This window comes from Larus michahellis, unplaced genomic scaffold (genome assembly GCF_964199755.1).
Source record: "Larus michahellis unplaced genomic scaffold, bLarMic1.1 SCAFFOLD_117, whole genome shotgun sequence".
Taxonomy (NCBI): Eukaryota; Metazoa; Chordata; class Aves; order Charadriiformes; family Laridae; genus Larus; species Larus michahellis.
Genome location: NW_027436403.1, coordinates 449,367 through 518,985, shown reverse-complemented (window position 1 = coordinate 518,985; position 69,619 = coordinate 449,367). Strand labels below are relative to the sequence as shown.

At 51.8% G+C, this 69,619-nt stretch overlaps 5 protein-coding genes across 5 annotated transcripts; 3 read left to right on the top strand and 2 right to left on the bottom strand.

Annotated features, from left to right (window-relative positions):
• Nucleotides 1-4,214: 4,214 nt before the first annotated feature.
• Nucleotides 4,215-6,324, top strand: LOC141737399 (olfactory receptor 6E1-like). Its single transcript, XM_074572089.1, is given in 3 exon segments — nucleotides 4,215-4,422; nucleotides 5,523-6,142; nucleotides 6,145-6,324. Coding segments are annotated over 3 exon segments (1,008 nt in total).
• A 10,126-nt stretch (nucleotides 6,325-16,450) lies between these two features.
• LOC141737417 (olfactory receptor 14A16-like) lies at nucleotides 16,451-18,749 on the top strand. Its single transcript, XM_074572110.1, has 2 exons — nucleotides 16,451-16,575; nucleotides 17,766-18,749. Exons 1-2 carry the CDS (start codon nucleotides 16,549-16,551, stop codon nucleotides 18,747-18,749), a joined length of 1,011 nt encoding a protein of 336 aa, XP_074428211.1. The 5' UTR covers nucleotides 16,451-16,548.
• Nucleotides 18,750-25,292: 6,543 nt separating this feature from the next.
• Nucleotides 25,293-27,558, bottom strand: LOC141737411 (olfactory receptor 14A16-like). Its single transcript, XM_074572103.1, has 2 exons — nucleotides 27,015-27,558; nucleotides 25,293-26,269 (listed from the first exon to the last, which is right to left on the bottom strand). The coding sequence occupies exons 1-2, from the start codon at nucleotides 27,172-27,174 to the stop codon at nucleotides 25,293-25,295; spliced, it is 1,137 nt and encodes a 378-aa protein (XP_074428204.1). The 5' UTR covers nucleotides 27,175-27,558.
• Nucleotides 27,559-36,606: 9,048 nt separating this feature from the next.
• Nucleotides 36,607-37,467, bottom strand: LOC141737398 (olfactory receptor 6E1-like). Its single transcript, XM_074572088.1, has one exon. It carries the CDS (start codon nucleotides 37,465-37,467, stop codon nucleotides 36,607-36,609), a length of 861 nt encoding a protein of 286 aa, XP_074428189.1.
• A 7,312-nt stretch (nucleotides 37,468-44,779) lies between these two features.
• LOC141737415 (olfactory receptor 14J1-like) lies at nucleotides 44,780-46,445 on the top strand. The gene has a single exon (XM_074572108.1). It carries the CDS (start codon nucleotides 44,780-44,782, stop codon nucleotides 45,704-45,706), a length of 927 nt encoding a protein of 308 aa, XP_074428209.1. The 3' UTR covers nucleotides 45,707-46,445.
• The last annotated feature ends 23,174 nt before the right edge of the window (nucleotides 46,446-69,619 follow it).

The window sequence follows — 69,619 nt, the reverse complement described above, 5'->3', positions numbered from 1 at the left end:
TGAAGCACTGGCTGTGCTTACGTCATAAACAGCATTGCCGGCCTCCCGCGTTCTACACAACATTTCGACGCAGTTCTTGCTCGGTGGCCACAGATCTTGCAGCTCACTGCTGCTCTGGGAGTGAACCTCGCCAGTTTGGTCAGGTTTTGAGAGAAGAAGGACAAATTTTCTTGCCCAATGGGTTGCAAAAGGACTCTCGGGGCAGCACGGTGATGCCGGTGGTGCTGGGAAGAGACCATGGAAGTTGTTAGAGGAGAGCTAGTCATGCTTTGCTGGGAAAGACGTAACTTATTTAGTGCAGCTCCTCACATCTCCCCTCTTCCTAAGTGTCTGCTGATCTTGCTGTATCTGTTCCCAACTTGCCTTCCTCACCTCCTCTTCCTTACGATTTCAGGCGCCTCAATATGGGCAGCCGTTTTCAGGCAAAGCTCCCAAACCTCCAGGACAGATCCCGTTTGGCCGAGGAGGAAGCGGGAGCATCTCTGGGGTGGAAGCCCTGGGGAGACATGGAGATGAACCCAGAGACACAGGACAAAGGTTTCTCTGAACACTTTTCTTCCACAGTCACCCCTGGGATACTAGGGGTCAAAAATTCCTCATTTTCGCAGCAGCTTTTTGGACTTTTGGATTCTCTCCCTTCTCTTCTTGACTGCCTTCCCCCCTGGTAGCGTTAGAGGGAAGGAGATGGCTCAGTTCTGGCAGGACAGTGACCAAATCATAACCGGTGGTGCTCTCGGCAGCATCCTCCATGAGAAATGGGCGTTTGTAGGTGTCGCACTTCATCTGCTCAAAGCCCCATCCAACCTGGTCTTGAACACCTCCAGGGATGGAGCCTCCAAGACTTCTCTGGGCAACCTCTTCTTTTCTAGGCTGCTCTCAATCCGTTCTCCACCCAGCCTCTGTTTGTCCTTGGGATCATGTCCTCTTGCAACTTGAAGCTTCAAACACTTTTGGTGGTGTTATCCTCCTTGCTTGGATTAGCCTTGTTCTAATATACTGATCTCTGGGGGATATTTTGTACTGTGTTTGTTTGCAAAGGTAATTGATGATAAAATTGGGGTGGGATGCAGTTAGAGGGACACGGGCGCTTGGTGCCAGTGTTGGTGCCCTGGGACCCTCTGCCCAGGCCACAGCTGCAGCGTCCTGGGGGCACCGCTCTCCAGCAGGTCCTCTGTGACAGCGGCCAGTCCCAGGCATGTGCTTCAGAGACACTTCGTCCTCTGGAGGCCCCCCTCGGCACTGGTGGTCAGACAGCGGAGCTCTGCCTAAAGAACTGGGAAATTTTGGCGCGTCTATAAGCACAATCTCGTCAACTAACACAAAATAACCTAAATAATTTAAATATCATGTCAGTGTTTTCCCATGAGATCAAAATGAGGAGTTTTCAGGGTGTGCATTAATAGGAAGAGGAGAGCTATTGACCTTCCACTCTGTTTGCATCGTCAGTACTCTCTCGATCAGGCTGTGCATTTGATCTCCCTCATCTTTCACGTATTTCCACATCTCTTTAATAAATGGGCCATGTCTGCAGTCACCTTTCCAGCAGCACATCTGAACAGAAGCACATGCGATTGCTCTCTAGATTTCCCCTGCCCTTCCTCTTTCATCACTTAGACACATCTCAACAGTCCAGAAGATGCTTTGAGCTTCAGGGAGTTCAAAGCTTGTCTGTATTCCAGGAATGTGTCTAATTCTGTCTGTAGCACGCTCCTTAATTGTGGTTACTTTTTAATTTACTTTCTGTGCAAAAGATTTCTTGCATGGTTGTGCCTTGTGGAAGGGGAACCTCACTGGTGGCAGATTGTACTCGCACACAGTTGAGGAGTGGTTTATTTTAATCACGGAATCACAGAATCACAGAATGGTTGGGGTTGGAAGGGACCTTAAAGATCATCCTCTTCCAATTCACACTCACCCTTGGCTCTAGTTAAGATCTGAGCCACACTTCGACTCCAGATGGACTTTTCTGTCAAAACCAAGAGCATTTTTCCTTTCACACTTGGGTTCTGAAAGGGGCTCCCAGGAACCTCGGCCACCTTTTTCCTCTACAGCACCACTTGCTTTCAGAGACTGCTTCCCTGACTGAAGGAAGCTGTGAGTTCTCACTGGTGTCCTCCCAATGGTGGCAGCAGCTGAAGAAGTATATCCTGATCAGCCTGTGCAGGTACAGTCTGGAGAGCCAGGCCTGACAAGGACTTAGAGCCTGTTTTGCCCAGTTGCCCCACACTGGTCCTTGCAGCATTGAGGCCTGTGGTCAGCAGGACCCTGTGAGTCTTGTGCTGCCAGTGGGCAGGAGGGAGCCAGTCAGCCTTCTGCAGCCCATCAGTCTCTCTAGGAGGAGACCCAGGTCTGCCTTAGGCACTAATTCTATCCGTCACCTGGGCCGTGATCTTCATGGTCTCCCCATGGCAGGTGCCCAGGCATGGGAGTGCAGGATGTTTGCAGCCCTGCTCCAGTTGCTGAACACAGACCCCGTAGCCTACTGTTGTGGTGTGGGCTGGGCTGGCCACCGACCACCTACTCACCCGTGGTTCCAGCTTGAAGCTCACTGCCATTCACACATGTCCACTATGGACAGAGAATGCACCCGCACAGAAGGGAGCTGGAAATAGGCTCTAATGAGAAGAGGGCACAGGCTCGTGCAGGGCTCCATCAGAGCAGCCTGCTGACTAGAAACCTGTTTACACGTACACAGTGCCTTTGTCCCCTTTGCTCTCTTTTCCTGTTTGGTTGCCAAACCACTTTGTTGCTGATTCTGTTTTCCTTCAGACTCAGGAGGAGTTGTCCACGACTACAAACACCAGGAACTTAACTGAGTGCCTTCATTTCAGTATTACGAGTAATATACCCATTACGGTGCTGTAGGCATCCTAGTCAAGAGAAGGCTTAAAGGGAAATTGGAAGGAGACCATTGCAGTGGCTCTGTGGGCCTGTAGAAGAGATGCTTCCAAAGTGATCGTAGAATCATAGAATCCTTTAGGTGGGAAAAGGCCCTTAAGATCATCAAGTCCAACTCTTAACCTAACACTGCCAAGTCCACCAGTTAATTTTGAAGGTGACTCATTTTGGCTAATCTTGGAGGTGGTTAATTCTAAAGGTGGTTGACTGAGCTCAATCCCTTGGTTTCAAGTCAATCCACTGTCTCAGACCAGTCTCTCCTCTCGTCCATGTGCATGATGAGATGGGAGAGTCCCTGGACCAGCCAGGGGATTAATGACTTAAGTGCTCTGGTTGCACGCCGGCACAGGCTTGATGCCCAGCTACGCCACCGTTAGAAATGGAACAGAATTCACACAGCTTTTGCCAGAAATATCAGTTTCCAGCTGGCAGTCCAGAATACCCATGCAAAGCAGCCAGGCTGGAGAGGCATTCCCTGTGTCTGAAGAGAAGTGGGCTGGATCAATATTTTTCATGTCATTGGGTAAAAACACAGAGAAAAGCAGACTCCCTACAGAGCACAATTCTGGTGTCCCATTTCAAGAAGGAAGAGGAAGCCTAAGAAAAGGGAAGGAAGGCTGACAAACGTAACAAGATGAGTTTCACCAGGCATGGTATTGGTTAGTCTTGTCACACCTTCAAGTGACCGGGTACCAAAATGGATCCTCACAACTGTCCTATATCTTTCCTAAAGACCTTTTCAGTCATTCAAGTGTTGAAAATCCTCCTTTTCACACTGCTGCTGGTGGTTGATCTGCTCACTGTCATGGGGAATGCAGTCACCATTGCCATCGTTTGGCTCCACCACTAATAACACACCCCCATGTATCCCATCCTCAGCACCTTGTCCTTCTTGGATAGTTGGTTCACTTTGGTCATTGCCCCTAACACGTTATGCAGTCCCATGTTGGATATTAAGGTGCCTCTCCAGCTGCTTACAAGTCCTAGACCTTCTTCTCTGACTTCCTGGGCACGGATGAGTTTAACCTTTGCAAAAGATCTGAGTGAAGCTGGAATTTCCCAGGAATGGGGTGAAATAGCTAACAGCCTCTTTAATCTCTTCTGTTCTGGAGAAACAATCCTTTGTGAGTGTTTGAAAAAGGTGGAAAGAAAACAACTAATTCTCTGAGGCCTCTAACAGAAATGTGAAACACAGAAACCAGGGTGTGAGCCGTACTCTCTGTGTTATATAGGGAGACTGAGGGAAAGGAGAAAAAGCAGAAAAGGACAGAACTTTTCATCCAGACTGTGAAATTACCACACTTGGTTTTTTTGCCATGTTCCTGTCTCGGCTGGCTGAACTGAAATTTATCACAGGACCAGAAAATGCAACGGCAGTTACTGAGTTCATCCTAGAGGGTTTCTCAGGGCTTGACCAAAGACTACAGCTATTTCTCTCTCTGGTCCTTCTGCTCATATACCTGACAACAGTGATGGGGAATGCAACCATCATTTTCCCTGTGTGCATGGGTCACCGCGGGCAAACCCCCTGTGGAATAATTACTAAATTGGCCAAGAATACAAAAATACAGCATTGTTCACACATTAAGGAAAGTCATAAAATCAAGAGGCTTCTGAGGTAGAATACAGCCGCAGCTAGCACACGAAGAATGCAACATCTGTGATTCCCTGTACAAGGTTGTTTGCGAAACTACACGAGGGATGGAACGGAACACGCTTGTTCCGTGGCCTTCCCTTGTGACGAATAGCAGATATGGGGACGAGATGGTACTACGGAACTGATAAGCGGCCTACACGCTACCCGAGCCAACATTTCGTCTAATGTTGATGAAATGCTGTCCTTTTGTGCGAACTTTGCTGACCACAATGTACCAAAACACACCTCCATCCCGGAGGCTATCCGCCCCCGAGGTGTGAACACTCCTCCTTGAATACATTAATCGTAATAAAAGTATGTATGACTAAAGTCACTCAAACTCCACTTTGAAGATAAAAAAATAATATAAAAATAGCCCAAGAGAGAGGGGATGTCAGGGAAGACACCATCGCGAAGGATTCCACCGCTGATTTCCAGGATCAGTCGACGGGCTGAGCCTCTCTTCCCCCCCATAGGGACGCCTTTGGGTAAGACTTCGATTACACTGAGCGCTTTCTCGGGGACTTAGAAATTTCTCTAGAGAATCTCTACCCTACATTTATAGCCAGGCTGTATCGTTTATAATTTTGTCGCGCGTTTGTATACTTAGCAATATCTTTATTTGCACGTGTTTTGCAGACAGTGTATTTATCACCGGCAATCCTAAAGAACCTGTATATCTGTTGTTTAAATAAACTGCACGGTTTAAGTAGCTAGTCGTTCCGCTTTCTCACTGAACGCGACCAAAACTACAGAGAGGCCGTGCTAGTTCAGGAGCACGACTAGACTGAAGGTGCAGTCCACTATTAGTGTATCCAAATCGTAGTAGTTTAATACATATTAAACGCGATTGGACTGATAGTGCTGAATTGGGCATCACTCAGAATTTAAACCTAGCCGCACCTAGCCTCCCACCTCGGTGAGGAGTGTTAGAACGCAAGGGGGTTTATCTTCTGCCAAAACCGCTTGGCCCCGTTTCACGCAACACCCCCCCGGTACTTTTTCATCAGCAATCTGTCCTTCCTGGAAATCTGGTTTACATCCTCCACAAGCACCAAATTGCCTGTGATCCTGGGTTCTGGTAGGAGAACAATCTCACTAAGCAGCTGCTTTGCCCAATCCTATTTCTGTTTTGCCCTGGGCACTACAGAGATTGTTCTACTTGTTGTCCTGTCCTTTGACCGCTACGTTGCCATCTGCCAGCGTTTGCGTTATGCTGCCATCATGAAGCCTCAGCTCTGCATCCACCTGGTTGTTGCTGCTTGGGTCATGGGCACCACACTCTTGAGTTACTCTCTGGTCCTCCTCTACAAGCTGACTTTCTGGGGCTCGAAGAAGATCCACCATTTTTTTTTCGAGAGCTTCCCCTTGTTCAAATTGTCCTGCTCTGACACCAGCCAGCTTTGGAAAATGAACTCTATTTTTTCATCATTTGTCATGCTGGGTTCCTTATGTTTAACTCTGGCATTTTACACAGGCATCCTTTTCTGTCTTCTACACCTTCCAGGAGCCTCTGGGAGGAAAAAAGCTTTCACTACATGTTCTTCCCATCTCACCACCTTGGCCATTGCCTATGGGCGCTGCATTGCTCTCTATGTGCATCCTTGCAGGGTTCCTACGTTTCCTTGCAGGCAAACAGAATGGTAGCTTTGCTAAACCCATTCTTACATCCGTTCATCTACAGTCTTAGAAACAAGACTGCGATACTGGCCCGGAATGAAGCCATTGCCCATGTAACAATAAAGCTTTTCGCCTTATCACGATGCATTTCTGGACAGCAATTCCCATGATCTGCTATCAAATGTTAATGCTCTGCCCCAGCTGCTCCCAGACCCACCACAGGAGAACCATCTGGAACCCATCTCCAGAAACCAAGAAGAGCACAAAGGCACAGTGGCAGATGGGAACCCAAATTACAGGCTCCTGAGGAATGAACACCTTGTTCCACTTATTATGGGAAGTTTAGGGGAGGACACGACCAGTGCAGTCTGTCCTGTCATCTCATTAAACTTAATTTCTACCTCTTTTCCATGTGAGTGAATCTTCTGTGTGAACATGTGAGCACGGTGGTGTGAGTGCAGCAGCCGGAGCAGGACCAGGAGGTCAGACAGCCCGTATGCCATTAGTGCCAGAACCTGAGAGACTGGAGTGACTGGACTTAAGAGTTCATGTGCGTGCGTGTGAGTGTGACTGGGGTGGTCTGTACCAGCATCTGGAATGGAGCTGTGGCCTCAGGGACTCGTATGACCAGGTGGCTGCAACTGGGTAGGCTGGTATCCAGGGGCTGAGTGTCCGAGCCCAGATTCTAGAGGGATCCACCCTCTACAGGTGTATATATGATGGAAAGGAATGGAATGGAATGGAATGGAATAGAATAGAATAGAATAGAATAGAATAGAATAGAATAGAATAGAATTGTTCAGTTGGAAGGGACCTACAATGATCATCTAGTCCAAATACCTGAGCACTTCAGGGCTGACCAAAAGAAAAATCATGTTATTTAGGGCATTGTCCAAACACCTCTTAAACACCGATGGGCCTCTTAAACACTTAAACACAAGGCATTGACCGCCTCTCTAGGAAGCCTGTTCCAGTGTTTGACCACCCTTTTGGGAAAGAATTGCTGCCTTCTGTCCAGTCTAAACCTCTCCTGACAAAGCATCCCGTGCGTCCTATCACTGGGTATGAGGAAGAAGAGCTCAGCACCTCCCTCTCTACTTCCCCTCCTCAGGACCCTGTAGAGAGCAATGAGGTCGCCCCTCAGCCTTCTTTTCTCTAAACTGAACAAACCCAGAGTCCTCAGCCGCTCCTCACAGGACATGCCTTCCAGCCCTTTCCCCAGCTTTGTTGCCCTCCTCTGGACACATTTGGGTACCTTCACAGCCTTCTTACATTGTGGGGCCCAGAACTGCACACAGCGCTCAAGGTTGAGGTCGCATCAGCGCTGAATACAGTGGGATAACCACCAGCTGCTTATACCGTGTGTGACGCACCCCAGGATGCAGTTTGCCCTCGTGGCTGCCAGGGCACACTGCTGACTCCCATCGAGCCTGCTGTCGACCAGCAGCTTCAGATCCCTCTCTGCAGGGCTGCTTTCTAGCCACTCCTCTGCCAGTCTGTATTGTGTCCAGCATTATTTCATCCCAGGTGCAGAATGCAGCCTTTGTTCTTGTTTAACATGGTGGGCGTTACCTCCTTTGGGTCATGGGTACAGGTGTTAAACTGAACAGGGCCCAGGAGAGTCTCCTTAGATTTTGTAAGAAAAATCTCAGCCTTGTTTTTGCAGAGGAACAACTTGGCCAGTCTGCAAAATGCAGCTAGAGAATGATTAATTAGAAAAAGGCTGATCAAGACACATGCAAGAATACTCATCCCTTAGACAAAGGAGAAACCAGTCTATGCTGGATCGGTAGTTTAACGGGAGGATGAACCTTTAACTGAGACCAGCTACCGTGGGCAATAATACCAAAAAGGGAAGAAACAAACAGGTGAAGTAAGGGGTTTAGGAGGGGTGATGGGGAGAAGTAAACAGAGGTGGGATGAACAGAAGTAGTTTTAGGCAAATCGGATAGACTGTAAACCCTGGAGTACCTAGCCAGTGGGGAAAAAGGGGAGGGAAATTTTGGCCGGGGATAGGAAATAAAAAGAAGTTATTTTGGGACCTCAGCTTTGCCTACCTGCTAGGACACCCGTTCTTGCAAGAATGTCTAAATAAAATGTGCTTCGTATCAATCACTGCCTGAGCCATTGTTATTGGATAAGGAGCGTTTCTCACACTGTGCTGCCCCACAGTGCCCCAGTATATCCCAGTGGCCTCCAGGTAGGGTATGAGCCCTTCACCATTGCTCTCCCAGCCTCGTCATCCAACTGGTGTTTGACCGTCCATTTGTCTGCCCTTCCAGACTGTACTGTCCTAACTTGAGTACAAGAGAGATCATGTCAAAAATCTTGCTGAAGTTGAAGTGAACGACATCCACTCTTCTCCCCTCATGCACAAAGCATGGTACTCCATGATGAAGGCGGTCAGACTGGTGAACCATGATCTACCCTTTGAATGTCCAGGCTGACTGGTTTTGGACATGGTCTTCTCTCTTAGGTGCTCAGAAATATCACCCAAGAGATATCGATGGTTTGCTCCTCACCAAACTGAGCTGGTACAGCCTGTAGTTCCCGGGGTTGCCCTTTTGGTTTCTTTCAGAGTTGGGTGCAACATTGGCTTGTCCTCTCTCACAAGAGATCTCTACCAAGCCCATGACATGTCAAAAAGGATATTCCACAGAAATCTCAATCTTCCCCTGTAACTTCATTACCACTATTCTGCCTGTTATACGGTGTACTTAATTTCTCTATTCTTTCATATGTTTTCTCCTGTCCTGATACAATGACCACTTCTAAAGTCATCTTTTCTGCTGCAGACTGTCTAGACAAAGGCCTTTTCAGTTATACTCCCGTTTTCTCCTTCTCTTACTCTTTGTTCATTTAGGTTCCTGTCACCCATCCAGCTGCTGCTTCGAGCTTCATGTAGGTAAAAGTTTCCCTGTCCTTCAGTCTAATTGTCTCCTGTGGCCAACTCTTTATACCTATCTGTTTGTACCTGTTTCTCATACGATTATCCCTCGTAGAAAATCAACCTCATTAGAGGCAGCCTGTACTTGGCATATGGCTGCAGAGGGTGTTTTAGTGTTTATCAAACATGATTATTCTTTACTTGTCCTTGCTTGCAAAGTGGAAAAATCCTTCTGTGCCTGGGTGCAGCCGGGTCTCTAGGGAGATCGGGTGGGAGCTGGTGCAATGGAGCTGTAACATCCAGCTGCAGAGATCAGTGGAGAAGTCTGATGGAAGGACAAGTGATGTAAATCCCAGCTGGCCAATGAGAGAGATGGTGGGGTTGTGGGGGTGAGGAGCAAGGATGTCCATACAGTGTCACCTCAAGGGACTGCTTTTCCTAGCCATCCAGACCTCCTGAGGAGACCCTCTGGATCAATATCAATTGCAGAAGACTTCTATCATCCCTTCTCTAAACTGAAAAATAAATTTAAAATAGTAATAGTAATAAAGAAATTATTAGGTTCTCTTTGAAACCTTCCTTCTTAACTACACTATGAAAAAAACTCCAATTAGCTGTAGAAGTATTGAAGACTTGAAGGAAATTGAAGGAAGAGAGATAGCTCGTTAGGGCTTTCTGTACTTTAATGAGCCCCGTGGTGGATTTAGCTCTGAGGCCATGAACCTCAGATACTGAGAGAAGATTGAAAAACTGCTCAAGGAGTCAGAAGCAAAACTCAAAGTACCTGGAAGCATTAATGGGCCCCACTGAGGGCCACTGCTGACAAAGTCTCCCCAGGGACTCGTTAGAGGAGATAGCTGGAGGCTGTGATTGCAGGAAGGCAAAGACACAGCGCAGGTGGCTGCAATGAAGAGAAAACTGTTCCTGTGTTTGATGAAGCAGCAAGGCCAAACCTGACCCTCAGGCCCTGGGAAGGCAGATCCTGCCCCTCAGGTGTGGCTCAGGGCTCTTCCTGGGGGCAGTGGGGTGTGAGGGTGAGCAAGGCCAAGTGTAGGGAAACTGTGCAACACCTAAAGGCTCCCCCATGTGATGGTGAAGAAGAAACCAAGTCCAGAGCCTCAAAATAAAGTTTCTTCTGTTGTGCCTCGGTGGCAGAGGCAACTGCCATAGCCAAGGGCAGAAAGAGCTTGGTGCTGTTGGGCTTTTTAGCCTTGCCAGAGCCCTGGGCCATCTCTGCTGCAGGCTGACCATCACTGTCCCATGCCTGCACCTCTTTCCTTGCAGGCTGCAGACACCCATGATGCTTTCCCACATCGCTCTCACCCCGGCATTTCCATATCTGTACTGATGTCTCTCCACTCGCACCGGCTGTTCCTTGAAATACAAAGCCATGGGTGATCCAGACTCCCTCTGGGTGACCTCTTGCACCACAGTACAACCATTTGAGTGAGATTTCTTTTTCCTCACATGCAGTCCGAACCTTCCACGCTGCACTTTGTTGAGGTTTCCTTCTCTTCCCCCTACCAGGAAAAACTCCACCATCTCTGAAGCCACCCTTCAAGCAGGTGCAGGCTACTGCTAGAGAGCCCTGGGCCTCTACTTCAAAAGGTACAGAAGCCCAGCTCCCTCAGCTTCTCCACACAGGCCCCAAGCCCCATCCTGGCTGATGTCCTTTAGAGCTTCTCCAGTTCCTCCTCCTTCCTTCAGAACAGAGAGCCCCACACACAGACACACGAGTCCAGACGTGGCCACACCAGTGCTGGGTCAAGGGGGCTGATAAATGCCTTGTCTGGGTGGCTGTGTGCCCCCTAATGCAGCCCTGTGTGCAGCTAGTCCAATTCACGGTCCGCATGTGCCACTGGCTAAAGTTGCATCCCTCGTAATGCCCAGGCCCTTCTCCTCGGGGTCAGTCCTCGGCCAGTCAGGTCACAGCATGCCCTCATCTGTGGGGTAATCCTGCCCCCAGGAAAGGCCTGGCCACTTCTCCTTGTAAAACTATGTGAGCTTTCTATTTGCTGAATCCCAGAGTTTTTCAGGGTCCCCCAGGAATGAAGCTCCATTGGGCCAGTCGGTCATGTGTGCGTGCAGATGGCTCTCCCTGACATGTGGTGCCTCTGACAAGATAGCAGCATGAGGAATCGCAGGACACTACTGTGTCCTGTGATATAAAAGGTAGGCACTTGATCAATGGCATTGTTCACCAAGGTACACATTCCCATGGTGAAAAGCTCAGAAACGCCAAATGGAAGTACAAAGGAAGCCAAACTAGGACCATGGAGGAAAGGGTAAATAGAGGTGGGCTATTTGCATGGGAGGGTACAAGGATGGTCAAGGGGAAGAACTTGTGAGTGGGAAAAGAGTGTAAAAGAAATGGTGAAGCAATGGAAAAGATTAGGGCTGTTTGCAGCCCTGCACCTGAGTAACTATGCCTGGAGTGGGACAAGAAAGTCCGAGATCATCTGACGGGATTTTCTGGTTGACTTCTGAGGTCACCAGGAACCTGACTGATTTCCCTCCCGTCATGAAGGAAAGATGGTGGATTGAAACACAGAATCATTCATGCTGGAAGGAAGATGAGGAGATCTCTAGTCCACCCTCCTGCTCACAGCAGAGGCAGCTGTCGGGTCAGACCAGGTTGCTCAGGGCTTCCTCCATTTTGGGATTGAAAAGCTCCAACGGTGGAGATGACCCGAGCTCTCTGGGAAATCTTCTCCAGTGTTTGCCTGTCTTGACAGGGAGAAAGTTTTGCTCATTTGTTTCAGCTGATGCCATTGGCCCTCATCCTCCCATCACCCACAATAGTGAAGAGCCTGGATGGATTTTCATGGTGAAAGCCAAGAAGATGTGGGAAGGCTGATATTAGGTCTCCCCAAAGCCTTCTCTTCTCCAGGCTTTGCACCTTTGCAGCAAAGGTGACCAATGGCTTTCTGGGCTGCACTAGGAAGACCACTTCCAGCAGGTCGGTGGAGGTCCTTCCTCTCTACTCAGCCCTGCTACAATTTGTCTTGCTCATTTCCCTCAGTGTTTTCTACCCGACTACCATCACTTAGCGGTAGATGTAGGGCTTCAGGTTACTGGTTGTGAATAGCGTGAAGGCCTCTCGTGAATGTGTTCACAGTCAGTGTCACAGAAGTCTAAACATCATCTGAACAGGTCTTAGCTCTTCAAACCTTCCAACCCCTACTGTTCTGTGATGCTGTGATTCTTTGATTCCACTGTCATTGCCCAGAGGGGCTACCACAGATGTAGACTGCTCCAGTGCAGGTATTTATATTTAGGCAGATCAATGATGTTGTTGCTTTAGTGTTTCTTTGTTGTGGTACATGCTGCTGCTGTTAGGGAAATCACACAAACATTTGAAGGACAATGGCAGGATTACCACCTTAGTGGCCCTCCAGTGAGCTGGTTCCTGTTTGCCCTTGTCTCACTGTCACTGGGCAGGGTGTGGTGTAAAAGGTGCTGAGCAGAGCAGGATAATCACTTCTTCTGGCTGTGCTCCTGCTCATTGCGCCTCAGGTGCTGTTGGCCGCCTTTGCTGCTGGCTCTTGTTTAGCCTGATAAAACTCAAGGAGCCCCAGGGCCATTTCCACAGAGCTGCTGCCCAGCCACGCAAAATGATCCAAAATGGATCAGAGCAGCCCTGCTCTGACATCAGCCTGGTCTCTCAACATCCTTGGATTCATCGCATCTGGTCCAATGGACGACCAAAGGTTGACCTTACCCATGTAGCCCCTGACTTGATCTGCATCCACTGCTGGATTTCATGTGGGGTTCTTCCCCTTACGCACATGGAACTGGGAGACCTTGCTGGTGAAGATGCAGGGCAAGAGTACCTCGTACCCATCTACACCTACTCTTTTCAAATTCAGCCATGACCACACATTATCTTTCTTTATTGTTTCACTGTTCCTGAAGGAATAACTGCTCATTGTTGTGCCCTTCGAGTCCCTCGCAAGTGTCAACTCTATGGGAGTTCTGGCTTTTCTAAAACCAACCATATTCCTCAAGTCCTCCTTTGCTTTCATCCTTGCAGCCTCCTTTTGAATGCTTCCTATTTTCTATGGAGCTTCCCCATGAGTGTCTGGTTTCCCCCAGCTCTTCTTCTGATAGCTCTGCTTGTTGTCCTGACGATGGGTATGACCACACTCTGGTACGTGAAAGACACTGTCCTTGCAGACCACTGTACTGCAGACCCTCTGCTGCCCTTCTGTGCTGCTCACATGGGCTCCCCACAAAAAAGTCACAAGACTAGGCCAAAGTCTGCTCCTCTGAGCTCTGTCATCTGCATTCTTCTATTATGCTTCTCCTTGGGAGGTGAGACCCCACTATTTCACAGTCGCGACACCCAAGGCTAGCACTGGTTTTCACAAGAAATAACAACTTTCCAGTAGTTGAAAATGTCCATGGTATCGACATCCTTTGATTCAGGCACACTGTGATAATCATTGGCATGCCCAAAACTGGACAGAAAAGAAGCCTCACGAAGTTCAGCAAAGGTAAAAGCAAGCCCTGGACACAGGGAGAAATAGTCCCCAGCACCAGTACAGGTTGGGGGCTGAGTGAGTGAGAGCTTCTCAACACTTTGGCAGAGCAGTACCTTTGGTGTTCTGGTAGAGCCGCAGCTGACCGAGAGCCAGCAGTGTGCCCTTGCAGCAAAGCAGGCCCACAGCCTCCTGGGCTGCGTTAGGAAGAGCGGTGCCAGCAGGTCATGGGAAGTGATCCTTCCTCTCTACTCAACACTGGTGACACACTTCTGTGGTGGTCAATAATTTACATTTACCTCCTTAACTGTTCCTCAACTTCCTTATCTGTTCAGCAATTCCTTATCCTTGTGCCCTTGAAGTCCAGGGGAGCTCTGGCTTTTCTAAAACCTCCCTTATTTCTAAATTCCTCTTTTGTTTTAATCCTTCCTCAGCCTCTTGTATACTTCCTTTTCCTATGGAGCTTTCCCAAGGTGAGACCCCACTATTTCCCAGGTGAGACCCCACAAGTCCATGGTCACGACAGCCAAGGTTGACACTGGTTTTGACATCCATGTCCAGCTCTTCCTTCTTTGAGAGTACAAGATGCAGATGGGTATCACCACTGTAGACCAACCTGGCAGCTGTGCCTTGACCAAGACCTTCCAGGACCCTCCAGGACTCTTTGCATGCTGCTGTGGTCCCCTTCCACTGAATGCCAGGACAATTACAGTCTACAAGGGGACTTTAATAGGTTCTTTGTCTCCCACCACAATGTCACCCTTATTAGTCTCTCCTCTGACACTCACCCACCAGGGCTCACCCAACTTCTTCATCCCAGAGAGGAGCTCCACACATCTCAGCAGCTCCTTCACACAGAGGACACATCCCTCCTGACCTTCCTGGACTCCTGATCATCCTGAACCCACCCATGACAGCAGCCCAGGCATGTGAGCTGTCCCAACACCCCTCAGCTGTTATTCCCTCCAAGTGGAAGGAAGAGGTTGCCCACACAGCTCCAGCTCCTCCTCTCTGGGCCCCAGGCTGAAGGCATCAGGGGCATGGCTGGGCTGCAGCACCTCAGCTGTGGCACATTTGGGTTGAGAGTAGAACCCTGCTTCCAAGGCCCCCTCAACTGTGCAAAGGCTTTGCTTCAGAGCAGAGACATGCTGGAGTCTAAGGCAGATGGCTGTGTGAAGAAGAAATGAAGTGCCCACCAAGAGAGCAAATGATGCTCACCCCAATGTCAAAGAGAAACAGAGCTGGGCTGTGCAGTGTGAGCAGGAGAGGGCTTTGCTGTCTGTTGTGTCTCTGCAGCCCTGAGGGCCTGTGCTGGAGGTGAAGCTGATCTCAGGAAGGAAGAGATGATGTTGACAATGTCCTTGACTGTAGACATCCTGTGATTCAGGCCCACTGTGAAAATCACTGGCCTGAGCCATGGCTGTATCATCAAGGGGATGGTTAAACCCATAGGGGAGAGAAGAACCAGCAGAGTCTGAGAGTGAAGGAACACGTGTGGAGACCCTGGTGTGATGTGCTGGGTTTTCATGCCCTGTCCGGCATCTACTGTAAAGAGAAGGGACAGCCCTTGCGTCAGTGCAGTGGTGGGATTCAGTCAGTGGCCCAAAGGCAGCGCCCCTGTCTGAGATGCCCTGGGGGATGCCTGTCCCACAGCTAGTCTGGATGGGGACGGGGTTCCTGTACAGGACCTGTGCTGTCCATGTCAGCTGTGTGCAGTTGTGCTGGAGAGCCCTGGCACCTCCCAGAGCACCACAGGCCTGAATGTGTCAATTAAAGTAAGATTCAGCTGCCCTGAGTTAGGTTAGGCAATGAAGGGTATGGGAGACATGTGGAAAATACAGCTGATGGAGATCAGAAAGACTCAGCTGTCCCTGTGCCACATGACTCCATTTGATCAGCTGAATCCCTCTATGGGCTGCCCTGGACATAAGGAAGAGTTACAGGTTCCTTTGTCCTACGTGTGGGCACCTTCTGTCATTGAAGTTGGCCAAAGGAATTTCCCACCATCCTCCAGGAAGATGCCCCCAGAGGTCATCCTGTCTCTATGAATTGCTCCACCAGAGCTAGAGCTTGCAGTGACCAGCATGCATCTTGGTCACATCTGGCACCTGATATATCACCGCTTATCTGTACCTGAACATATCCCTCTGGCCCAGCCTATACATTCCTTAGCAAGGGAGCTGAGACAAGGAGCTCACCTGCAGGAGCCTATTTTGGGCACATGTGAACTGATGCAAAAGGAATCCCACCTTCTGGGTGTTTGAGGTGTGCCTGGGATGGAGCTAACTCCTCTTTTATCCCAGAGGACTACAAAGGCAGGATGAGGACCCTCCATTGACTCAGATGAATCCCTGCCCTCAGAAAAGGTAAAGGAGAATCCTTCCTGGTATCGTCTGGGTGTCCTGTCTAATATTAAAAAGAAAAAGCTATTTTTGGACCTCAGTACGTCTCTGATTGAGAAATGCAAATGTTGGAACAAAATGTCTTTTTGCAATGGGAGAAATAACACTGCAGGAAAGTGTTTCTGCCCAGCTGAGGCAGGGAACAGCAGGGATTACATCAGCAGGTTGCCCTGGAGCCCCAGGGACACCTGGAGGGAGCCCCGAGGGGGCAGAGAAAGGGCTGCCTTGGGCTGGTCCTCTGCTGCTGAGCTGGGCTGGGCTCCTGGCATGGAGGGAGCTCATGGCAAGCGGGCAGCGCTGCAGAGAGACAGCTCTGCCCAGGAGCAGCTCCTCTGCCAAGCGCAGCAGGGCTGAGGGCACTGCCTGCAGGCACCCGAGAGGAGAGGAGAGGAGGGAGGCAGAGAGAGATTAAAGGTAGACTGGAGGGGGAGGATGCTGAGAGTTAATGGGGGGAGAAATCTTCACAAAGGAAAGCAGCTGTAGTTCCTGCAGAGATCTCCAAAAGCTGGCACATCCCACAGCCTCTGGGATCACTCAGGAGGACTCTCCCAACTTCTCTACTGTGGAGGAGGAGGACATTCTCCAGATCAGGGCTTCCTTGCTGCATCATCAGAGGCACAGGGCATGACAGCTGCCTTCTCCCTGGAAAAGGTAAAGAGTCGTGAAAGTGGGTGTGCAGGCAGGGGTGCCCAGGGCTGTCCTTGAGAGCCGGGTCCCTGCACCCCAGGGGGCTTTGTGCCGGGGCAGGGACTCTGCCACCTGCCAGGGTCAGCTCTCAGCCTGCCCAGGAAGCTCTACATGGAGCTTCTGTGTGGAGAGGCTGTAGTTGGAAGGAACAATCACTGTCAGACAAGGGTCCTACTGCGTTCAAGAGAGTGCCATATGGATCAGGGTGGCTGACAGCTCCAGATCACTCCCAGGACATCAGCAGAGGCAGCATTTCAACAGAAAGGTCAAAGCAAGGGCTACCTGAAAGATGAAGACCTTTCCAGGGTCTGTGCTCTCAGGTTGTTCTAGAGGAGAAAGGGAAAGCAGCTGTCGAGTTTCAGTAAGTCACTGAGACTGCAGAACCATTACACTGAGGGATCAGCAGATCTGCCAGAAAGCTCACAAAGTGCCTTCACCCCCTCCTCTCCCTACACACAGCACCAGCAGCACCTTTGCTTCCAGCATCAGGCTTTCTCTCATCTCCTCCTGAGGAGCCACAAAGAGGGAGATGGCCCTGGGCAGTGCCCTGCTGCCAGGAGGGGTCTGCAGGGCAGAGCTGAGCCCCCAGCGGGTGGGATGGGCTGTGGGAGCAGGGAGAGGGAGGAGACCTGGGCACAGAGAAGCGGCTCCTGGCAGGGGCAGCTCCAGGCAGCAGAGAGCCACTCCACCCGGCTGCATCCCTCTCTGCTCGGCTGCACAGGGAAAGAGAAACCAGATGGGAGAAACCGACTTTGAAAATGGACACTTTAACACCCACCAAAGGCCATTTTCATCTTCAAGTACATTGTCAGGGAGACCATTGTCCGAGAGGTGTAAGGACAGGACAGCTGGGTGGTGCCCAGCAGGTCACTGGTGTGCAGAGCAGCTCTCCTGACTCTGCACTGGGGCACAGAGAGCCCTTTTGTCCCTCAGGGCTCAGCAGTGTTCAGGCTAAAGGCAATGGGAAAGAGAAGGACTTCTGCCCCTGCAAAGAAAGTGCCCTCAGCAGCACAAACTTGATCTCACAAAAAGGAGCTGAATGAAATTATTCCAAAGGAAGAGAAGTCCTTTTGCGGAGATCTTTTTGGAAACAGAATGAGGTGGGGTCAAAGAAGTCTGCCTTAACTTGCCAAGGTCTTTCCCTCTTTCAACAGTCCCCCATGCCCAGAGCGGAACAAATGTCCAACGGCAGCTCCATCACCCAGTTCCTCCTCCTGGCGTTTGCAGACACACGGGAGCTGCAGCTCTTGCACTTCGGGCTCTTCCCGGGCATCTACCTGGCTGCCCTCCTGGCCAACGGCCTCATCATCACCACCATCGCCTGTGACCACCGCCTCCACACCCCCATGTACTTCTTCCTCCTCAACCTCGCCTTCCTCGACCTCGGCTTCATCTCCATCACTGTCCCCAAAGCCATGGTCAATTCCCTCTGGGACAACAGGGCCATCTCCTACACAGGATGTGCTGCCCAGCTTTTTCTGTTTGTCTTCTTCCTTGCCGCAGAGTGTGCCCTTCTCACTGTCATGTCCTATGACCGCTACGTTGCCATCTGCAAACCCCTGCACTACGGGACCCTGATGGGCAGCAGAGCTTGTGTCCACATGGCAGCAGCTGCCTGGGGCAGTGGGTTTCTCAATGCTCTGCTGCACACGGCCAGTACATTTTCCCTGCCCCTCTGCCAGGGCAATGCTGTGGGCCAGTTCTTCTGTGAGATCCCCCAGATCCTCAAGCTCTCCTGCTCACACTCCTACCTGAGGGAACTTGGCCTTCTTATATTAAGTGCTTTGTTAGTTTTTGGATGTTTTATTTTCATCTTGTTGTCCTATGTGCAGATCTTCAGGGCCGTGCTGAGGATCCCCTCTCAGCAGGGACGGCACAAAGCCTTCTCCACGTGCCTCCCTCACCTGGCCGTGGTCTCCATCTTTATCAGCACTGGCTTATTTTCTCACCTGAAGCCCCCCTCCATCTCCTCCCCAGTTCTCGATCTGGTGGTGGCAGTGCTGTACTCAGTGGTTCCTCCAGCAGTGAACCCCCTCATCTACAGCATGAGGAACCAGGAGCTCAAGGAGTCCATTAGGAAAGTCATTTATTCGATGTTTGTCAATATTGATAAATTTTCCATCACTGTCCACAAATGACATCTACGGTATCCCAGTGCAGGCCTGTACTCTGTTTATTGTTTTTTCTTTCTAGCATTTCCTGTAGTGTTGTTTATGGTTATTACATTTTTAAATAATTGTTTGTATTTAGCTCACTCTCCTGAGACATGAACCCATCTCTCTCTATCGCCTGAAACCTATATAAATGTTTTTCTAACACAATTTGAGAGCTGCCACTTCTGTAACCTCTCTCTAATACTGTGACATCTTCCCTGTGCAGTTCCTCAAGTTTTGGCTGTTCTTCCAAAGCTGATATCAGGAACAGGCCCCGATGTTTCACCCCAAAAGGGCCCGAGTAAAAAGCTCGTTGTCATATTGGAAGGTGTTAGGGAAGAAGGGTTGGACTTAGGACTCATCTGTTGTTGCCTATTGACGGTGGAGATGGTGAATGGTCACTGAGGTACTGTCACAGTGCACTGTCCCAGCGTGCGACAGGGCAGAGGACGTACTCCAGGAGAAGGATCTGGAGGTGCCTGGAGAGCCTGCGAGATAGGCACGGACTGTGTGCACCTGGGGTGGTCAGTGACTGGAGCCTCACAAAGCGAGCGATCGCCCAAAGTGGAGTCACCCAAAGGGAAAGCATTAAGTCCAGGTATCTGCAAGGAAACAAGATGGACACAGGCAACCCGACACAGACCAACTCCAAAGGGCACCAGCACCTTTACAGCGACCCACCAACAGCAGCACTTACACGACCATGAGCCACACAACTGGCCCCATCCTTTTCCCACTCTGTGGCTGATCTGATGTGAAGGTTGCATGAGTGGTCCGTACATTCCCGGCCCTGGGTCTCTCCATTGCCCCGTGTCCTCCTCCTCCTCCTTGCCATCCCACCCCAGCAAAGCATGTACATACATTCATGCCAAAACCACACAAACAAGAGTGAGCCCACTCACACAGCAAATAGCCAGGAGCAGAGTTGAGTAAATGTCGTGGTTTAACCCCGGTCAGCAGCTAAGCACCACACAGTCGCCCGCTCACGGTACAATGAGGGAGAGGATCAGAAAGGTAAAAGTGAGACAACTCATGGGTTGAGATAAAGACAGTTTGACAGGGAAAGCAAATGCTGTGTGTGCAAGCAAAGGAAAATAAGGAATTCATCCCCTGTTTCCCATTGGCAGGCAGATATTTAGCACTTTCCAGGAAAGCAGGGCTCCATCACGCATAACGATGACTTGGGAAGACAAATCCCATGACTCTGAACGCTACTCCTTTCCTCCTTCTTCCCACAGATTTTCTTGCTGAGCGCGATGCCCTATGGTATGGAATATCCCTTTGGTCAGTTGGGCTCAGCTGCCCTGGCTGTGTCCCCTCTCAACTCCTTGTGCACCCCCAGCCTAGTCGCTGGTGGGGTGGGGTGAGGAGCAGAAAAGGCCTTGGTGCTGTGCAAGCACGGCTCAGCAATGACTGAAACATTGGTGTGTTACCAACACTGTTTTCATCACAAGTCTAAAACACAGCCCCATACAAGTTACTAGGCAGATAATTAACTCCACCCCAACTGAAACCAGTACTGCAGGACTGACCACAGTGATGAGGCGTGGGGTTTGGCCAGACCAGCACTGACCAGCCACCTCCCCATGGGCAGCTGGCACCTTGAATCCCCCTCCTCCACATCTTCCATAGGCTTCTTCTCCACGATCGACCTTGATCCCTCCCTTTCCCTGCCCCAGTCTCCTCCCCAGTTCGTAACCCACACCAATTACTTTTTGCCTAATAGTCTCAGGTTTTACCCCTTTGTACACAATTTGATAGTTTGGGTACTACTACACTACACTACACTTGATACCATTGCCTAGGTCCTCTGGGACTTCAGTGGCATCACTGATGGCTTCCCTAGGCACTTCCCTTGCAAGACTTGACTGCCCAGGAGATCCCCAGTGCTTCCCCTCTGTGCAGTTTGGCCACTTCTCACATCTGCAGCCGCCTGTGAGACCCAGGCCATACGGACCCTGTGATACGGACACAGGCAGCTGCCCATACTGCTGGTCCCTTCTCACGCTGTTCTCTGTCACATTTCTCATGCCACAACCCATAGGTTCCCATGGCATGTGCTGGTGGCTTCAGCCCAGAGCAGGGCCTCACCAGGGCCCCAGTCATCTGTCTGCAGCCTTCCCATCTGATGTCCTTGATGACCTCATGATGTCTGCCTTCTCCTGGCCAATCACCTTGCTGTCATGAGGTGACCTCACAAGGTGATCTCACGCTGGATCCTCTGGAAGTACCACCGGATACTGATGGGCAGACAGCGGAGGTCTGCTTGAAAACCTGAGAAACAAATGTTAAAAATTATGAGCATGACATCATCAGCTGAAAACATTGAAAACTTTAAAAACTATCAGTGTTTTCCCACAAGATCAAAATGAGTTTTCAGGGTGTGCATGAATATCAAGAGGAGAGCTATTGACCTTCCACTCTGTTTGCAGTGTCAGTACTCTCTGGATCAGGCTGTGCATTTAATCTCCCTCATCTTTCACGTATTCCCACCTCTCCCAACTAAACTGACCCTGTCTGCAGTCACCTTTCCAGCAGCGCATCTGCATAAAAGCACTTGCAACAGCTCTGTAGATTCCCCTTCCCCTTCCTCTTTCATCATTCAGACACCTCTCAACAGTCCAGTTGATACTTTGAGATTCGTGGAGTTAAATCTTGCCTGTCTCTCAACAGTCTGTCTCATTCTGCACATTCTTTAGTTTTGCTGATTTGATAATTTTTCATCTCTCTAAAATATTTCTTGCATGGTCATGCCTTGTGGAAGGTGAACCTCATTGGTGGCAGCTTGTACTTGGCACACAGTTGAGGAGTGGTTTATTTTAATGGTGAATCTGATCATTTACTTTTGTTTGTTCAAAAACAAGACAATCCCTGTTTACCTGTGTGCAGCAGGTCTCTGAGGAAAGCAGGTGGGAGCTGGTGCAAAGGAGCTGGAACATCCAGCTGCAGACTGCGGTGGAGAAGTGTGATGGAGGGAAAAAGGATACAAGTCCCAGGTGGCCGATGAGAGCCATGGTGGGGTTGGGGAGGTGAGGAGCAAGGTTGGCCATCCTGTGTCAGACCTCAAGGGACAGCTTCTGCCACCAGTCCAGATCTCCTTAGGAGAGACCCTGGATCCATATCAGTCAGAGAATGCTGCTGTCACCTCTTCCATGCCCTGGCAAGGCAGATCCTGTCCCTCCCGCATGGCTCAGGGGTCTTCCTGGGGCAGGGGGAGGTGGGGGGTGTGATGCTGAGTGAAGGACACCGGTGGGACAGTGCCCAGCCTTGCTGGGGGTGTGCAAGGAGGCCATGAGGAGGCCCCCCCAGTGCCTTAGGACAACATGTCTCCTCACAGGCCTTGGTGGCAGAGACCACTGCTGTGCCCCAGGGGACAAGACTTGCGTTCTCTTGGTGACTTCCAGCCTTGCCAGTGCCCTTTGCCATCTTCACCGCAGGTTGTCCTACACAGACCCACAGCTACTGGGTCTGGCGGGGATGGAGTGAACTTTCCCCATAGCAGCCCATACCCTGCTGTGCATTCTACTCGTGCCTGGAACAGTGTTGATTCCGCACCAATGTTTTGGCTATTGCTGAGCAGTGTTTGCACCGCGTGAAGGCTGTCTCTCCAACCCCCTCTAAAGGTAGTACACTCGGGGTGGGCAAGTGGTTGGGATGGACCACAGATGGGACGGCTTACCTGAACTGACCAAAGGGATATGCCTTGCCATATGACATCATGCTCAGCAAGAAAAACTGAGAGAAAAGAGAGGGAAGGGGATGACATTCATTATTAAGACATTTGTTTTCCAAAGAGACTGCTATATGTATAGGATCGTTGCCTCCCAGGAGGTAGCTGATATTGTCTGCTGACAGGAACTAGAGGAAACAATCTCATCTGGTTTTGCTTTGCTTCTGCCTGTGGCCTTTGTTTTCACTTTATTTTTTTTTTTATCCTTTTCCCCACAAACACTCTCCCCCTCTGTTAAGTTACCTTTATCTTTACTCATGGGTATTTTCACTGTCTTTTCTCAGTTATTCATGCTGAGGAGGAGGAGGGAGGACCTCCCATGGCTTGGTGGGCACCTGATGGCCAGCCATGCATAACCCACCAGTCATCCTTCCCAACTCTCCTGCTACCAACAGTGCTAACTGGGTGAGATTCCTCAAGGGCTCCCCACAACTTGGCATCATCCACAAATGAGCTGAAAGTGAATTTTCTCGCACTGTAGAGAGAGATGATACAAACATTCCACAGTGGTGGTCAAGGGTTAGTCAATGAGGGACGCCATTAGTAATTGGCTGCCAGGAGGACTTTGTACCAGAGATGACATTTTAACATTATTGTTCAGACCGCTTCCCACCCAAGCACGGTGAGAGGAGCAGCTGGAGAAAGTCTTCACCTGGGCAGGAGAGCTTTCCCAGGGTGGAACTTCTGATGCACACATGGGACACCAGCACTAATAGGAAGGAAAAGACTGGGTCTAAAAAGAAGGTTATGAAATCAAAGGCCATGAGTGTCATGCTTTCACTGCAGGGGCGTTCCAGCATTGGGGCAAAACAACAGAAGAAGTGGTCCGGGACATCAGGGACACAAAATGTATCTGGAAAAAGAACAAAATGACACCTGTAGATGACAGAAATCCCCCTAGCCAAGGTGCAGCCTTCTTCTGGAGACAGCCCTTCCAGTTCCCGAGCCTTGCCGAGAGCAGGGGGTGGCATACAGCCCAGTACTCATCGTAGGATGTGGCCACCAGCAGGAAACACTCCGTACGTGCCGAAGGTGCGGGAAGTAGCACAAATATTGCTGCGAGCAGAGATTGTGCTGTCCCCAGTCAGGGGACAGTCAGGGTGGTGCCGCTGGAGCAGGTTTCACAGTTTTCCAGGAGCATCCCCATGATGAGGAGGGTGTTCCCAACCACAGTCACGGGGCAGGTCGTGAGGAAGAGAGGAGGAAGAGATGGGAGGACAACTCTGAGTGAGACCATTTGTTTCTCTGTCTGGTGCTTAAAAAATATTGTGATCGACATTGAGAGAGGTGAAACGTGGAGGGGTGTGTGCCTCTGGCTGCATTCCTACTGCCTAGACGTGCTCTGTGCTTTGTGAGAGGTGAGAAATGCCATCTTCTAGAGGGCAATGCCGCTCACGCCTGCAGAACCCTTTCTGACTGCACAGGGGAGATGCCCCACAGAGGTGCTTCTGTCACACCGTGTAATCAAAGGGACAGGCCATGAAGAGAGGGGAGGGTGAGGTAGCACACAGGCTGTTCCTGGAGGCACAGCCAGCACTGTCAGGGCTCTGGCAGGGCTGTTCAGAGACACGAGTCCTTCCCTGGCACGGGCAGAGGCCCTGCAGCAGACTCCCTGGCCTCCTGTTGCCACTCCCAGAGGCTGGCAGCCCCTCAGCCCCGCGCTGTGTCTCCCTGCTCGGCACCTCTCTGAGATGCCCCACGGCGTGAGGAATGGACACAGGGACCTGGGGTCAAGGAAGCCCATCCCAGTGCTGCATTCAGGGGGTTTCCCTGGGGACGTTACTCTCCAAATGAAGTGACCTCCAGATGTGTCTGTCCCACAGGCCTTCAAGGAACCCCCAGGAATAGCTGATGGTGTCTGTGCTCTCTCAGGTTCATCTCCCCACACGCACATGATGTGCATGCTTACATCTCATTCCTACAATACAAACATGAACTTCTTTGGAGGGACAACCAACCTCCCCAAGCTGGGACGAGAGGCCAGTGCTAGAAATGGTGGTTGTTACTGGAGAGGTGTGTGAGGATTGCCCTGGGGCATCTTATCCCTGGTGTCCAGCACACACAGGGACAGAGAAGAACCTGCTCTGCTGGCCCTTCATGTCTTTCCCAGGAGCCCTGGCTGAGTGAGGAAGCTGCCGCTTGTCCCCAGTCTGCACACTCACACAGTTAAGCTGCACACGGGTGTTTTCCCTTGCAGGGCACTTTCCTGGGCATTTTCTTGACAGCAACTTTGGAAGAAGGCCTGAGCCTTCAGGCACTGCCCTGAGGCAATGCCATGGTGTGATGGAGGAGCTGTTGGGGAGGCCAGCTCTGCCAGAGAAGCACCCGGTGCCTGTCCCTGCCTGAGGGGACAGCACACAGCAGGAGTATGAGCTGCCAGAGCACTCGGTCCTTACAGCAGCGCCAGCGCTCAGCAGGAGAGTGTGGAAACAGAGAATAAGTCTGAAAAGAAGAAGGCTGGTGCTCCCTGACAGTGCTGCTGTGCTGAGACACTTTCCCCTCCACCTCTGCTCACAGGCATAGCCCTGCAGCTCCAGAGTGAGTTCCAGAGGAAGGATCTTGGGCAAACAAGTCACTAGAAGGTTCTTTATTTTGCTTAAATACACAGAGAGCACAGGTCCTCTTTTACAATGTCTGTGGGATTCACAAATTAAGACAGATGCATAATTAGCAAGTGCAAAAATGATGAGAATTCTTTGTGGACAGCATTATACAAAGAAAAACAATGACACAATCACAAACTCAAACAAAGCCCAAGAAAAATTACAGAAGATGGGGTTGCCCTGTAACAAGGGACATTAGGAGTGATTTCCAAAACAGGACAGTTTACTGCTTCTGGTCGTCAATTTCCACAGGGCGTCCTTGAGCTCCTTGTTCCTCATGCTGTAGATGAGGGGGTTCACTGCTGGAGGCACCACTGAGTACAGAACTGCCACCACCAGATCTAGGACTGGGGAGGAGATGGAGGGGGGTTTCAGGTAGGCAAATGCTGCAGTGCTGACCAACAGGGAGACCACGGCGAGGTGAGGGAGGCACGTGGAAAAGGCTTTGTGCCGTCCCTGCTCAGAGGGGATCCTCAGCACGGCCCTGAAGATCTGCACATAGGACAGCACGATAAAAATGAAACAACCAAAGCCTAAACAGGCACTAACCACAAGAAGCCCACCTTCTCTGAGGTAGTCTGAGTCTGAGCAGGAGAGCTTGAGGATCTGGGGGATCTCACAGAAGAACTGGTCCACAGCATTGCCCTGGCAGAGGGGCAGGGAAAATGTACTGGCCGTGTGCAGCAGAGCATTGAGAACCCCACTGCCCCAGGCAGCTGCTGCCATGTGGACACAAGCTCTGCTGCCCATCAGGGTCCCGTAGTGCAGGGGTTTGCAGATGGCAACGTAGCGGTCATAGGACATGACAGTGAGAAGAGAAAACTCTGATGTAGCACACAAAAATAAAAAAAAGACCTGTGCTACACATCCCCAGTAGGAGATGGCCCTGTTGTCCCACAGGGAATTGGCCATGGATTTGGGGAGAGTCGTGGAGATGGAGCCCAGGTCAAGAACAGAGAGGCTGAGGAGGAAGAAGTACATGGGGGTGTGGAGGCGGTGGTCACAGGCGATGGTGGTGATGATGAGGCCGTTGGCCAGGAGGGCAGCCAGGTAGATGCCCAGGAAGAGCCCAAAGTGCAAGAACTGCAGCTCCCGTGTGTCTGCGAATGCCAGGAGGAGGAACTGGGTGACGGAGCTGCTGTTGGACATTTGTTCACTCTGGGCATGACAAACTGTTGAAAGAGAAGATATTGAGAAGTCATGACAGACTTCTTTGAGCCTATCTTGTGCTGTTTCCCAAAAAATCCCCCCATAATGACTTCTCTTCCTTTGTAATTCAGCTCCTTTCGTGAGATCAAGTTTGTGCTGCTGAAGAAACTGCCTTTGGAGAGGCAGACATCCTTCTCTTTTCATTGCCTTTAGCCTGAACACTAAAAAAAATAGAAAAGGAAAGAAGGGCTCTCTGCCCTTTATCCACACGAGTGACCTGCTGGTCACCACACAGGCATCCTCTGCTTACCTTTTCTCTGGCAGATCTGCTGATCCCTCAGTGTAATGGTTCTGCAGTCTCAGTGACTTACTGAAACTTGACAGCTGCTTTCCCTTTCTCCTCTAGAACAACCTGAGAGCACAGACCCTGGAAAGGTCGTCATCTTTCAGGTAGCCCTTGCTTTGACTTTTCTGTTGAAATGCTGCCTCTGCTGATGTCCTGGGAGTGATCTGGAGCTGTCAGCCGCCCTGATCCATATGGCACTCTCTTGAATACAGTAGGACCCTGGTCTGACAATGATCGCTCCTTCCAACTACAGCCTCTCCACACAGAAGCTCCATGTAGAGCTTCCTGGGCAGGCTGAGAGCTGACCCTGGCAAGTGGCAGAGTCCCTGCCCCGGCACAAAGCCCCCTGGGGTGCAGGGACCCGGCTCTGAAGGACAGCCCTGGGCACCCCTGCCTGCACACCCACTTTCACGACTCTTTACCTTTTCCAGGGAGAAGGCAGCTGTCATGCCCTGTGCCTCTGATGGCGCAGCAAGGAAGCCCTGATCTGGAGAATGTCCTCCTCCTCCACAGTAGAGAAGTTGGGAGAGTCCTCCTGAGAGATCCCAGAGGCTGTGTGATGTGCCAGCTTTTGGAGATCATTCCAGGAACCGCAGCTGCTTTCCTTTGTGAAGATTTCTCCCCCCATTAACTCTCAGCATCCTCCCCCTCCAGTCTACCTTTAATCTCTCTCTGCCTCCCTCCTCTCCTCTCCTCTCGGGTGCCTGCAGGCAGTGCCCTCAGCCCTGCTGCGCTTGGCAGAGGAGCTGCTCCTGGGCAGAGCTGTCTCTCTGCAGCGCTGCCCGCTTGCCATGAGCTCCCTCCATGCCAGGAGCCCAGCCCAGCTCAGCAGCAGAGGACCAGCCCAAGGCAGCCCTTTCTCTGCCCCCTCGGGGCTCCCTCCAGGTGTCCCTGGGGCTCCAGGGGAACCTGCTGGGAAACAGCATGAAGTCAGCACTGATGTTCCCTGCCTCAGCTGGGGACAGACACTTCTTTCCAGCAGATGCATTTCTCAATCAGAGACAGATTGAGGTCCAAGAACAACTTTTTTTCTCTTCTTCTTTTCTTCCTTTTTTTTTTTTTTTAATTAGACAGGACACCCAGACAATGCCAGGGAGGAATCTTCTTCACCTGTTCTGAAGAAAAGGGATTCAGCTGAGTCAATGGAGGCCCCTCATCCTGGGCTTGTAGTCCTTGGGCTAAAAAAGGATTTAGCTCCATCCCAGGCACACCACAAACCCCCAGGAGGTGGGACTCCTTTTGCATCAGTTCACATGTGCCCAAAATAGGCTCCTGCATGTGAGCTCCTTGTCTCAGCTCCCTTGCTAAGGAATGCAGATGGATGACAGGGGTCAGATGTTCAGACAGAGTCACCTGGGGACATATGAGGTGACCAAGATGCATGCTGGTCACTGCAAGCTCTAATGTTCATAGACACAGAGCAGCATCTGGGGACGTCTTGGAGACTAGTGGGAAATTCCTGTGGCCAACCTCATGACAGAAGGTGCCCACATGTAGAACAAGGGAACTTGTAACTCTTCCTTATGTCCAGGGCAGCCCATAGAGGGATTCAGCTGATCAAATGGAGTCATGTGGCACAGGGACAGCTGAGTCTTTCTGATCTCCATCAGCTGTATTTTCCACATGTCTCCCATACCCTTCATTGCCTAACCTAACTCAGGGCAGCTGAATCTTACTTTAATTGACACATTCAGGCCTGTGGTGCTCTGGGAGGTGCCAGGGCTCTGCAGCACAACTGCACACAGCTGACATGGACAGCACAGGTCCTGTACAGGAACCCCGTCCCCATCCAGACTAGCTGTGGGACAGGCATCCCCCAGGGCATCTCAGACAGGGGCGCTGCCTTTGGGCCACTGACTGAATCCCACCACTGCAGTGACACAAGGGCTGTCCCTTCTCTTTACGGTAGATGCCGGGCAGGGCATGAATACCAAGCACATCACACCAGGGTCTCCACACGTGTTCCTTCACGCTCAGACTCTGATGGTTCTTCTCTCCCCTATGGGTTTAACCATCCCCTTGATGATACAACCATGGATCAGGCCAGTGATTTTCACAGTGGGCCTGAATCACAGGATGTCTACAGTCAAGGACTTTGTTATCATCATCTCTTCCTTCCTGAGATCAGCTTCACCTCCAGCACAGGCCCTCAGGGCTGCAGAGACACAACAGACAGCAAAGCCCTCTCCTGCTCACACTACACAGCCCAGCTCTGTTTCTCTTTGACATTGGGGTGAGCATCATTTGCTCTCTTGGTGGGCACTTCATTTCTTCTTCACACAGCCATCTGCCTTAGACTCCAGCATGTCTCTGCTCTGAAGCAAAGCCTTTGCACAGCTGAGGGGGCCTTGGAAGCAGGGTTCTACTCTCAACCCAAATGTGCCACAGCTGAGGTGCTGCAGCCCAGCCATGCCCCTGATGCCTTCAGCCTGGGGCCCAGAGAGGAGGAGCTGGAGCTGTGTGGGCAACCTCTTCCTTCCACTTGGAGGGAAAAACAGCTGAGGGGTGTTGGGACAGCTCACATGCCTGGGCTGCTGTCTTGGGTGGGGTCAGGATGATCAGGAGTCCAAGAAGGTCAGGAGGGATGTGTCCTCTGTGTGAAGGAGCTGCTGAGATGTGTGGAGCTCCTCTCTGGGATGAAGAAGTTGGGTGAGCCCTGGTGGGTGAGTGTCAGAGGAGAGACTAATAAGGGTGACATTGTGGTGGGAGACAAAGAACCTATTAAAGTCCCCTTGTAGACTGTAATTGTCCTGGCATTCAGTGGAAAGGGACCACAGCAGCATGCAAACAGTCCTGGAGGGTCCTGGAAGGTCTTGGTCAAGGCACAGCTGCCAGGTTGGTCTACAGTGGTGATAGCCATCTGCATCTTGTACTCTCAAAGAAGGAAGAGCTGGACATGGATGTCAAAACCAGTGTCAACCTTGGCTGTTGTGACCATGAACTTGTGGGGTCTCACCTGGGAAATAGTGGGGTCTCACCTTGGGAAAGCTCCATAGGAAAAGGAAGTATACAAGAGGCTGAGGAAGGATTAAAACAAAAGAGGAATTTAGAAATAAGGGAGGTTTTAGAAAAGCCAGAGCTCCCCTGGACTTCAAGGGCACAAGGACACGGAGTTACTTCTTGAGGAACAGTTAAGGAAGTAAATGTAAATTATTGACCACCACAGAAGTGTGTCACCAGTGTTGAGTAGAGAGGAAGGATCACTTCCCACGACCTGCTGGCACTGCTCTTCCTAACGCAGCCCAGGAGGCTGTGGGCCTGCTTTGCTGCAAGGGCACACTGCTGGCTCTCGGTCAGCTGCTGCTCTACCAGAACACCAAAGGTACTGCTCTGCCAAAGTGTTGAGAAGCTCTCAGTCACTCAGCCCCCAACCTGTACCGGTGCAGGGGACTATTTCTCCCTGTGTCCAGGGCTTGCTTTTACCTTTGCTGAACTTCGTGAGGCTTCTTTTCTGTCCAGTTTTGGGCATGCCAATGATTATCACAGTATGCCTGAATCAAAGGATGTCGATACCATGGACATTTTCAACTACTAGAAAGTTGTTATTTCATGTAAAACCAGTGCTAGCCTTGGGTGTTGTGACCATGAAATAGTGGGGTCTCACCTCCCAAGGAGAAGCATAATAGAAGAATGCAGATGACAGAGCTCAGAGGAGCAGACTTTGGCCTAGTCTTGTGACTTTTTTGTGGGGAGCCCGTGTGAGCAGCACAGAAGGGCAGCAGAGGGTCTGCAGTACAGTGGTCTGCAAGCACAGTGTCTTTCACGTACCAGAGTGTGGTCATACCCATCGTCAGGACAACAAGCAGAGCTATCAGAAGAAGAGCTGGGGGAAACCAGACACTCATGGGGAAGCTCCATAGAAAATAGGAAGCATTCAAAAGGAGGCTGCAAGGATGAAAGCAAAGGAGGACTTGAGGAATATGGTTGGTTTTAGAAAAGCCAGAACTCCCGTAGAGTTGACACTTGCGAGGGACTTGAAGGGCACAACAATGAGCAGTTATTCCTTCAGGAACAGTGAAACAATAAAGAAAGATAATGTGTGGTCATGGCTGAATTTGCAAAGAGTAGGTGTAGATGGGTACGAGGTACTCTTGCCCTGCATCTTCACCAGCAAGGTCTCCCAGTTCCATGTGCGTAAGGGGAAGAACCCCACATGAAATCCAGCAGTGGATGCAGATCAAGTCAGGGGCTACATAGGTAAGGTCAACCTTTGGTCGTCCATTGGACCAGATGGGATGAATCCAAGGATGTTGAGAGACCAGGCTGATGTCAGAGCAGGGCTGCTCTGATCTATTTTGGATCATTTTGTGTGGCTGGGCAGCAGCTCTGTGGAAATGGCCCTGGGGCTCCTTGAGTTTTATCAGGCCAAACAAGAGCCAGCAGCAAAGGCGGCCAACAGCATCTGAGGCCGTACGAGCAGGAGAACAGCCAGGAGAAGTGATTATCCTGCTCTGCTCAGCACCTTTTACACCACACCCTGCCCAGTGACAGTGAGACAAGGGCAAACAGGAACCAGCTCAATGGAGGGCCACCAAGGTGGTAACCCTGCCATTGTCCTTCAAGTGTTTGTGTGATTTCCCTAACAGCAGCAGCATGTACCACAACAAAGAAACACTAAAGCAACAATATCATTGATCTGCCTAAATAGAAATACCTGCACTGGAGCAGTCTACATCTGTGGTAGCCCCTCTGGGCAATGACAGTGGAATCAAAGAATCACAGCATCACAGAACAGTAGGGGTTGGAAGGTTTGAAGAGCTAAGACCTGTTCAGATGATGTTTAGACTTCTGTGACACTGACTGTGAACACATTCATGAGAGGCCTTTACCCTATTCACAACCAGTAACCTGAAGCCCTACGGCTACTGCTAAATGAAGGTAATCGGGTAGAAAACACCGAGGGAAATGAGCAAGACAAATTGTAGCAGGGCTGAGCAGAGAGGAAGGATCACCTCCACCGACCTGCTGGCAGTGCTCTTCCTAGTGCAGCCCAGAAAGCCTTTGGCCACCTTTGCTGCAAAGGTGCAAAGCCTGGAGAAGAGAAGGCTTTGGGGAGACCTAATATCAGCCTTCCCACATCTTCTTGGCTTTCACCATGAAAATCCATCCAGGCTCTTCACTATTGTGGGTGATGGGAGGATGAGGGCCAATGGCATCAGCTGAAACAAATGAGCAAAACTTTCTCTCTGTCAGGACAGGCAATCACTGGAGAAGATTTCCCAGAGAGCTTGTGTCATCTCCACCCTTGGAGATTTTCAATCCCAAAATGAAGGAAGCCCTGAGCAACCTGGTCTGACCTGACAGCTGGCCCTGCTGTGAGCAGGAGGGTCGTCTAGAGATCTCCTCACCTTCCTTCCAGCATGAATGATTCTGTGTTTCAATCCACCATCTTTCCTACATGAGGGGAGGGAAATCAGTCAGGTTCCTAGTGACCACAGAAGTCAACCAGAAAATCCCGTCAGATGATCTCGGACTTTCTTGTCCCACTCCAGGCATAGTTACTCAGGTGCAGGGCTGCAAACAGCCCTGATCCTTTCCATTGCTTCACCATTTCTTTTTCCCTCTTTTCCCACTCACAAGTTCTTCCCCTTGACCATCCTTGTACCCTCCCATGCAAATAGCCCACCTCTATTTACCCTTTCCTCCATGGTCCTAGTTTGGCTTCCTTTGTACTTCCATTTGGCGTTTCTGAGCTTTTCACCATGGGAATGTGTACCTTGGTGAACAATGCCATTGATCAAGTGCCTACCTTTTATATCACAGGACACAGTAGTGTCCTGCGATTCCTCATGCTGCTATCTTGTCAGAGGCACCACATGTCAGGGAGAGCCATCTGCACGCACACATGACCGACTGGCCCAATGGAGCTTCATTCCTGGGGGACCCTGGAAAACTCTGGGATTCAGCAAATAGAAAGCTCACATAGTTTTACAAGGAGAAGTGGCCAGGCCTTTCCTGGGGCAGGATTACCCCACAGATGAGGGCATGCTGTGACCTGACTGGCCGAGGACTGGCCCCGAGGAGAAGGGCCTGGGCATTACGAGGGATGCAACTTTAGCCAGTGGCACATGCGGACCGTGAACTGGACTAGCTGCACACAGGGCTGTATTAGGGGGCACACGGCCACCCAGACAAGGCATTTATCAGCCCCCTTGACCCAGCACTGGTGTGGCCACAGCTGGACTCGTGTGCCTGTGTGTGGGGCTCTCTGTTCTGAAGGAAGGAGGAGGAACTGGAGAAGCTCCAAAGGACATCGGGGTTTGGGGCCTGTGTGGAGAAGCTGAGGGAGCTGGGCTTCTGTACCTTTTGAAGTGGAGGCCCAGGGCTCTCTAGCAGTAGCCCGCACCTGCTTGAAGGGTGGCTTCAGAGATGGTGGAGCTTTTCCTGGTAGGGGGAAGAGAAGGAAACCTCAACAAAGTGCAGCTTGGAAGGTTCGGACTGCATGTGAGAAAAAAGAAATCTCACTCAAATGGTTGTACTGTGGTGCAAGAGGTCACCCAGAGGGAGTCTGGATCAGCCCATGGCTTTGTGTTTCAAGGAACAGCCAGTGAGAGTGGAGAGACATCAGTACAGATATGGAAATGCCGGGGTGAGAGCGATGTGGGAAAGCATCATGGGTGTCTGCAGCCTGCAAGGAAAGAGGTGCAGGCATGGGACAGTGATGGTCAGCCTGCAGCAGAGATGGCCCAGGGCTCTGGCAAGGCTAAAAAGCCCAACAGCACCAAGGTCTTTGTCCCCTTGGCTATGGCAGTTGCCTCTGCCACCGAGGCACACCAGAAGAAACTTTATTTTGAGGCTCTGGACTTGGTTTCTTCTTCACCATCACATGGGGGAGCCTTTAGGTGTTGCACAGTTTCCCTACACTTGGCCTTGCTCACCCTCACACCCCACTGCCCCCAGGAAGAGCCCTGAGCCACACCTGAGGGGCAGGATCTGCCTTCCCAGGGCCTGAGGGTCAGGTTTGGCCTTGCTGCTTCATCAAACACAGGAACAGTTTTCTCAGCATTACAGCCACCTGCGCTGTGCCTTTGCCTACCTGCAATCACAGCCTCCAGCTATCTCCTCTAACGAGTCCATGGGGATACTTTGTCAGCAGTGGCCCTCAGTGGGACCCATTAATGATTCCAGGTACTTTGAGTTTTCCTTCTGACTCCTTGAGCAGTTTTTTCAATCTTCTCTCAGTATCTGAGGTGCATGGCCTCAGAGCTAAATCCACCACGGGGCTCATTAAAGTACAGAAAGCCCTAACGAGCTATCTCTCTTCCTTCAATTTCCTTCAAGTCTTCAATACTTCTACAGCTAATTGGAGTTTTTTTCATAGTGTAGTTAAGAAGGAAGATTTCAAAGAGAACCTAATAATTTTTTTTTTATTATTAATATTTTAAATTTATTTTTCAGGTTAGAGAAGGGATGATAGAAGTCTTCTGCAATTGATATTGATCCAGAGGGTCTCCTCAGGAGGTCTGGATGGCTAGGAAAAGCAGTCCCTTGAGGTGACACTGTATGGACATCCTTGCTCCTCACCCCCACAACCCCACCATCTCTCTCATTGGCCAGCTGGGATTTACATCACTTGTCCTTCCATCAGACTTCTCCACTGATCTCTGCAGCTGGATGTTACAGCTCCATTGCACCAGCTCCCACCCGATCTCCCTAGAGACCTGGCTGCACCCAGGCACAGAAGGATTTTTCCACTTTGCAAGCAAAGATAAGTAAAGAATAATCATGTTTGATAAACACTAAAACACCCTCTGCAGCCATATGCCAAGTACAGGCTGCCTCTAATGAGGTTGCTTTTCTACGAGGGATAATCTTATGAGAAATAGGTACAAACAGATAGGTATAAAGAGTTGGCCACAGGAGACAATTAGACTGAAGGACAGGGAAACTTTTACCTACGTGAAGCTCGAAGCAGCAGCTGGATGAGTGACAGGGACCTGAATGAACAAAGAGTAAGAGAAGGAGAAAACGGGAGTATAACTGAAAAGGCCTTTGTCTAGACAGTCTGCACCAGAAAAGATGACTTTAGAAGTGGTCATTGTATCAGGACAGGAGAAAACATATGAAAGATTAGAGAAATTAAGTACACCGTATAACAGGCAGAATAGTGGTAATGAAGTTACAGGGGAAGATTGAGATTTCTTTGGAATATCCTTTTTGACATGTCATGGGCTTGGTAGAGGTCTCTTGTGAGAGAGAACAAGCCAATGTTGCACCCAACTCTGAAAGAAACCAAAAGGGCAACTCCGGGAACTACAGGCTGTACCAGCTCAGTTTGGTGAGGAGCAAACCATCGATATCTCTTGGGTGATATTTCTGGGCACCTAAAAGAGAAGACCATGTCCAAAAGCAGCAAGCCTGGACTTTCAAGGAGCGAGTAACATCGTTTGTGCATGAGGGGAGAAGAGTGGATGTCGTTCACTTAAACTTCAGCAAGTTTTTTGACATGATCTCTCTTGTACTCAAGTGAGGACAGTACAGTCTGGAAGGGCAGACAAACGGATGGTAAAACACCAGTTGGATGATGAGGCTGGGAGAGCAATGGTGAAGGGCTCATACCCTACCTGGAGGCCACTGGGACATACTGGGGGACTATGGGGCAGCACAGGAAGCTCTCCTGGGCCCTGTTCAGTTTAGCACCTGTATCCATGACCCAAAGGAGGTAACTCCCACCATGTTAAACAAGAACAAAGGCTGCATTCTGCACCTGGGATGAGATAATGCTGGACACAATACAGACTGGCAGAGGAGTGGCTAGAAAGCAGCCCTGCAGAGAGGGATCTGGGGGCGCTGGTCGACAGCAGGCTCGATGGGAGTCAGCAGTGTGCCCTGGCAGCCACGGGGGCAAACTGCATCCTGGGGTGCGTCACACACGGTATAAGCAGCTGGTGGTTATCCCACTGTATTCAGCGCTGATGCGACCTCAACCTTGAGCTCTGTGTGCAGTTCTGGGCCCCACAATGTAAGAAGGCTGTGAAGGTACCCAAATGTGTCCAGAGGAGGGCAACAAAGCTGGGGAAAGGGCTGGAAGGCATGTCCTGTGAGGAGTGGCTGAGGACTCTGGGTTTGTTCAGTTTAGAGAAAAGAAGGCTGAGGGGCGACCTCATTGCTCTCTACAGGGTCCTGAGGAGGGGAAGTAGAGAGGGAGGTGCTGAGCTCTTCTTCCTCATACCCAGTGATAGGACGCACGGGATGCTTTGTCAGGAGAGGTTTAGACTGGACAGAAGGCAGCAATTCTTTCCCAAAAGGGTGGTCAAACACTGGAACAGGCTTCCTAGAGAGGCGGTCGATGCCTTGTGTTTAAGTGTTTAAGAGGCCCATTTGTGTTTAAAACGTGTTTGGACAATGCCCTAAATAACATGATTTTTCTTTTGGTCAGCCCTGAAGTGCTCAGGTATTTGGACTAAATGATCATTGTAGGTCCCTTCCAACTGAACGATTCTATTCTATTCTATTCTATTCTATTCTATTCTATTCTATTCTATTCTATTCTATTCTATATATACACCTGTAGAGGGTGGATCCCTCCAGAAGCTCTGCTTGGAAACTCAGCCCCTGGATACCAGCCTACCCAGTTGCAGCCACAGCTCCATTCCAGATGCTGGTACAGACCACCCCAGTCACACTCACACACATGCACATGAACTCTTAAGTCCAGTCACTCCAGTCTCTCTGGTTCTGGCACTAATGGCATATGGGCTGTCTGATCTCCTGGTCCTGCTCCGGCTGGTGCACTCACACCACCGTGCTCACGCGTTCACACAGAAGATTCACTCACATGGAAAAGAGTTAGAAGTTTAATGAGAAGACAGGACAGACTGCACTGGTCGTGTCCTCCCCTAAACTTGCCATAATAAGTGGGACAAGGTGTTCATTCCTCAGGAGCCTGTAATTTGGGTTCCCATCTGCCACTGTGCCTTTGTGCTCTTCTTGGTTTCTGGAGATGGGTTCCAGGTGGTTCTCCTGTGATGGGTCTGGGAGCAGATGGGCAGGGCATTAACATTTGATAGCAGATCATGGGAATTGCTGTCCAGAAATGCATCGTGATAAGGCAAAAAGCTTTATTGTTACACGGGCAATGGCTTCATTCCGGGCCAGTATCACGGTCTTGTTTCTTAGACTATAAATGAACGGATTTAAGAATGGGTACAGGACAGTGTTTAGCAAAGCTACCATTCCGTTTGCCTGCGAGGAAACGTGTTCTGAAGGATGCACATAGAGAGCAATGCAGCGTGCATAGGCAATGGCCAAGGTGGTGAGATGGGAAGAACATGTAGTGAAAGCTTTTTTCCTCCCAGAGGCTCCTGGAAGGTGTAGAAGACAGAAAAGGATGCCTGTGTAAAATGCCAGAGTTAAACATAAGGAACCCAGCATGACAAATGATAATAAAATAGAGTCCATTTTCCCAAGCAGGCTGGTGTCAGAGCAGGACAATTTGAACAAGGGGGAGCTGTCGCAAAACAAATGGTGGATCTTGTTTGAGCCCCAGAAAGTCAGCTTGTAGAGGAGGACCAGAGAGTAACTCAAGAGTGTGGTGCCCATGACCCACGCAGCAACAACCAGGTGGATGCAGAGCTGAGGCTTCATGATGGCAGCATAACGCAAACGCTGGCAGATGGCAACGTAGCGGTCAAAGGACAGGACAACAAGTAGAACAATCTCTGTAGTGCCCAGGGCAAAACAGAAATAGGATTGGGCAAAGCAGCTGCTTAGTGAGATTGTTCTCCTACCAGAACCCAGGATCACAGGCAATTTGGTGCTTGTGGAGGATGTAAACCAGATTTCCAGGAAGGACAGATTGCTGATGAAAAAGTACAGGGGGGGTTGCAGGCGGTGACCCACGCGCACAAGGAAAATGATGGTTGCGTTCCCCATCACTGTTGTCAGGTATATGAGCAGAAGGACCAGAGAGAGAAATAGCTGTAGTCTTTGATCAATCTAATCTAATTAGATCAATTAGATATTCACAAGTCCATGGGCCCCGATGGGATGCACCCGAGAGTGCTGAAGGAGCTGGGGGAAGGCATTGCTGGGCCGCTCTCCATCATCTTTGAAAGGTCCTGGAGAACAGGCGAGGTGCCTGAGGACTGGAGGAAAGCCAACGTCACTCCAGTTTTAACAAAAGGCAAGAAGGAGGAGCCGGGGAACTACAAGCCAGTCAGCGTCACCTCCATCCCTGGAAAGATGATGGAACAGCTCGTTCTGGGCGTCATCTCAAGGCATGTGGAGGAAAAGAAAGCTATCAGAAGTACTCAACATGGATTGACCAAGGGGAAATCATGTGTGACTAATCTGATAGCCTTCTATGATGGCATGACTGGATGGATAGATGAGGGGAGGGTGGTAGATGTGGTCTACCTTGACTTGAGTAAGGCGTTTGACACGGTCTCCCACAGCATCCTCATAGGGAAGCTTAGGAAGAGTGGACTTGATGAATGGACAGTAAGGTGGACAGATAACTGGTTGAAAGACAGAGCTCAGAGGGTCATGATTAGGGGCACAGGGTCTAGTTGGAGGTCAGTGACGAGTGGTGTTCCCCAGGGGTCAGTACTGGCTCCAGTCCTCTTCAATATATTCATCAATGACCTGGATGAGGGGATAGAGTGCACCCTCAGCAAGTTTGCCGATGACACAAAGCTGAGGGGCGTGCCTGACACACCGGAAGGCTGTGCCGCCATCCAGAGAGACCTGGACTGGTTGGAGATCTGGACAGAGAGGAACCTTATGAGATTCAACAAGGGCAAGTGTAGGGTGCTGCACCTCGGGAGGAATAACCCCATGCACCAGGACAGGTTGGGTGCTGACCTGCTGGAGAGCAGCTCAGTGGAAAGAGACCTGGGAGTCCAGGTGGACAACAGGATGACCATGAGCCAGCAATGTGCCCTCGTGGCCAAGAAGGCCAATGGCATCCTGGGCTGCATCAAGAGGAGTGTGGCCAGCAGGTGGCGGGAGGTCATCCTCCCCCTCTACTCTGCCTTGGTGAGGCCACACCTGGAGTACTGTGTCCAGTTCTGGGCTCCCCAGTTCAAGAGGGACAGGGAACTGCTGGATAGGGTGCAGCAGAGAGCTACCAAGATGCTGAGGGGACTCAAACACCTCTCTTATGAAGAAAGGCTGAGGGATTTGGGTCTCTTCAGTCTGGAAAAAAGACGGCTGAGGGGGGACCTTATCAACAATTATAAATAATTAAAGGATGTGCGTAAGGAGGATGGGGCCAGGCTCTTTTCAGTGGTGCCCGGGGACAGGACAAGAGGTAATGAGCACAAACTTGAGCATAGGAAGTTCCAGCTAAACATGAGGAGGAACTTCTTGACTTTGAGGGCGGCAGAGCCTGTGGACAGGCTGCCCAGAGAGGTGGTAAAGTCTCCAACTCTGGAGACATTCAAAACCCACCTGGATGCGTTCCTGTGCAACCTGCTCTGGGTGACCCTGCTCTGGCAGGCGGGTTGGACTAGATGATCTCCAGAGGTCCCTTCCAACCCTATGATTCTATGATTCTATGAAACCCACTTTCCATGCTATGGAATTTCATTTCAGTGCTGCATGTTCATTTGGGTTAAAACGAACACAAACAAACCTAGAAAAAAACACGCTGGGCTAGTTTTTTGGAGAGGCAGTTTCAAAGTGGCAAAGCAGTTCAATACATAAATATTGAGAGCCAAGTTCACATTTCCAGCAAGGGGAAATGTCCCAATTTGCTAATTAAACTCTTTGGTCCATCCTGCCTGGAGTTGTACAGCAGTTGTGTCACACAGTAGCCAGTGTCAGAGGGAAGAGGGAGGCAGCGGGAACTGGAATGGTTTGGGCTCAAATGGAACTCAGACCCTGAGCTGGCAGGACAACACTGGCCGCAGTCGGACACAGGTTCCCTGAGACGACTGTGAGCTCAGACCATGGGCGTGGAGGATGCACAAACCTCTTGAAGTCCCATCTCGGCAGGGGAAGAGGAAGGGTTTGTGAGAGACATGGGCATGCAGGGAAAGAGCAGTGTGTGCATAGCAATGAGCGTGTGAAAGGCCGGAGAAGGACCTGAAATAGCAAGGGGTGTCATGCTGAAATGTCAGAGGTTGAATTTTCACTCTGAGGCAGCAGAATGAGGAGGATACGCACTTCAGCGCTGGGTTGTGGAGCTAAATAGAGGATTCTAGCATGTCTGGGGCTTGCAAATCTTGGGGGATAAATGAGCATTGACAAGGCTTTTGGAAGAAACCAAATAGTTTGGAGGGGACTCACAGGAACTGGCAAATCCTCATAAATCCACAGCTTTTTTTTGTAGCTAAAGAACCTGGCACAGGCATGGGACAGTGTAGCTGCAGTGGGCATGGTTTTGGGCCTTGACACCCCAACAGACCTGAGTAGGCTTCTGCCTCTTCCACTGAGACCCATGAGAAGGCACGAGTTCCTTAAAGCTCCAGCACCTCGTTGCCTCCTCACCCACCCGCCACAGAGCCTGCAAAGTGTCCTCCTGCTGACCAGTACCCGGCTTCACACACTCACACATTACACAGAGCCCTGAGCATTCCAAGAGGGAAAGGAGCTCCCTCCCCAAAGGATGGGGGTCAGGGCTTGGCCATCCTGCTTGGGGAAGCAAATCAAGGGCTTTCACAATGACTTCCACGTTTAAATTTCTTCCTGTAGCAAGTGTCTCTGACATCCTTTCCTGCTTCACCAGCCCCCAGGGACAGGAACTTTGTCTGCTCATTCCCCCCTCGGTCTCTTCAGAGGCAGAGATCAGCAGGGCCTGCTAACACCCCCAGAAACCTGGAGGTTTGCTTCTGACTTTTACTTCTGCGGGGGCTTGCTCAGTCTTTCAGGATCTGCAGTGCAGGAGCTCGGCACCAGAGGGCTCATTAACACGCCAAACGCCCTAAGGAGCCAGCTCTGAGCCTAATTCTCCTTTAGTCTTCCATTCTTATGGGGTTCATGAGAGAGGTGTCAGGAGTGGAGTCAAAGTGAAAAGATGCCAAAGCCAAGAGCCCAAGTGAATGAAATACTGGATTTTCAATAGCCAGTTCTGCATTAACACAGTGCTGCAGCTGGGTTACAGCACTGTCCTCTTTCTGAGGAATTTGAAAAGTCACAGAATCACCGAATGATAAGGGTTGGAAGGGACCTTGGGAGATCGTCTAGTCCAACCCCCCTGCCAGAGCAGGGTCACCTAGAGCAGGTGAAAGTCTTCCCTACAGAAGTCTTCTCTAGGTGCTGATCCCAATGATACCACCTCATGTTATGTACGGCTCCATCCTCCTTCTGCAGAGCTTCATTGATGGGCAGTTTTCCTGTTTCTTTCATGGTGGTTAGCCTTCCCTGCCTTTTTGTATTGTATGCATATCAAATAGTGTCAGAAGCAACACATTTGTCCTCCACACCTTCACCCATTTCCGGCTGCAGTCTGAGATATTTCCCCTCTTGGAGCAGACATTGTGCAAAGCCGCTCCATGTAGGGAAACCCACTTTAGTGCTGCATATTCGTTTGGGTTAGAGAGAAGCACCAAAGAGAAACGAAAGACTGTTTCTTCTGTCAGTGAAGAGAAAGACTACGAGCCAGCAGTTTGCCCAGGTGGCCAAGAAGGCCAAAAGCATCCTGGCCTTTACCAGGAACAGTGTGGTGAGTTGGACCATGGAAGTGATCGTCCCCCTTGTGCTGGGCACTGGTGAGGCCCCACCTGGAGTGCTGTGTCCAGTTTTAGGCCCCTCACTACAGGAAAGACATTGTGGGGCTGGAGCGGGTCCAGAGAAGGGCAAGGGAGCTGGCGAGGGGTCTGGAGCACAAGTCTTGTGAGGAGCGTCTGAGGGAAATGGGGATGTTCAGCGTGGAGAAAAGGAGGCTGAGGGGAGACCTTCTTGCTCTCTGCAACTCCCTGAAAGGAGGGTGTAGAGAGGTGGGGGTCGGTCTCTTCTCCCAACTAACAAGTGATAGGACAAGAGGAAATGGCCTCAAGTTGCGCCACAGGATGCTTAGACTGGATATTAGGAAATTAGGAAGCACTGAAAGGGTTATCAAATATTGGAACAGGCTGCCCAGGGAAGTGGTGGAATCCCCATCCCTGGAGGTATTTCCAATTAGACGGGTCGACGTAGTGCTTAGCAACATGGTTCAGTGATGGTTTCTGTCAGTGCTAGGTTGATGGTTGGACTTGCTGATCTGAAAGGTCCCTTCCAACCTAGACAATTCTATGGTACTGTGACCCCCCAGTTTCTCTAGGAGGTGGTCTGGGCTACCTTTTTCTTCCAGTACCCAAGTTGCAGATGTTGTGGTCCCTCTAGTGTCCAGTCCAAAATTAGGCCCCCGCAGGCGTATTCTACTTTCTGGTTTCTCTGGTGTTTGCTTGTGGGTAAACCACTAACATACGCACCAATGTTATATGCGTATGCACCATTATCACCAGTTGCTGGCCCCCCAACGTTCAAAAGGTCTGATGACTTGTGGTTCCCACTCCAGTGTCTGGCACTTGAACCTCCATCTGTGCAGAGAGAGCAGAGATCTCCCTCGCCCCACAAATCTCTTCGAAAAGGAGGTATTAAGAAAACAGGACAGGCTGTGGTGATCGGTTGTGGGGCACAGCCAGGGAAGTGTCCTCACCAGCCACCTGTTTACACATGACCATCTCATTTCATCCCTTTTCTCTCTGTTTTCCCATGCTTCTTCCTCCACAAACCTCCTTGATCCCAACCTTTCCCTTCCTTTGGTCCTTTCCTAGAAATCCCACGGCAAGTCTTGCACAATCCAAAAATGTGCTTTCTGCCTTCCCAGCACGAGTGTCAGACCTCTGATGCAGAAACCCCCCTCCTCAGTTGGATGAATCAAAGAATCTTAGAATGGTTGTGCTTGGAAAAGTCCTAAACAATCATCTAGTCCAACCCCCCTGCCATGGGCAGGGACATCTTTCATTAGTTCTAGTTGCTCAAAGCTCCTGACCTTGGATACTTCCAGGGATGGGGCATCCACCACTGCTCTGGGCAACCTGTTCCAGGGTCTCGCCACACTCATCATAAAGCATTTCTTCCTTATGTCCAATCGAAATCTACCATCATTCAGTTTAAAGCCATTGTCCCTTGTTCTGCTGTTACAGGCCTTGGTAAAAAGTCTCCCTCCATCTTTCTTGGCCTATGACCACTATGTTTTCATCTGCAAACAGCGTGGAGAGAGCCCAGAGATCTCCCAAGATGGGGTTTGGAGGCCTCAAGCACTTGAGCAGTATCAGGAGGCTGAGGGCCCTGGGCACAGTGGTGTGGAGACTGAGGACAGTACAGGAGAAGCCTGAGCGTGCTTGAAGGGTGCTTTCAGAGCTGGTGGAGCTTTTCTCTGTAGTGGAAAACAGCATGAGAAAGAAATAATGCCCCAACATGCAGCTGGGGAGGTGCAGACTGGACACAAGGAGAAAGAAATGTCACCCCAAGGGCAATGCTGTGGTGCAACACGACACCCAGAAGGAGCCTGGATCAGCCTAAGGCTTTGCGTTTCAAGGAAGAGCCAGGGAGGATGGAGAGATCTGAGCAAAGGAAGGTGAGAGCAAGGTGGGGCAGCCGGGTGGATGACTACAGCCTGCAGGGAAAGAGGCAGAGGTGATGGGACACCGTAGGACAGCCTGTGGTGGAGATGACAGAGGGATGTGGCAAAGCTGAAAGGCCCCTGACAGAGCCAACCTCTTCATGCCTTGGGCTATGGCTGTTGTCCTGACGCCTATGAGGAGACAACCAGTCCTTCCAGCACTGGGGTCTCATTGCCTCCTTGTCCATACTCAGGAGACTGGGTGGTGTCGTACCATAGCCCTGTCCTTGGCATTGCACATCTCCACATCCCACTGTGCCAGGAAGAGCCCTGAGGAATGAGTGAGGGACAGGATCTCCCTTCCTGGGGGCTGGGGGTCGTGCCTTGGCCCTTTAGGTGATGGGGTCAGGGCTTGGCCCTTTGCGCTAATGAAACACATCCAGGTTTACTCAGCATCAGACCTTCAGCCTGCTTTTCCTGACCTGTCATCACTGCCTCCAGGTTTCTGCGCTAACCAGACCCTGGGGACAATGTCTTAGTGGTGTCCCTCAGTGGGACCCATTAATACTACAAGAAACTTTGGAGTTTGAATTTGACTTTGACTCCTTGAGAGGTTTCTTCAACTTCCTCTCAGCGACTGAAGTTCATGGACTTGGCATCAAACCCACCAGAGGGGTCATTAAAAGGCCTTGGGCTGGTCCTCTGCTGCTGAGCTGGGCTGGGCTCCTGGCATGGAGGGAGCTCATGGCAAGCGGGCAGCGCTGCAGAGAGACGGCTCTGCCCAGGAGCAGCTCCTCTGCCAAGCGCAGCAGGGCTGAGGGCACTGCCAGGGTGTCTCAGGGAGATGAGCGAGGCAGAGAGAGAGCTTAAAGCTGTCAGGATTGGGAGGACGACTGAGAGCTCACTGGAGCAGAAATCTTTGCGGCCCTTGACAGGGTGAGTCTCTGGGTGCAGGGCAATGCAGGTGGAGTTCCTGGAGGCATCTCCTAAAGCTGGCACAGCCACAGCTTCTGGGATCTGTAAGGGGGCAGAGGGGGCTGGTGTGAAATGTGAATAGCTGATAAGCTGGGTGTGCAGCCAGGGGTGCCCAGGGCTGTCTTTCAGAGCACGGTCCCTGCATCCCATGGGTCTGTGTGCCGGGGCAGGGACTCTGCCGCCTGCAGGGTCAACTCTCATCCAGCCTGGGGAGACCCCACGGGCATGTGGGGACGCAGCAGGGAAGGGTCCTGCTATTGAGAGGGTGCTGCATGGGTGAGAGCTGCTCACAGCTGCAGATCACTGCAGGACATTCACAGGAGACTTTTCAAGAAGCACAGCACGGCAGGGGCTACCTGAAAGGGAAGGACCCTCTTCTTCCAAACTTCTGCTCTGGGTTGTCTGGGTGGGTGATGGGACACAAAAATTCATCTCTCAGTTGAGGAGAAGGAATTGAAAATCCAACTCTGTTTCTTTTAGAGGTGAATAATCCAGAGAGTATTGGAAATCAACATCTGGATCCCTGCCCCTACAAAGATACTGCCCTCAGCAGCACAAAGCTGATCTCACAAAAAGGGTCTGAATGAAATTATTCCATGGAAAGAGAAGTCATTTTGGGGAAAATTTTGGAAAAAGGAATAGGATGGGATCAACGAAGTCTGCCTTAACTTGTGAATGTCTTCTCCTCTTTAAACAGTCCCCCATGCACGGACTAAGCACATGTGCAACAGCAGCTCCATCAGCCAGTTCCTCCTCCTGGCATTCGCAGACACACGGGAGCTGCAGCTCTTGCACTTTGGGCTCTTCCTGGGCATCTACCTGGCTGCCCTCCTGGCCAATGGCCTCATCATCACCGCCATCGCCTGTGACCACCGCCTCCACACCCCCATGTACTTCTTCCTCCTCAGCCTCGCCCTCCTCGACCTTGGCTGCATCTCCACCACTGTCCCCAAATCCATGGCCAATTCCCTGTGGGACATCAGGGCCATCTCCTACTGGGGATGTGCTGCACAGGTCTTTCTCTTTTTCTTTTTTATGTCAGCAGAGTTTTATCTTCTCACTGTCATGTCCTATGACCGCTATGTTGCCATCTGCAAACCCCTGCACTACGGGACCCTGATGGGCAGCAGAGCTTGTGTCCACGTGGCAGCAGCTGCCTGGGGCAGTGGGTTTCTCAATGCTCTGCTGCACACGGCCAGTACATTTTCCCTGCCCCTCTGCCAGGGCAATGCTGTGGACCAGTTCTTCTGTGAAATCCCACAAATCCTCAAGCTCTCCTGCTCACATTCCTACCTCAGAGAAGTTTGGCTTCTTGTATTAGGTTGTTCTTTAGCTTTTGGTTGTTTTGTGTTCATGGTGCTGTCCTATGTGCAGATCTTCAGGGCCGTGCTGAGGATCCCCTCTCAGCAGGGACAGCACAAAGCCTTTTCCACGTGCCTCCCTCACCTGGCCGTGGTCTCCCTGCTTGTCAGCACTGGATTATTTGCTCACTTGAAGCCCCCCTCCATCTCATGGTCATCCCTGGATCTGGTGGTGGCTGTGCTGTACTCAGTGGTGCCTCCAGCAGTGAACCCCCTCATCTACAGCATGAGGAACAAAGAGCTCAAGGATGCCCTGAGGAAGCTATTGGGATCCCATCTCCTTTAGATTAATAAGGTGCCCATTATGCCAGTGGGGTTGCACTGTATCTCAGGAAAAGCCAGGATGAACTTTTTTTCATATGTTTCTTTACTTTCTCTTTGTGGGATTTTTTTTGGTTTTGTTTTTGTTTTATTTTGGTTTGGTTTGTTTCTTTGTTTTTATGTGTTTTCTTTTTTGTCGGAGACCTGTGATGTTATTATTCTTGGCCTTCTACTTCTTTTTTTCTTGACCCAAAGATCTTATTTATATATGGATCCAGGCTCCCTTTTTAAAAAAGCTCAATAAAGAAACGTGGAAAAAACCTATTTGTCTCAGCTCCCATCTCTTTACTTCTCCTCTAGAGCTGGTCAAGCAACCCCAGTATGCAGGAGGGGTTCAGTAGGCAAATGTCCATCTGCCCCATGGAGGATCAGCCCCAGGGGCCCTTGGGGCTGCCCCTGGCTGCCTCGCTGGGCACTCTGTCTGTGCCACCTGTGAGTCGCAGCTGCTGCTTCCCTGGAGCCATGGCCAAGGACAGCAGCAGGACGAGGCGTTTCAGTGCTGGTCTCTCCTCACATCCCCACTGTCCTGCTGTGCCCTTGCCTTTGTGTTCCCCCTAAGGCCTCGTGTACCTTGTGACAGTCCTGTTGTCTCTACAGTGGCACCCCTGTGGCTGCAGGCAGGAACAGGCCATGTGAACCACTGTGTCAGAGGGGACTCCTCAAGGCAGGGGCAGAGGCTGAATGACTCTTCCAAAGCTGGTATCAGGAACACACCCAAGGAACTGTTCCATGAAAAGTCCTCATGGTGTTCTAGGGTCAGAGTTGCATGGGAATCTGTTAGGGATGAAAGGCTGGACCTAGAGCTCCCTTCTTGGTGGCACATGTCCAAGCAGAGTGCAAATGGTTTTTGCTTATCCTTCCTGGTATTGTCCCACTTGTGGTGGGGCTGATGGCCAATGCTATCCTGGAGAGGAACCTGGAGTTGCCAGGAGAGCTCAGGGCATCTCCCAGAAAAGTGAGTGAGTCTGGGTGAGCAGTGATTGGCACCTCATCAAATGAGTGACCATCCAAGGTGGAGTGTCCTTGAAGGAAAGGTGAACCTGAAGAGCCCATGGGCTAACGAGGCTCCTGCAATGCCAGGATCCAGCAGGCAAAAGAGACATAAGACTAAACAATGGTTCAGCCCAGTGTCCTGGAAACCCTGTGGGGTTGATCTAGGGCAGCCCTTCCCTGCCCTTTCAGACACTGGAGACATCCCAGTATCCTGCCAAGCCCTCTCCTTGGCTACTGAGCAATCAGGGGAGATGGAAGGGGGCTCAGCACCAGTGATCCTTTTCTGTCTGCTTGCTCCCCATCCTGACCAGCATGGCCAGTGCAGGGCCACCCCATGGCCCCAGGGCACCACAGCCCCCTCCCTCTGCAGAGCAGCACCACCAGATCAGGGCCCTGCATGGAGCATGGGGTGGGAACCAGGAATGTCCAGCCAGGCCAGCCGGGACACGCTCACCTGGGGAAAGGCTCTCCCAAGAGAAGGGGTGTCCCTGGAGAAGAGCTAGGGAGCATTTCTGTGCCTGCAGGGAGGAATCCATGAGAAGGAGAAACCTCCTTCTGCAGGTCCCCACTCTGGGCAGGCTGCTCTGTGCCTGGAGCAGGACTCTTGTGCTGGCCTGGGGAGAGGGGCTGCCACTGAGGGGACACAGACCATCTGTGGCCCAGGCACTGCGGGAGGCCACCAAAACAGGAGGGCTGAGGGGAACAGAGCCCTGAGGGCTGCCAGGGCACTTTGCCAGGGCCATGTCTCCCCACTCTTGACCACACCTGTCCCATGCGGTTCCAGCATGGTGGAGCCATTGGACCGTTAATGGGGCAGCAGGGCCGGCCTTCCCCTTGCTCTCCAGTTTCCCCGTCCCCTTACTCCTCACTCAGGCACATCCCTCTAAACTCCCCAGGTGCTGCTTTGAGCTTCAGGCAGTTGGAAGAATGCCCTGGTCTTTCAGCAGGCTAAGAATCTCTTCAGCCAAATCCTTCCATGTGTTTACATCTATCATATGCCATCCATCTCTCTCCCATACTTGGAGTGCTGTTATCCCTTTTGGACAGTGACCCTCGCTGGAGGAGGTTCACCAGGTTGAAGAAGCCCATCTCCCTCACCATCCCCACACAGGGCTTATGTGCTAAGCCCCAATCCTCAAAAATAAGAAAATTCCAACTGAACTCAAGAAAACCGGTTTCGGCATCAAAGGCACATGACCCTGGCACAGGAGGCCCTGAGAGGCTGTGGAGTGTCCTGCTGTGGAGATACTAAAAACCAGCCTGGACATCTTCTTAAGTGACCTGCTCTGGCTGACTCCCTCTAGTGCAGGGGGATTGATCTAGATGATCTCCAAAGATCCCTTTCAATCTACATAATTCTGTGAGGACATGGCAGTCCAGCAATGTCTCGGGTAGATGCTTGTGAGGTGCCTTCTGCCTGAGAACTGAACAGGCCAGCAGCAGGCCAAGGTCTGGCATGTTGATTGTGAGGTCACTGCTGCTCTAACAGCGGGCATCTGCTTTGGATGCTATTTTGGGGTCACCCCTGTCTCTGCAGGTGGCAGGCCAACCCCCGGCTCAAGGCTGGGTTCGGTGCCTACGAGGCTGTTCCTTCATGAGTACCTGACAGGCCAGCAGCAGGCACATGGTGTGGATGTTGGTTAGGAGGTCAGTGCTGCCACAATCTCTGATAGGCCAGAAGCAGGTAGCTATTGATTTGGAGGTCACGTCTGCCCGAGTCCTTGATAGCCCTGCAGCAGGTGAATGGCCTGAATGCCAGTTGTGAGGGTGCTGCTGCCTGAGGACCTGAGAGACCATGAGCAAGCTCCTGGGTGTTTGAAGGCCTGTGTTCCAGAGCACCCCTTAGGCCAGCAGAGGGTTGATGACCAGGCTTGGTTCCTGTGAGGTCCCAAGTACGGGACATGCCAGCAGCATGGGTATGAATACAACACACAGGATGGACCATGCCAGCATGTATGGAACATGCCAGCAGCTAGAGGTTGCTTCTGAGGTTATGGTTCCTTGGGCACATGATTGTCCACCAGCAGGCCCCATGACTGGGGTCTGTGTTTGTGAGGTCATTTCCTTCTGAATACCTTTTTAGGCCAGGATGAGGCTTGTGTCTGCGTTTGGTGCCTGTGAGGTCTCTTCTTCCTGGAAACTTTCCTGGACTCTTCCGTAGGTGGTGGGACATCCACACTAATGGTCCCAAGGCTTCAGCCAGCATTTGCCTTCCCAGCAGTGAAATGTCTTGGGATTTCTGGACTCACTGGAGGGATTTCCAGCAGAGTCAAGATGCCTGGGCCCCTAACCCCAGTCCTGGATGGGGATGGGCATGGTGAGTGTGTGATGCCCATCACTGCAGGGAGGGCTGGTATCCTCCATCCTATGGCAGCCATTGTATTTCCTGCAGCAGCAGGATCCCTTTCCACAAGTCCTGCAGAAGGAGTCGGAGATGAGTCCATGTCTTTGTGTGTCAAGGAGCAGAGTGTGAGGGTGGACAGAAGTCAGTGAGTGTCTGGAACTGCCAGGGTGAGAGCAAGGTGGGGAAGGGAGATGGGTGTCTCCAGCCGGCAGGGAAGAAGAAGCAGCTGTGGGACAGGATAGGACAAGCTGTGGTGGAGATGGCAAAGGGCACTGGCAAGGCTGGAAGTCACCAAGAGAACGCAAGTCTTTGTCCCCTGGGGCACAGCAATGGTCTCTGCCACCAAGGCCTGTGAGGAGACATGTTGTCCTAAGGCACTGGGGGGGCCTCCTCCTGGCCTCCCTGCACACCCCCAGCAAGGCTGGGCACTGTCCCACCGGTGTCCTTCACTCAGCATCACACCCCCCACACAGGACGGCCAACCTCCCCAACCCCACCATGGCTCTCATCGGCCACCTGGGACTTGCATCCCTTTTCCTTCCATCACACTTCTCCACCGCAGTCTGCAGCTGGATGTTCCAGCTCCTTTGCACCAGCTCCCACCTGCTTTCCTCAGACACCTGCTGCACACAGGCAAAGAGGATTTTTTTTTATTTTTGAACAAACAAAAAAACCCTGATAAATTTCACCATTAAAATAAACCACTCCTCAACTGTGTGCCAAGTACAAGCTGCCACCAATGATGTTCACCTTCCACAAGGCATAACCATGCAAAAAATGTTTTAGAGAGGTGAAAAATTATCAAATTAGCACACCTAAAGATCGTGCTAAAGACAGAATGAGGCAGACTACTGGAAGATAGGCAAGGTTTTAACTGCCTGAAGCTCAAAGCAGCAACTGGACTGCTGAGAGGTGTCTGCATGACCAAAGAGGAAGGGCAGGGGAAATCTAGAGAGCAATTGCAAGTGCTTCTGTGCAGATGCGCTGCTGGAAAGGTGACTGCAGACAGGGTCAGTTTAGTTGGGAGAGGTGGAAATACGTGAAAGATGAGGGAGATCAAATGCACAGCCTGAGAGGGAGCACTGACAATGCAAATAGAGTTCTCCTGGTCTGGAAGGTCTACAGCTTTCCTCTTGCTATTGACGCACACTCTGAAGACTCCTCATTTTGATCTCATGGGAAAACAATGACAACTTTTTTAAAGTGTTCAATTGTTTCAGCTGATGAAGTCGTACTCTTACTTTAAACGTGTATAATTTTTTCACATTTCCTGGCAGAGCTCCACTGTCTGACCATCAGCGGTCTTCCTTCCTGAGATCAGCTTCACCTCCAGCACAGGCCCTCAGGGCTGCAGAGACACAACAGACAGCAAACCCCTCTCCTGCTCAGACTGCACAGCCCAGCTCTGTTTGGAAAGTAGGGTTTGTTCTCTTTGAGAGAACCTCATTTCTTCTTCACATGACTATCTGCCATCCACTCCAACTCTGAAGCAACGCCTTTGCACAACTGAGGTCTTGGGGGCTTGTGAAGGAGCTGCTGAGATGTGTGGAGCTCTTCTCTGGGAGGAACAAGTTGGGTGAGCCCTGGTGAGGGAGCATTCGAGGAGAGACTGTAAAGGGTGACATTGCAGTGGGAGACAAAGAACCTATTAAAGACCCTTGCAGAGCTTAATTACCCTGGAATTCAGTGGAAGGGGACCACAACAGCATTCAAGCACTCCCGGATGTTTCTGGAGGGTCTTGCTCAAGGCACAGCTTGAGATACAGGCCTTTCTAGCACAGCTGCCGGATTGGCCAACAATGGTGACACTCATCTGCAGCTGTTACTCTCAAAGAAGGAAGAGCTGGACATGGATGTGAAAACCAGCGTCAGCCCTGGCTGTCGTGACCATGACATAATTAGGTCTCACCTCCCAAGGGGAAGGGGAATAGAAGAGTGCAGGTGACAGACCTCAGAGGAGCAGACTTTGGCCTAGTCTTGTGACTTTTCTGGGGGGAGCCCGTGTGAGCAGCACAGAAGGGCAGCAGAGCTCGGTACAGCAGTTCTTCAAGGACAGTGTCTTTCAAGTATGAGAGTGTGCAGAACAGTCATCAGGACAACAGGCAGAGCTATCAGGAGAGAAGCCTGGGGAAACAGGAAAGTGATGGGGAAGCTCCATAGAAAAAAGGAAACATGCAAGAGGCAGATGTAAGGATTAAAAAGAAAAAAAAAAAGGTAGAAAAGGTAGAATTCAGAAATAGAGTTGGATTTAGGAAAGTCCGAGCTCACACAGAGCTAGAACACGTGCAAAGGAGTTCAAGGGCACAAGGATGAGCTGTTCCTCCTTCAGGAACAGTTAAAGAAGGAACAAAGATATTGTATGGCCACTGTTGAATTTGCTAACTGCAGGTGCGGTGGGGATGGCCAAGGGCCGTGGTGGGGCTTTGACACCCCAACAGAACAGAGACCCTTGTCCGCTCAGCTATGGCTTCTGTCTCTTCCACTGAGACCCAGGAGAGGACACCAGGTCCTTACAGCTCCAGTGCCTTCTTGCCTCCTCACCCACCCTCCACAGAGCCTGGGAGGTGTCCTACTGCTGACCTGCACCTGGCACCTCATCACTCCCACATCACCCAAAAAGAGCCCAGAGCATCTCAAGAGGCAATGGACATCCCTCCCCAGGGGATGGGCGCCCAGGCTTGGCCATCCTGCTTGGTGAAGAACATCAAGGCCTTTCACAGTGATTTCCACATTTACATTTCTTCCCAGACCAAGTGTCTCTGACTTTCTGCTTCACCAGACCACAGGGGCAGGAACTTCGTCTGCTCCTTCTCTCCATGGTCTCTTCGGTGACGGACTGCAGCAGGGTCTGGTAACACCCTCAGAAACCTGGAGGTTTGCTTTTACTTCTCGAGAGGCTTGCTCAGTCTTTCAGGATCTGCAGTTCAGGAACTCGGCACCAGAGGGCTCATCTCCACGTAAAACACCATGAGGAGCCACGTCTGGGCAAAAGTTTCCTTTAGTCTTCAATTCTTCTGTGGCTCATTAGAGAGATTTCAGGAGAGCAGTCAAAATGAAAGGATGTCCAAGCAAAGAGGCCAAGTGAATGAAATGTTTGATTTTGAAGAGCCAGTTCTGCATTAATCCAAACGTTTTTTGCATTACCGGAATGTCTTCAGAAAGAGTCTGCACCCTCTAGACCCATGTGGATGGACTGGCACAGCCACCCCCAGCAGGGGGAATGCCCATCTCCTAGGCTGAGGCACACAGTCAAGATGCAAACCTCTGCAATGTCCGCTTGTTACAGGCCTCCAGGCAGAGTGTGACTCGTTTCGCATGACCCTCTGAGCCTCTACCAGCTCATTTTGCATGTTCTCCCCATCCCTGCAACTCTCAAGCCTCTGGGAGCTTTGGCTTTGCCATCCTCCCCCCATCCTGGGGACAGGTTTCCAAACGCCTCCTCTGCAGCTTCCCCTCTTGCACCTCCTGTGTGCTGCCTTTGTGCCCTGCCGCCCAGTCACTTTATACCAGCAGCCTCCTGAGATGAGTGTTTCCCTTCATGGGCATTCCAAGACATCATTCTTGTGCTTGGAGGAGGCTGTGCTGCAACGCCTATAGGATTTCCCCAGCTCCTTCACCCGTCAAAGCTGCTTGCCATGGCACCGCTTGGATCAGTCCCCCCAGTACATCAAAAGTCGTCTCCTCTGGAGCCACCCATGCGTGTTCCTCTGCTGGCCTTCCTCACTCCTCTTTGGCACCTGGGACCCCACTCTTTCCTGGTCACTCCAGCAAGGCTGACACTTGTTATCACATCCCTGACCAGCCCTTCCTTGTTGGCCAGGACCAGGTCTAGGTGAGCATCACCCTTCCTGGCCCACCAGGCAGCTCTGCTAAGAAGGTGTGTCAAGATCCTCCAGGCTGCTGGCACCTTGTTTCTTTGCCTGGCCAGTGAATGCCTGGGCAATTACTGTTCCCCATAGGGCCCCGCTCACTAACCTGCAGACTTCTTTGAGTTCCTTTTGTTTGGGGGGTTGGAAGGGGGCGGGGGATGGGGTTGGGCAGGGCGGGGTGGGTGCGTGAGGGGGGCTCGCACAAGCCCTGCCCTGCAGCTGGGTCTCAGTCCTGCTCCCCCTCTGTAGCTTCTTGCTTGAGGTAGTTTAGATAAAATGTCGGTCACAGAATCAGCTCAAAATAATACATTCCGATAACATTGTGGTTAAGCTTTTTGTCAAACAGGAGTTCCCATGTTGGTGTAGCAAGATAACATTATGGACATGTCTCTTCTGGTTAAACAGGGAGTTCTCAAGACTGCCACAATGGGTTCGTTCCTCTTGCTTAACTTGTTTGATCAGCAAATCACCTTTAGTTACTTATTACAATCCCCCCTTCTTTTATTTATAAGTGATTTGCTGATCAAACCTAGACAATACCTCACAAGCTGCATCTAATTCAGGATTTTCGTTCGGTATAATTTTCATTTCCAGTTCTGATTGCTTCATCACCATTAGCTGCACTTTTTCTAACCTGCTTTCAACAAAGGTTACAAATTTATTAATGACACAGGGTCCAAAAGTCAGAGCCAATAGCAACATCATGAGGGGTCCCGCCAAAGTAGAAATTAAGGTAGTCAGCCATGGTGACTGATTAAACCAAGATTCATACCAGGAGGACTGAGCCTCTCGCTCTCCTTTTCTTTTCTCTAATCCCTCTCTCAGTTTAGCTAACGAATCTCTTACTACCCCTGTATGGTCAGCATAAAAGCAACGTTCTTCACCTAGGGCAGCACATAATCCTCCGTTTTGCAAGAACAAAAGGTCCAATCCTCTTCGATTCTGTAAAACTACTTGCGACAATGAGGTCAATGATTTCTCGAAATAGGAAATAGATTTTTCTATTCGGGCCAAATCTTCGTCTACTGCAGCTCTTAGAGATGTTAGACTCTGCTGTTGTTGCACCAAGGAGGTTATGCCAGTGGCGGTCCCAGCAACCCCTAAACCAAGTAGAGTAGCTATAGTAATTGTAGATATTGGCTCTCTTTTGTTGATTTTATGTCCTAAACTGCTCCAATGTAAATACAGAGTTTCTTCCCCATGTAAGAGGATTCTAGGTACCACAGTAACCTGTACACAAAATTCTGAGATATTTTTCTTGAGAACAGCAGTGGACAAACACGGTGTTAATCCGGTTATGGGGCAGACCCACCATGCCCCAGGACTAGGCAGAACCCATTTAGTATTCGATGTAAAGTTTGGGTTGATGTTCATTTTCTAAAGTCATGGTAATCAATACCATTAATAGGATACCAGCTTTCATTTCCCCACTGTTTAGTACCTCTCTGCCTTCCTCGTCTACTCTTTTGCAGAGAGCAACGGGATATCAAGATCTTCTCGGCAGCAGCAGATAGTCTTCAGGGGAATTTTGCTGTTATCCTGTCAATGATTTCCAAGGTCTAAAGAGTTAGTTATCTCTCAAATATATTTCCACCTATGTGGTTGTTGTGCCCGTTTCCAGGCGAATCTTATAGCACACTGTCTTAAAACTCTATACCAGTCTGTTTCATATACTTCCCAAAGTTCAGGTACTGACAGTTCCCATCCACAAAAGAATTTACGAATTTCCACTGGATCCTCTGGTCCTCTGGCACGTATCAAATCACTGCGACATTTCATACAGTAGGGTTGTCTCTTAAATGAAACACAGGACCAATCTCTATTACAATTTAGACATCGGCAAACAACCCAACATAAATGTCCGGAAGTAGGGTGTTCTAAGCAGGGTATTCCCCAGAGATCTCCTATTCTGGGTGATTCGGGTATCTCCGTCTCTGTTTTGCAACAAAATGGAAAAACCTGGGGAGTTCCTGTTAGTTTGTATAATCCACCCCCCCTGTTTGGTCCGGTATCCTTTCTTCACTCCACTCTTCACTCCTCCTTTTCCCTGGGTGTTAATTAAGCCTCTCTCTTCCCAAATTTTTCCAGAAGTATGTACCACCCCAAAGGTATACTTTGCATCTGTATAAATAGTTCCAATTTTATTTTCTAAGAGCTTTAATGCCCTTAGCATAGCATATAACTCACACGCTTGTGCGGACCAGGCTTTACTTAATGGTCCTGATTCTTTTACCTTAAAAGTATACCCATCCACAATAGCATATCCTGATTTCCGTTGTCCTTCAAGCACTCGTGAGGAGCCGTCCACAAATAATTTTTCTCCTTCGTCTAATTCATCGTCTTCTAAGTCCTCCCTTATTTTAGTCTGCAAATTTATTAGTTGGAGGCAGTCATGTGTCAAGTCTTCTTTAGGTTCTCCGTATAAAAATTGGGCAGGATTCTGAATAGGAGTGGTTTCCATTTCTAGTCGAGGGGAGTTAATTAAAATTCCCTCATATTTTAGCAATCGACTATCTGTAAGCCACTTATCAGCCCGTTGTTGCAATACTCCTCGAATGTTATGGGGGGTGTATACTTTTAGTTCACCTCCTAAGGTGACTTTTCCAACTTCTTCTACTACTAATGCAGTGGCCACTGTTGCTTGCAAGCAGGTGGGCCACCCGCGGCTTACAGGACCCAGTATTTTAGAATAATATCCTACAGGCTTTCTCTGCCCTGCCCATCCTTGGGTCAGAACCCCATAAGCTGTCCCGTTATCTACATTGATAAAGAGTTGAAAGGGTTTACGGATATCGGGTAAACTGAGGACAGGTGCTTCTACCAGATCTCTTTTTATATTTTCCCAACGATTCTCATCTTCAGGGGACCATTTTACCAACCCGTTTTTAGTTAATTTTTTGTACAAGAATTTTACTTTACTGCTGTAATTTTCTATCCACTGTCGACAATACCCTAATAATCCCAATAACTGTCTTATCTGTCTTTTATTAGTGGGCGCTGTTAGAGACAAAATTCCTTTTACTCTTTCAGGATCTAATTTCTTGTGTCCCTTTATGAGCCAATGCCCCAAATATTTTACCTCTTCTTCAGTAAACTGTAATTTGGACTTAGAAACCTTTAATCCCTTGAGGCCTAAAAAGTTCAATAATTTGATGCTCTCATTTCTGACTCCTTCTTGAGTTTTTCCAGCGATCAATAAATCATCCACGTATTGTATTAGAATTAGTCCCTGACTTAATTCATAAGATTCCAGTAGCTGTTCCAGAGCTTGTCCAAACAAGTCCGGAGACTCTGTAAATCCCTGGGGCAAAACGGTCCACCGTAATTGTTGTTTTCTATGGGTCTTGGGGTTCTCCCACTCGAAAGCAAAATAGTCCCTACATTTTCCTTCCAAGGGACAAGCCCAAAAAGCATCTTTTAAATCTATAACACTATACCATTTATAATCTGGACTTAACTGATTAAGTAGAGTGTGCGGGTCAGCCACCACAGGGAACCGGGTAATGGTTCGTTCATTTACGGCTCTCAGATCTTGTACTAAACGATAGGACCTATCCGGCTTCTTTACGGGCAATATGGGAGTATTGTGGGGAGACATAGAGGGTTCCAAAAGCCTCTCAATTACTGGCTGCAACCCTTCTCTCCCCTCTCTAGAGATGGGATACTGTTTTATCCTAATTGGCTGGTCTGGGTCTTTTATGGAGACCGTGATCGGTTTGATATTTAATTTTCCCACCGACCCTGGGCTATACCAAGTTTCTGGATTAATCTTGGCTTCATCTTCCGCAGTTAATAAGCATAATCTTACTTTTAATTTCTCTTGCTCTACTTCCAAATTGATTCCTAATTCCACCATCAGGTCTCGTCCCAAGAGGTTATACTCAGCTTCTGGGACCAATAAAAATGTTCCCACTCCATATTTATTTGGGGCTTCTATTGTTACATTCCTTATCAGGGGCACCTTCAAAGGTTCCCCCTTTGCACCAATTACTTGGAGTTTATCCTTTGATTCAACACATCCAGATGGTAACTTTTGGACTGTTGATCTTTCGGCACCCAAGTCCACAAGGAACTCGAACACTTCCTGCTGAGGACCCAATTTCAATTTTATCAAGGGCTCGGTAACCTTAGGGGTCCCCAGCAAATAGAGCCCCTGACCCCCCTAATCTTCCTTAAAAATCTCCTCATCCTGCCTTCTTTTCCGACAATTTCTCTGTAGATGTCCCTTCTTGCGACAATAAAAACATTCTATGTCCTGCGAACTAAATCTTCTTCTTCTCGGTTCTACTGGGCCCTTCCGGGGACTTTCTCCTCTCCTGCCCTGATTTAGTCCTTCCCTTACAGCTGCCATCAGGATTCTGGCTTGTTTCTTCTGATTTTCTTCTTCCCTTCTCACATACACCTTCTGAGCTTCTCGTAATAATTCATCTAACCCCCTTTCCTGCCAGTCTTCTGTTTTCTCTAACTTTTTCCTGATATCTGTCCAAGATTTAGCTACAAATTGAGTTTTCAGCAGGGCTTGACCCACTTGGCTATCGGGGTCTAACCCAGAATATAGCTGTAAACTTTTTCTCAATCTTTCCAGCCATTCGGTGGGGGTTTCATCTTTCTTTTGTTGTTCATTAAAGGCCTTATTAATATTTTGCCCTCTGGGTACAGAATCTCTAATCCCCTGAATTATCATATCCCGGAGATCAATCATGTTATTTCTATGTGCGGGGTCTTGATTGTCCCAATTGGGCCGCTGTAAGGGCCATTTTACATCTCCGGCGGGACCATGCTGATGCCTCTGGTCCCAATGCCTCATGCCTGCCGTTCTGATCATTCCTCGTTCTTCGTTTGTGAACAAGATCTTTAAAATAGACTCCATCTCGTCCCAAGTATAAATGTTAGGCCCGAGGAATTGATCAAAACGTTCTGCTACCCCTAATGGGTCCTCTAACAAGTGTCCCATTTCTTTCTTAAATTCCCTCACATCCCCGGAGCTGAGGGGTACAGATACAAATCCAACTCCAGGTTGTGGTCCCCCCATAGCAGTCTCCCTTAAGGGATACAATAAATTTTCCTCCCTCCTTTCTCTAGTTTGACTTCTAGTTATTCTTCGATTAGAAGGAGGAGCCTCTTCCCCAGGTTCTGTGGGGGCTGTTGGAGGGAGATCTTGCTCAGGACCTTGCGGAGGGGGGACATAGGGTGGGGGAGACGCTGGAGGTTCGTCTACATCCCACCTTTTCTTTCTATCAGTTTTCTTTTCTTTTAATGGAAACAAATTAGCGGCCTGAGCCGTGCCCAGGATCCATAAAAAGGCATATTCACTCTCCTCCTTACTAAATGGTCGTTTGTTGTTACCATATATGTTTAATTGTTGGCATATCCAATCCTCTAAGGATCCATGAATTGGCCAATATAAATCTTTTCTTATCTGTTTTCTTCCCCATACCTCCATACAATAATAGACCAATTTCTCCTTGGATTTCCCTTTTCGAGAAGGGGAACTATCCCAATATCGAATCATTAGGCCTAACGGGCTATCTTGGGGTATATCGGGGAGCCCGCCCCCACCCCGTATCTCCTGCATGGAACCAGAAGTCCTACTTTTCTTCTGTCCCATCTTCCGAAAGTGCCTTCTTTCACTCAAAATTCACTCACTTCCCTCCGTTCGTGGCCCACGCCCTCGCGGACAATGGGAACTGCACTATTAGGAGGTCCACACTCACTTCGTCCGGTGGGCGACTAAGCCCAGTGGACGTCTCAGTCACTCGCACCCAGGTACCCAATCCCCGACCGAACGGAACCGCAATATACTTACTCACTCCCGAGTCTTCGTCCGGCTCTTCGTGCACAAAAATTACGGGGAACTGCAGTATCTCCTTTCTCTTTTCTTTTTGCTTTCCTATCTCAGTTCAGAAAATCCAGGTGAGCTAAGTCGGAATCTCCTCTGGGACCACCCGAAGATGAGGCGCCCTCCCAGAGTTGAATTCCGAGTCGGCTGTCTGGATCCGAGTCACGGCACCAAATTTGTTATAGTTGAATTTAAAATAAATCGAGTCCAAAATAGATTCAATAAATATTTATTGAGGTAGGAAGGCAAAAGCAGCGCTGGGCGTCCGGGGAGTCGCAGCTCCACCAAAGGCTCGCAAATTCAAGCAAGCTGAGCAGCTCTTTTTATCTTCACGGAGGTCGGTTTCGACATCTTCGGTACGCCCCTCTGTAGCTTCTTGCTTGAGGTAGTTTAGATAAAATGTCGGTCACAGAATCAGCTCAAAATAATACATTCCGATAACATTGTGGTTAAGCTTTTTGTCAAACAGGAGTTCCCATGTTGGTGTAGCAAGATAACATTGTGGACATGTCTCTTCTGGTTAAACAGGGAGCTCTCAAGACTGCCACAATGGGTTCGTTCCTCTTGCTTAACTTGTTTGATCAGCAAATCACCTTTTGTTACTTATTACACTGAGATGACTCAGTGCCTTAAAAGGATAACGTGAGGAAGGGTCTCCTTACCCGAACGACCACCGAGACACTCAGGCTTGCGCAGAAGTGTTTTGCCGACGCAGCAAAATTTGATACGCGTGTGCAAAACGACTATCCAGTCATCCTAATGAATACGTAAGCCTGGGTGGAGTTATGGATTAGGTAGGCAGAATAATGAGAATATTTTGTGTATAAATAACGGGTGAATATCCCCGGTAAGGGGTGCTAGGTTTGTGGGTTCTTCCCCCTAGCCCCCGACACCGAATAAAGCAATATCTCCTCTCTGAACGACTTTTGGTTTCGGGGGGTTTATTGATGGTGTGGGGGAGGGTTTGGGGGTTGGAAGGGGGCGGGGGATGGGGATGGGCAGGGCGGGGCGGGGTGGGTGCGTGAGGGGGGCTCGCACAAGCCCTGCCCTGCAGCTGGGTCTCAGTCCTGCTCCCACCCCCTGAGACCTGCCACCCCGGGTGCCCCGGCAGGGAGGGTGGCTGCTGCTCTCAGCGGTGCCAATCGCTGCCCGTACCTGGACAGGATTCACACAAGGGTTGGTAGGGGCCAGGGGGGTGCCGAGGGCCTGCCAAGGAGGAGACGCTCTCGGCAAACCAGAGGGCAAACAGAGGCGAAGGAGCCTGCAGCAGGACCTGGGCGCCGGGAGACTGCACCGCCGTTCACCCTGGAATCGCCCTTGGACCACAGCGAAGGTCCCGGGTCCTGGGAGCAGGACGCCCTGCCCGGGAGAAAGACCAAATGCCGATGAGTGAGGACTTCAGAGAGGGGCAAAGGGAAAGCTTTGGGAAAGGCCCGCGTTCTCCATTTGTTTTCTTCCCCTCCTCAAAACATTTGCCAGCGTTTCCCTCGGCTAGAGGCACTTCCAGCACAGGGAATGCCCCTGGGACTGATTCCTATGGGTTATCCTGGGCATTGGCCCCGCATCATCCCCTGTGTCTCTGCCTGGGGGGTTGGAGGGTGGGTTTAGAGGGGATCGGGGTGGGGTGGCTTTGGGGGTGGCGGAGGGGTGTGGGAGCTGGGGGTGAGGCACGCGGGGGCTCGCCCAAAGATTCGCAGGAGGGTTTGTAGGGGCTGGGGAGGGGGTTGAGGGGGGACTTAGGGCGTGGGGGTGGGGGGAGTGGGATGGACGGTGGCCCGTGAGGGGGTTTTGCAGGAGGATTCGCACGAGGCCTTGCACCAGGGTTCAGCGGGAGCTGGGGGTGTTGGGGGGCAGGGGAGGGGGCTCACACGAGTGCTGGCACAAGGGCTTATAGGGGTTGGGGGGGGTTGGGGGTGGGATCTGAGGGGGAATTTGGGGGGTGTGGGAGGGGGTGGGTGATGGTATGTGAGCGTTGGCACGAGGGCTTGTGGGGGGTGGAAGATTGGGGTGTGGGGAGGGGGCTGAGGTGGGGTTTAGGGGCTGGGGGAGTGGAGGTAGATGTCACGCAAGGGGACTTTGCACGGGGGTTTGCATGAGCGTTCGTAGGGGGCTGGGGGTGCTGTGGGTAGTGGCGGGGGCTGAAGGGGCATGGGGGAGCTGAGGAGACATTCTGGGGCCTTGCGGGGACTGAGGGGCCCCAGAGTGAGTTAAAGGGGACATGGGGGGCTAAGGGGACATGGGTGAGGGACTACGGGGGGCTGAGAGCACATTGGGGGGCGTTTAGGGGACATTCTGGGTGGCTGAGGTGACACTGGCGGGGGCGAGGGGGCCGGAGGGCACCCAGAGAGCGTTTAAGGGGACATGGGGGTGTTGAGGGGACACTGGAGAGGCTGAGCAGACGTCGGGGGGGAGCGGCTGAGGGGGACCCGGGGGTGCTCGGGGGTCCGAGGGTACCCGGGGGGGTGCGAGGGGGACCTTGGGGGGGCCCGTGGGGGGGTGAGGGGACGCTGGGGGACCCGGGGACGCACCAGCCTGAGGACGCGGAGCCGCCGCGCGCCGCTGCCGCCCAAACGCCGCCGCGCGCTGCCCGCCGTGGCCACGCCCCCAGCAGTTAAGCGCGGCCTGAGCCACGCCCCCACCGCGCGGCCCCACCCCCGCTTTGCGCTTTCCGGCCTCGTGGCGACAGCGCCCGCCGGGCCGGGGGGGGGCCGGTGGTGCGGGGAGGGACTGCCCCGCGCGCACTGCGGGGAGACTGAGGCACGCGCGAGCCTTGAGGGGGGTGGTGGGGGGTGTCCTGGAGGGCCCCAGGCGTCCGGGCGACCCCCGTCCCTCCTCACTTCCCCCCCGCTGCCGGGGCGGGGGCACCCGGACGCCTGGGTCCCCTGGAGAGGAGCAGAGCAGCAGAGCGAGCACAGCAGGGGCGGGGGGGGTGTCCCCAGATTTGGGGGGCGGGGGCCTATTTGGGGGAGGGTTCCCATGGATGTGGGGGTTGCTGTTGGGGGAGGTGAGGGACAAATGTGTGGGTGCCGAAATTTGGGGTGGAGGGCAAATGTGGAGGGCCCCATAGAGTGGAGGGGGTGCCCTATAGAGTGGGAGGGGGTCGCCAGCTGGGTACCAAAGAACACCCCCCGGCCCCCAAACTGGTCCCCACCCAGCCCTGGGAACAACCCCCCCGGCCTTGTTGCCTCCCCCAGGCCTTGGATCCCATCTCTTGGAAGTGCCCGACCGCAGCCGAAGCCCAAAAGGCACCTGCCCGGGGGGGCTGCCAGTCGCAGAGACATGGTGGTGCAGGGGGCAGAGGGGCTTTTTGGAAAGGCCCTGGGGAGAATTCCCAGGACAAGAGGGGAACCCCGTCTCCTCTGTGCCCAGCTGTGCCGCCTCCCTGCTGGTGTCCTAAGGCACCTTCAGGTGACGCTTCAGACCAGCTTCAGTGCAGGCAAGGCCGCGCTGGGGAAGGGGATCGCGGCGGATCAGGCCGGCAAAGGGCTCTTTTGGGAGCTTTGGTAGCCGGGAAAAGCGGCTAGCTCGTGCCGGAACCGGCAGCTCGGGGGTGGGCTGCTGACGCGGCAGGGACGGAGACAACGCCACACGCGGCAGTTGTAAACGGTCGGTCCCGGAGCGCAGCGTCCGGCCGCTGCACACCCGGCACGCAGGCAGTCGGTGGGCGTCACCCAGGGCGTCACCGCGGCGAGAGCGGGCGTACAGGGCGCAGCTCTTTGAACAGTAAGTCACTGAAAACCTCTCGACCCGGCCAGGCCGTCACGGTGAGAACTCGGCAGAAGGCCCTGGCATCCCTGAGCTCTGCACCGAGCAGCTCTGATGTGGCCACCCAGCCAGAGCTTGCGTGGGAACATGCTGCCACCCAGGTGTCAGGCTGCAGGGTGTGCCCTGCTCTTGCGCCGGTGTTGAAGGGTAGCGGTGAGCAGGCCTGTGGGAGGTGTGCCCAGGGAGAGGAACTCCTTCACCTCGTGATGGAGCTCCGTGAGGAGGTAAGTCGTTGGAGAAGTATAAGGGAGTGTGACCAGGAGATAGATACCTGGAGTCGCACCCTGCCTTCCCTGAAAGAAGCACCTCAGGCAGACAGAGCTCCACATAGAGAGCACTCCCCACCCTCTAGCAGCGTGGCTGAATGTGGAGATTCAGAGGACAGGGGCCGGTGGCAACGAGTCCCCGCCCGGGGTGGCAGGCGTGCCTCCCAGGTAACCCCCACACCATCCCAGGTGCCCTTGCAGAACAGATGCGATGTTCTGCAAAGGGAACCGGAGGATGACAAGGACAACAGCTTGCTGAACTTGGAGCTGTCACCGAGGCCAAGACGGATTACGCCTCGTATAACAACATCCTCAGCTATGAAAGAAAGACGGGCCCTTGTAGTAGGGGACTCGACTCTGAAGGGAGCGGAAGGTCCCATATGTCGACCAGACCCAGTCTGTAGGGAAGTCAGCTGTCTCCCTGGGGCCAAAGTTAAGGATGTCCAGAGGAAACTCCCTACCCTAGTTAGGCCTACTGACTACTACCCTTTATGGATTTTTCAGGTAGGCAATGATGAAATTTCAGGAAGAAGCCTGAGGGCAATGAAGAAAGACTTGAGGGCCCTGGGACGGCTGGTGAGGGGATCAGGAGCACAAGTAGTGTTTGCTTCTATGCCAGCAGGTGCGAGGATTGATGAGAAGATTAACAGGAAATGCCAGCTGATCAATGCCTGGCTCAGAGACTGGTGTCATCGGCAGGACTTTGGGTTCTTTGGTCAGGGGCTGCTGTTCAGGACACCGGGCCTGCTGGCAAGAGACGGCAAAAGCCTGTCTCAGAGGGGGAAAAGGGTTTTAGGGCCGGAGTTGGCGGGGCTCATTGACAGAGCTTTAAACTAGATTCGAAGGGGGATGGGGATAGATCCAAGCTTGCTACAAAAAGCCTGAAGGTGGCATGCTGGCACTTGACTTGGAAAAGGCAGGGGGCGTAACCGGGCTCCTTAGGAATAAGTCTGGGGGTGGCAGAATTTCACCTCCATCCAGTGAAAAGGAGAAAGGACCGATAGCCCACCTGAAGTGCTTATACACTAATGCACGTAGCATGGGCAACAAACAGGAGGAGCTGGAAGCCATTGTACAGCAGGAGAATTATGACGTAGTCGCCATCACAGAAACGTGGTGGGGTGACTCACGTAGCTGTAGTGCTGCCATGGATGCCTATAGGCTCTTCAGGAAGGATAGGCAAGCAAGGCGAGGCGGGGGTGTGCCCCTGTATGTCAGGGAGCGCTATGGATGCTTTGGACTAAATGATGGTGATAATGGGGTTGAGTGTTTATGGGTAAGAATCAGGGGCAGGGCTAACAAGGCAGATATCGTAGTAGGAGTCTGTTATAGACGGCCCAGCCAGGATGAGGAGGCAGACGAAATATTCTATAAACGGCTGGGAGAAGTCTCAAGATCGCGAGCTCTTGTCCTGGTGGGGGACTTCAATTTGCCGGACATCTGCTGGGAGTACAATAGAGCAGGGAGGGAAGAGTCTAGAAGGTTCCTGGAATGTGCTGGGGATAACTTCCTGACACAGCTGGTGAGAGAGCCAACTAGGGAAGGTGCCCTGCTGGATCTGTGGTTTGTAAGCAGGGAAGGTCTTGTGGGGGATGTGAGGGTTGGAGGCTGTCTCGGGAGCAGTGACCATGAAATGATAGAGTTTTCGATTCTGGGAGAAGCAAGGAGGGGGCTCAGCAGAACTGCTACCTTGGACTTCCGGAGGGCGGACTTTGGGCTTTTCAGGAGCCTGGTTGACAAAGTCCCCTGGGAGGCAGTCCTCCAGGGCAAAGGAGCCCAGGCAGCCTGGATGTTTTTCAAGAAGGAAGTCTTAAAGGCGCAGGAGCAGGCTGTCCCCATGTGCCGGAAGACAAGCCGTCGGGGCAAAAGAGCGGCCTGGCTAAACAGGGAGCTAGTGTTGCAACTTAGGGGAAAAAAAGAGGATTTATGGCCTTTGGAAGGGAGGGCAGGCCACTCAAGAGGACTACAATGTGGTAGCGAAGCTACGTAGGGAAAAAATCAGGAGGGCCAAAGCCCAGCTAGAAGTAAACTGGCTTCTGTTGTCAAGGACAACAAAAAAAGTTTCTATAAATACATTAGCAATAAAACGAGGACTAAGGATAATCTCTGTCCTCTAGTAGATGGGGCCGGTAACATAGCGCCCAAGGATGAGGAAAAGGCTGAGGCACTTAATGCCGTCTTTGCCTCAGTCTTCAGCAGTAGGACCAGTTGTTCCCTGAGCTGGGAAGTGGTGGGTGGCCGCTGCCTTCTCACCAGGGATAACCGCTGTGGGGAATGTGAGCTCCTGCAGAAACGCCACATCCATGTTCAGCTGGAAGACTGGTCTTCGAGCCATAAACACCTCTTCTTCACCCTGGAATCGCTCTTGCACCATAGCGAAGGTCCCGAGTCCTGGGAGCAGGACACCCTGCCCGGGAAAAAGACCAAGGGCTGATGAGTGAGGACTTCAGAGAGGGGCAAAGGGAAAGCTTTGGGAAAGGCCCACGTTCTCCATTTGTTTTCTTCCCCTCCTCAAAACATTTGCCAACATCCCTTGGCTAGAGAGGATCCCAGGCACTTCCAGCACAGGGAATGCCCCTGGGACTGATTCCTATGGATTATCCTTGGCATTACTGGCCCGGCATAATGCCCTGTGTCTCTGCCTGGTCTCTTCACTCTGACCACAGCAAAGGGCAAAGCCCTATCGTCTGCCAAATGCTTTCTGGGGCTAGATCTGGACTTGGTTTCTCCCCCGGTTGACCAAGTAGCGGCTCTCGGCAGATGGGGTCTTCTCGGTGTGCTGCCCCGATGCTCAGGGAGGGATTGCTCCCCGGGGCCCAGGCTCTCCAGGGCAAAGGGGGACCAAGACGCCAGCCCACCTTCTCCAGCTTCAGCTGTCCCAGGATGTACGCAGACACAGCATCCCAGATAGTCACGACCTCTGTAAAGCGAGGGAAAGAGGTGTCAGGCTCGGGGCCAGCCAGCTCACAGCCTCTCGGCATGCTCCTTGCCCAGGAGGTGACAGATGCAGGCATCCACAAACAGCCCAGACAGACAGCGCCATCACGGCTGCGGAGCTGGGCCGTGCCCCAGTTTCAGACTGCCAGCCTTACTCTGCTCCCGGGGCAGGGCTGGAGCAGAAACGGGGACACGGGAAGGACTCAGCACCAGGGCTGTGGCCACCTAACCCCCACAAAGGGATGGCACCCCAGAGCCCAGAACACCATCTGCCAGCCTGGTGGCACAAGAGGATCCCGTGGAGAGGAAGGGAGGTTCTCCCAAAGGAGACCAGTCCAAGGTGAAGGGCTGATTTTTCATCCCAGGGCCAGAACCCCACGAGGTACCAGCTCCCAGGGAAAGCTGGCCCTGGATGGCCTCCCTCGCGAGGGCACCGACACATTCCCATGGGAGCCTCGGGGCTCAGGGCAGCCCCAGCATCATGACCCGGGAGTCCGGGATGCCACATTGTGCCTCGAGCCTTGAGGAGGGGCTCTCGCTGCAGCCCCCAGCCCTGCCCAGCCGCCCCCACAGCCCAGCAGCTCCAGCTTTTGACACTGACAGCCCCGCTGCGACCCCTCGGGAAGCAGCTCCCAAACCTCTTACCCTTGGTGGAGAGACACAGGAGGGAGGGGAACAAGCTGCTCAGCTCCAAGCTGACGGCCACGGTGCAGCAGCCCGCCATGGCGCTTGCCGCTTGCCCTCAGCTCAGAAAAAAGGGCTGCTCTTTGCAGCTCCTCGCCCAAAACTCCTCTCCGACGTGCCCCTGCTCTGCCTGTCAGCGAGGGTCCCCCAGCGCAGCCCAGCTGCCTCCCGACCCCGCTCCTGGCCGTGGAGCAGCTCCGAAGGGCAGCAGTGGGGAGCCCCTGAGCAGTGCCCAGCGGTGCCCAGGCCTCACCGGGAAGTGCCGGCACCGCCACGGCGCTGGGGAGACCTCCCTGGGACGTGCGGCGTCCCTCTGTGACATCAGCCCGCGTCACCTGAAGGTGCCTTAGGACACCAGCAGGGAGGGGGCACAGCTGGGCAAAGAGGAGACGGGGTTCCCCTCTTGTCCTGGGAATTCTCCCCAGGGCCTTTCCAAAAAGCCCCTCTGCCCCCTGCACCACCATGTCTCTGCGACTGGCAGCCCCCCCGGGCAGGTGCCTTTTGGGCTTCGGCTGCGGTCGGGCACTTCCAAGAGATGGGATCCAAGGCCTGGGGGAGGCAACAAGGCCGGGGGGGTTGTTCCCAGGGCTGGGTGGGGACCAGTTTGGGGGCCGGGGGGTGTTCTTTGGTACCCAGCTGGCGACCCCCTCCCACTCTATAGGGCACCCCCTCCACTCTATGGGGCCCTCCACATTTGCCATCCACCCCAAATTTCGGCACCCACAAATTTGTCCCTCACCACCCCCAAAAGCAACCCCCAAATCTATGGGAACCCTCCCACAGATAGGCCCCCGCCCCCCATGTGGGCCCCCCTCCAAATCTGGGGACACCCCCCCGCCCCTGCTGTGCTCGCTCTGCTGCTCTGCTCCTCTCCAGGGGACCCAGGCGTCCGGGTGCCCCCGCCCCGGCAGCGGGGGGGAAGTGAGGAGGGACGGGGGTCGCCCGGACGCCTGGGGCCCTCCAGGACACCCCCCACCACCCCCCTCAAGGCTCGTGCATGCCTCAGTTTCTCCTGAGAGCGTGCGGGGCAGTCTATGGGTGCCCTCAGGCCCCCTCGCCCCCGCCAGTGTCACCTCAGCCACCCAGAATGTCCCCTAAACGCCCCCCAATGTGCTCTCAGCCCCCCGTACTCCCTCACCAATGTCCCCTTAGCCCCCCATGTCCCCTTGAAATCACTCTGGGGCCCCTCAGTCCCCGCAAGGCCCCAAAATGTCTCCTCAGCTCCCCCATGCCCCTTCAGCCCCCGCCACTACCCACAGCACCCCCAGCCCCCCACGAACGCTCATGCAAACCCCCGTGCAAAGTCCCCTTGCGTGACATCTACCTCACTCCCCCAGCCCCTAAACCCCACCTCAGCCCCCTCCCCACACCCCAATCTTCCACCCCCCACAAGCCCTCGTGCCAACGCTCACATACCATCACCCACCCCCTCCCACACCCCCCAAATTCCCCCTCAGATCCCACCCCCAAGCCCCTCCTTGGCAGGCCCTCGGCACCCCCCTGGCCCCTACCAACCCTTGTGTGAATCCTGTCCAGGTACGGGCAGCGATTGGCACCGCTGAGAGCAGCAGCCACCCTCCCTGCCGGGGCACCCGGGGTGGCAGGTCTCAGGGGGTGGGAGCAGGACTGAGACCCAGCTGCAGGGCAGGGCTTGTGCGAGCCCCCCTCACGCACCCACCCTGCCCCGCCCTGCCCATCCCCATCCCCCGCCCCCTTCCAACCCCCCAAACCCTCCCCCACACCATCAATAAAAGCCCTTGAAACAAAAGTCGTTGAGAGATACTGCTTTATTCGGTGTCGGGGGCTAGGGGGAAGAACCCACAAACCTAGCACCCCTTACCGGGGATATTTATCCATTATTTATACACAAAATATTCTCATTATTCCGCCTACCTAATCCATAACTCCACCCAGGCTTACGTATTTATTAGGATGACTTGATAGTCGTTTTCCACACGTGTATCAAATTTTGCTGTGTCGGCAAAACACTTCTGCGCAAGCCTGAGTGTCTCGGTGGTCGTCCGGGTAAGGAGACCCTTCCTCACGTTATCCTTTTAAGGCACTGAGTCATCTCAGTGTAATAAGTAACTAAAGGTGATTTGCTGATCAAACAAGTTAAGCAAGAGGAACGAACCCATTGTGGCAGTCTTGAGAACTCCCTGTTTAACCAGAAGAGACATGTCCACAATGTTATCTTGCTACACCAACATGGGAACTCCTGTTTGACAAAAAGCTTAACCACAATGTTATCGGAATGTATTATTTTGAGCTGATTCTGTGACCGACATTTTATCTAAACTACCTCAAGCAAGAAGCTACAGAGGGGGGGCAGGACTGAGACCCAGCTGCAGGGCAGGGCTTGTGCGAGCCCCCCTCACGCACCCACCCCGCCCCGCCCTGCCCATCCCCATCCCCCGCCCCCTTCCAACCCCCCAAACAAAAGGAACTCAAAGAAGTCTGCAGGTTAGTGAGCGGGGCCCTATGGGGAACAGTAATTGCCCAGGCATTCACTGGCCAGGCAAAGAAACAAGGTGCCAGCAGCCTGGAGGATCTTGACACACCTTCTTAGCAGAGCTGCCTGGTGGGCCAGGAAGGGTGATGCTCACCTAGACCTGGTCCTGGCCAACAAGGAAGGGCTGGTCAGGGATGTGATAACAAGTGTCAGCCTTGCTGGAGTGACCAGGAACTAGCGGGCTCCCAGATGCCAAAGAGGAGTGAGGAAGGCCAGCAGAGGAACACGCATGGGTGGCTCCAGAGGAGAAGACTTTTGATGTACTGGGGGGACTGATCCAAGCGGTGCCATGGCAAGCAGCTTTGACGGGTGAAGGAGCTGGGGAAATCCTATAGGCGTTGCAGCACAGCCTCCTCCAAGCACAAGAATGATGTCTTGGAATGCCCATGAAGGGAAACACTCATCTCAGGAGGCTGCTGGTATAAAGTGACTGGGCGGCAGGGCACAAAGGCAGCACACAGGAGGTGCAAGAGGGGAAGCTGCAGAGGAGGCGTTTGGAAACCTGTCCCCAGGATGGGGGGAGGATGGCAAAGCCAAAGCTCCCAGAGGCTTGAGAGTTGCAGGGATGGGGAGAACATGCAAAATGAGCTGGTAGAGGCTCAGAGGGTCATGCGAAACGAGTCACACTCTGCCTGGAGGCCTGCAACAAGTGGGCACTGCAGAGGTTTG

Excerpts from the sequence above, each read along its gene's own strand:
- LOC141737417 (XM_074572110.1), top strand. The coding sequence starts at position 16,549 with ATGACAGCTGCCTTCTCCCTGGAAAAG. Across the intron at positions 16,576-17,765 it reads CTGCCTTCTCCCTGGAAAAG|TCCCCCATGCCCAGAGCGGA; the intron begins GTAAAGAGTCGT and ends CTCTTTCAACAG.
- LOC141737411 (XM_074572103.1), bottom strand. The coding sequence starts at position 27,174 with ATGATCTCCAAAAGCTGGCACATCACACAGCCTCTGGGATCTCTCAGG. Across the intron at positions 26,270-27,014 it reads CTGCCTTCTCCCTGGAAAAG|TTTGTCATGCCCAGAGTGAA; the intron begins GTAAAGAGTCGT and ends CTCTTTCAACAG.
- LOC141737398 (XM_074572088.1), bottom strand. The coding sequence starts at position 37,467 with ATGGGGAACGCAACCATCATTTTCCTTGTGCGCGTGGGTCACCGCCTG.
- LOC141737415 (XM_074572108.1), top strand. The coding sequence starts at position 44,780 with ATGTGCAACAGCAGCTCCATCAGCCAGTTCCTCCTCCTGGCATTCGCA.